Below are 72,089 nucleotides of genomic sequence, written 5' to 3'. Positions count from 1 at the left end.
AAGGTCCATTAATTTCTTGTTCTTTAACTTAGGGTGATTTTCATCAATGAGTTCCCAGGGCGCACAGAGACTTAAGAGAGCTTTTCTTATCAAAGTCATATTACTTGGCTCGGAAACACGGCTGCTGAGTGGAGGTCGTCCTGCCTGCGTGGACCCGCGTGGTTTACCTGGGGAAGCGCATGCAAATGAGCGCCCGGTGCACGCCGGTTAAGAGGACCGCCCAGTTCGCCTAGGTTGGGCGGTGAGTTCTCGGCTCTCTGCTCGCGGGGCATGCCGGGACGGCGCGCGGTGGAGCCTCTCGGGCAACGAGTGATGGAGGCTCGGGGAGGTTCGGGGAGGCTCGGGGGGAGTCGGGTGGGGGACTGGGGGAGGCTCGCCTCGGACCGTACAGTGCTCCAGAACCGGTTGTCGCCGCTTAGTTCCCGTGAAAGTACTTCTGAAACAGACACCAGAAAACGACCCCTAACGACCTGACCCTTAGTAAATATGGAAATGTTAATATAAGTCCTTTCCGTGGCCTGATCCTCAGCTCGCGCTCAAGTTTGCTGGGTATTTTCAAAAATGCCATCTTAGAAATTGTCACAAAGAGCTAAACTAGTCTCCCAATTGTATTTGATGACCACACACAGAATGATCTGTTCTTCAATGATCATTATTCGCTTCTTTTTAGGCTAATGATTCATTGAGGACATGTGATACTTACCTTGTTAGGGGTATGTCTTAGATGTGGCCCATTGTGTTGTTATGCATTTGGTCTTTTATGCTGCTTAATTGGTTCATTTGCCCTGTTTCTTGAAAACGTTATGCATATGTATAGAGGCTGAGAGCCTGATGAGTTGGTTTGTTTTAATTTTGTGTGCCATAGTGATGGGTAGGGGGTGTACTTGATAGTGCGTCTATCTCATCAGGAGCATGTGATGTTGACACGTGAATAATGAAGCGTGACGGGGTCCATTTTAAAGCTTCCCCAAACCTCCTCCTAATGGTTTTAGACGTTAATGATCATTTCTCCAGGTAGATGCCTAGTGGTATGTTTGTATTTAACTCTTGGCTCATGAATTAGTAAGGATGGTCTTTGGCAGCCAACTTGTCTGGTTCCTGTGAGAGAATTAAGCAAAGGAAAAGGCAAAGAAAATGGAAAAAAGGGGCGTTGATTCTGAGTCTCTGGATCATTGGGTTCCTTATCCAGGTATTTTCCAAAGTACAGTTCCTTGCTCTAGCAAATTACCTTCCTCAGACTGAAGCTGTGTCTCCTCACCAAACTGTTCTTCTGGAGCCTTGTAAAACATTGCACACATTCCTAACTCAACATGTTCACTCCGTTCATCTTATGCTTTTGTTACTGTATATGATGCTCGTGTCTCACGTACACATATTCAGCATTCAGACCCTTTAGACTCCTGCTAAACTCAAAATGTATTTAAGATTCCCAAATTAACATTTTAATTCAAAATTAAAACAAGTTCTTTCACCCTTGATTAAGTATATGTGAACCTCCAATCTTTCCAGGGGGAAATATTATTTTGTTTTTAATCACATCTTTTCAGAGGTGTTTGGGAGAGCGGCGCAGTCGGTGTCTTTTACAGTAACTGGACCTTGAGTTCAGATTTGCTTTTGTGAGGATAAGTTTAATAGACATGATTAACAGCTTAGCTTCAGCAGACATTTATTTGAAGGATTTTCTCAGATTAGATAATTTTTTAATAAGGAAAAATTTACTTTTGTATTCTGGAACATTTGGACTCTATTGTTAGTAGATATTATTGTAGATATTATTGTCATAATAATTGTTCACATTAACGGTAATTCTGCTGCTTTATTCAAAAACAGCTGCTCAAAACTACTTAGCTTAGTGGTTACTTTAGTCAAATTGCCGCACATCTTATAATCAATGATATTTTGGATCTAATGAGATGTGTTTCTTCAGTGAGAGGGAACTGAGACTAAGTTGCTGAACAATATTGGCACTGATCCTCTCAGTGTTTGAGGCCAACTCCGTTTCTCTTTCCTCCGCACCGCTGAGTATCACTAAGTCAATACCTTTTCAGCAGGTTATAGAGGGGAACAGAGACTTTAAGCCAATCATTTTACAACCACAGCAGGACAGTGCATGCTAAGCAGCCGAAAGTCAGCTTTGCTGGGTGTCTTTTCATTCACAGAAAAGGAACATTCTGTGAGCTGACACTCTTTAAAAACACAGAAACGACAAAAATCCCACCTCCCCCACAAGAGATTTCCTCTTTAGGAATTTTGCTCTCATTTGAAAGAGAAGCATTCAACCCAAATCCTCACATCCTCTTTGGCAGGAAGAGCTGAGTCTCTGGAACCGGCTGCACCTATGACACGCTTCGTCTCCTGTGAAATTGTTGAGCTCAAGCTGGAGGACTGAGGTGCTCAACCTGGGTTCCGAGTTGTCACCATAAGAACGTTCAAAACACCAGGGTCGGAGCCGGCCTATGGAGGTTCTGACTTAATCTACCCGAGTGGGGCTTGCGTTTCTGTGAGGTCTTTTCATGCAAGTGTAGTTTCCCCTTGAACTCTCAGCCCCTGTATGAGTTGCTTCACATCTGGCCTCTTCTTTCTCTCCTCTCTTTCTTTCCATCAGATGCACTGTGGAGCAGGCAAAGTTTGTCTTGAATTCTCCACCAAGCCCACTCCTCCGTGTTTCCTCCCATCCCTCTTTATGGCCATGTTCCGGGAAGAATCCAGTGGTCATACAGGACTCCTGGGAAGAACTGTGGGCTTTTTAAGTGTCCCGGTTTATTTTGTTTCTGGCATCTAACCCCATAAGCTAAAACATGCTGGAGAACCACTTCCCAAACTTGCCTAGTAACAGATTCCTTGACTCAATTTTTGACAGCTTCTAGCTATTCTTGTCTTTCAAGGAATGATTTGGAATATCTCCCAGGTGATCTGTGGTTTTTAAAACCTACTTTTCGGGTCCACAGGGATGGCTGAGCAGTTAAGAGCACTTGCTGCTCTTTCAGAGGATTCGAGGCCAGCTTTCCATACCCATTTGGTAGCTACAGACATTGTGAACATATAAAAGAATAAAAAAAAAATGTTCTTAAATGCCTTGATTTATGGCTTTCTTCTATTCTGTTAGTGTATAAACTTGATAAAACTATGGCCCTTTTGGAACATGATAATTGGAGGGACCTGAGTCTGTGCTCCTCGCCATGGCCACTCACACCTGGCCCTTGACTTTCTCTTGAATCCCTGGAGCGGAGAGCTGTGTTTTTGCTTTGACACTGGTGTGCACAGAGTTTTCTCACAGTATGCAGTTCCCCTAATTTGCAGCAAATGCTTCACCGATAGTGCAAGACATTGGAGGAAGCTGTCAGAGATGAGCTTCTCTAATTTCTTGGCGTTCCAATAAATTAACTTGTGCATAAGCTCATCTTCCCCTCTTTCTTGTTCCAAAGGAGTGGTGACCCCTGTGTATGGAAAACAGGGGTACCCATACCCTGTGTATGGAAAACGTGTGGGTGGGAAGCTTCGTTGTCTGAATACCTAATACCTAATGCCGACTCTATGGGAGCCATTTTACAACCATGGAAGGTGAAGGTAAATTACAGCAATGCGAAGTCACTTCTGTTTCTGGGCCTCTGGATGCTGGCCCGGCCTCAGCTGACCTCTCTGTAGGAACATGGCTCCCCTGCCAGTTATTTGCACCGTTACCTCAACAGTCCTTTATTCTTCATAATTCAGAAATTCCTCCTTTGAATTGACCGGAACACCAATCATGTATCTTTATTGATTAATATATTACATAAGCATTCTGATTCAATTTTTGAACCACACAAGAGGCATGTTTTTAATTAAATAGTTTTATATAAATTTGGAGTTCTTCCACCGAGTTTCCCAGTGGATTCACCTAACGAAAGAGTGTAAAGTACAGTTTGTGTTCTAATTGAAACTCAGACATGCTTTTCTTCATTTCTAAATGACAATGGAAATTTGTTAGCGTTTTTTCTCGTTTAAATATTCGCTGTCAGTTTTATAGTGTCTTTGTTTTGTGACAATAACTGAGAATTTGGTGTTATGGTTTATTGAGTAAACTCTATGACTAATGGGTTTTAGAGATATCGTCTCTGCTGTGTGAAAGCCTCGAGAAAAACTTACCTTCTGTGACTTACATCTACTTCAGATTGAGTTAGGTAGGAATGTTACATTCACAAGATACCAGAGTTGGTAAGTTTGGGGGCTCCTCTGTTTTTCCTTCCTCTTTGACTGTAATTTTGGAACTTTGGGTCTGCATTTATCATTCAGAAAGGTATTTGTCTCTTAGTGAACGTGTAATACTTTTCTAAAATCAGGTAATGCTACTAATTTCGACTGTGAAATATCCTAAGTTAAAGGAACCCCATTCTCATTGATTTAAGTTAATTTTAATTATTTAGATTCTAAATCTCCTGAACTAAGCTATCTTCTCAATTTATGAGATATATAAAGAGAAGACTCCTAAAATTCTTTCATCTTAGTTAAGGTTACTATTGCTGTGATGAAACACCATGACCACAAGCAACTTGGGAGGAAAGGATTTATTTCACTCACAGTTCCATAAAAACATCTTCGAGAGCAGTGAGGGCAGAACTGAAGCAGGGCAGGAACCTTGAGGCAGGAGCTGATGCAGAGACCATGGAGGGGTGCTGCTTACTTGCTTGTTCCCTATTGCTTACTCAACCTGCTTTGTTATAGAACCCAGACCACCAGCCCAGGGATGGCACCACCCACAATGGACTGGGCTCTCCGCCATCATCACTAATTAAGAAAATGCACTACAGGCCTGCAGCCTGATCTTATAGAGAATTTTTCTCAGTTGAGGACCTCTCCTCTCTGATGACTAGCTTGTATCAAGTTGACATAAAACTAGCCAGCACATCCTTGAAAATAAGGATTAGAAATTTCCAAAAGTTGTTCTAGTTTGGAAAGCATTCTTCCTCCCTTTTATTAAAAATAGATTATTTTCCTCATATATAATATATCCTGATTATGATTTCCCTTCCTCTGCTCTCCCAGCTCCTCCCCACCTCCCCTTCCATACAGATCAACCCCATTTCTGTATCTTATTAGAAAACTGGCTTCTAAGAGACAATGATAAATATATTATAATATAATATGCTAAAACATAAACTAACATATTGAAATTGGATGAAACAAATAGAAGGAAAAGAGCCCAAGAAAATACAAAAGCAGAGATGCTCTTGTTCACATACTCAGGAATCCCATAGAAACAGTAAGCTAGGGGCATGGCAGTGCCTCCGAGTGCCTTTAATCCCAGCACTGGGAGGCAGAGGCAAGCAGATCTCTATGAGTTTGAGACCAGCCTGGTCTACAAAGCTCCAGGACAACCAGGATCACACAGAAAAATCCTGTTTAGGAAAAACAAAAACAAACGACAACAAGAAAAATATGGAATAATCTTATTCTTGAAACTGAGGCAAATCTGAAAAAAATGTAACTTGTCATGTTTTCGGCTGACTTAAAAAAACCAGTAAGCCAGACACCACATTATATATGTGCAGGACCTGTAGGATAAAAAGAGATGATAAAAAATACATAAAATAAAAATAAAAGGCAATAAGATAAAATTAAAAGAAAAGAAAGGGCCCTGATACAACATTAGGAGACCGGGAACCTGCAAAGATGCTGTTAAGTGCATTTCCACTTAATAGTGGAAATTTCCACTTAATAGATTGACCATCTATTGCTGGGAATGAAGCCTGCCTGTAAGAGTAGTTTGTTTGCCCAGTGAGGCTCCCTTGCAGAAAACTATATTTTCATTTGCAAGTGGTTCTCAGGTGGGGATGGCTTCTGGGTTAAGGATGGGGGCTTGTGCCTCTGTCTGTACGAGTTCATATGTGCATCAATCATGTTGAGTGAGAGGGCCTTGTTTAAGTTTGAATATGTTGTGTGTTCATTTTCATTTAACTCTAGAAAATCTTTAATTTCTTTCTTAATTTTTATCTTGACCCATTTTTATCCAGTAGTGGGTTATTCAGTTTCTATGAATTTATAAGATTTCTGTTGTTTCTGGTGTTGCTATCTGATTTTACTCTTTAGTGGTTAGATATAATACAGGGTGTTGTCTCAATTTTCAGAAAATTTCAATTTATCTGTTGAGACTTGCATTTTGTCCAAGTGCAGGGTCAATTTTGGAGAAAATTCTGTGAGATGCTGAGAAAAAGGTGTATTCTTCTGTGTTTGGGTAAAATGTTCTATAAATATCTGTTAGGTGAATTAGGGTTATAACCTCAGCTAGCTCCAGCATTTCTCTGTTTAGCTTTTGTCTGGACGACTTGTCCATTGGCAAGAATCAGGTATTGAAGTCTCCCAGTCTCGGTGTGTGAGGGTCAACATGTGATTTGCCTGCATGTATGTCTCTATGCTACGTAAGTCCCGTACCTGAGAAGGCCAGAAAAAAAGCATTGCGTCTCCTGGAATTGGTATTATAGATGGTTGTAAGCCATCACGCGTGTGCCGGAAATCACATCTGAGTCCTCTGCAAGAGCAGCCACTTCTCTTAACCCACAGGGATCTCTCCAGCCTTCACCTTCTTTCTTACGGGACCTGGGGCTTGAGCATAGGACAAACTGGCTGCCCTAGAGATCCATCTGTCTTCCCCAGCATGGTGCTTTTTACATGGGTGCCGGGGATCCAACTAAGGTCCTCATACTTGCACGGCAGACATTTTACCAATGAGCCAACTACCCAGCCCCCATTATCATCATCATCGACTACAGTATTTGATAATGTTAGCTGCAACTAAATTATTATCAGTTAAGTTTTCTTCTCAGACTTATTCTATTTTGTTTAAAAATAATATTTAGTTACTTATATTATTTTCTAGACAGGGTCTCATTATGCAGTCCTTGCTTGCTTTATGGACCAGGTTGGCCTTGAACTCACAGAGACCTGCTTGCCTCTGCCACCCAAGTGCTGGGATTAAAGGAGCGCTCCAGGAAACCCAGCTTTGTTTTTAAAGAGGAAAAATGATGCATTTTGTGTGTCTTAGGAAGATATTAGGAACTGACGGCCAGAGTTCAGACCCCAGCTGCAGGCTTTGGATGGCTCACATCTGGTAAAGTGGTAACATCTGAGAGAGCATCTGTCAAACATGGGAGCACGTGCATCACTGCGCATGGCAAAGCCCCACAGTGAGCCTGCACGTCACTGCGCATGACAGCCCCACCGTGAGGCTGCGCGTCACTGCCCAGGAAAAGCGCTCCTGAAACATTAGCGTCACTGCTGTTACAGGAGAAAGATTACATTTCTTTTTATTCAGCTCGAGAACAATTAGATGTTTGCATCAGGGACACTAACTATATCCTGGAGAGAATTTTCCACATACTCGCTAATAGGAGTTACTTGATTTACTTAAAATTTCCCTGGAAAGGTATTATAGCTTTTAGGAGAGGCCCGATGAGGCTAATCACTCTCCCCACCCCAAAGCTTACAGCAACAAAACCCCAGGTACCAGCTAAGTTTCTTAATCATGTTTGAAAATGTATATCTAAAATGTCTATTGGTCTTAATGGCTTGATGAAATACACACTACTTGAAAAAATATAACAAAACTGAATTACAAAACAACAAACACAACAAAACAAAATAAAACAATGCAAGAAGCCCTCTAACCTCTAAAGAAATAGAACCAGAAGTTAAAAGTATGTCCCCAAACACTGCAAGCCTGGAAGAAGAAAGTCCTGTGAATCATTCTAAATGAGCTGACTTCAGGCCTATGAAGCCTCTCCTTCCACTGCACGTAGTATGAACGTTTCAAGGAATAAAACGAAACAAAAAACGAATAACAAAATTCTTCAAAGGGACAGAAAATTGAAGATGACTCCTCAGTTTAGTTCCTGGTATCTGTATAAACCTGATACCAAAACCAGGTAAGCATTAATGACTCACACATTTTTGTCCTTTAATGTCAAAATTCTGAACTCATAGAGACCTATCTGCCTCTGCCTCCTGAGTGCTGGGATTAAAGGTGTGTGCCACCACCACCTGGCCTATGTCTGTGTTCTGAAAGAAGCATTTTTATTATTTGTTTATTTTTTTATTGTTCTTTTCTTGAAAAGAATGACTGTTGTACTTAGCTAATGGATAACTGTCTATAAATGAATGATGTTTATATATTATTATATGGAAAAAAGTTGAAAAGCTATTTTATTTTTACAGTTAAGAGTAACTGTTAAATGAAGGCATTAGAAATGAATGAATGAATGAATGAAGTCATCATGTGTGTGCTGGGAACTGAACCTAAGTTCTCTACAAGAACAACAGATGTTCCTAACCACCAACGATCCATCTCTCCAATGATGGGAACACTTTTATTTGTTTTTTTTTTAAGATTTTTTGTTAGTTATGTATAGGTTGTTAGTTATGTATAGGTGTATGTCTGCATGCATGTGGGTATGTACACATGAGTGCCGATACCTTCAGAGACATCGGATTTCTCTGAATTGGAGTTATTGACAGCTGTGAGCTGCCTGGTGCTAGTTTGGAAGAACAGCAAGTGCTTTTAGCCTCTGAGTCATTGCTTCAGTTCCTGGTGGAAATTTGTAAACACACACACACACACACACACACACACACACACACACACACACAGAGAGAGAGAGAGAGAGAGAGAGAGAGAGAGAGAGAGAATTTGGAGTAACTTAAAAATAATTCCTAGCCTGGGGATGACAGTTACTTTTCTAGCATGCAGGAATTCCTGTTCAATCTCTAGCTCTGTACCCAATTACTTGTCGCACGCCTGTTGTCACAGTACTGGGGAAGCAGAGGCAAGAGGATCGGAAGTTCAAGGTCACCCTCTGCTATAGAGGAAGTTTGAAGCTAGGCTGTTATTTGTAAAAGTTAAGCTGAAACTTAGTTTTGACGTGTCTTCAAGTTTAGATGTATTCATAAACTCAGGAAATAGCCAATCCCCATAAAATAAACGTTTCATTCTTGTAGTGCCTTGGTAGACGTGAAGAGGCTTGTGTTGGGAATGACTTAAGCACAGAGGAATGGTGGCCTGAAGTCACTCAGGAATCCAGAGTATTTCCATCTACTGGTTCTGCTGCTCCTGTGTCTAAGTCTAAGCACTGAAAGGGGAGTGGAGAAGGTGCGACAGTTGCTTAACACTTTCAGTGAGAAGTCATTCTAAGTTTCGCTTGCTTTTCATTGATGAGACCTGGTCATCCTGTCCAACCTGGCTGCAGGGTGAGCTTGGGAAATGGCCCTGCTGCCACATCCTAACTGCAGTTCCTCCTTGAATAGAAGAACAGAGCTTTGGAAGACCTGTAGCCACCAAGACAGCCTTCCTGCTGCCTTGTTCTGTCTTTCCCTCCTCCATTCCTCCTGCTTTTCCTTCCCCACTCCTGATTTCTGCTGACGTGGTCATCATCACTTATTTCTTTGTATTCTCTCTGTTGGTTTGGAGCACGCACACGCACACACACACACACACACACACACACACACACTTTCTCATTTTAGTAGCTGCCCTTACAGTTCTAGCACATTTACTTAAGCTTTGAGATTTCTGTAACATCGGTGTTTATTTAGTACATCTCTTCTCTACAGATAAGAAAAGAATCTCAATTTCTCTCCTTCCACGGCTAATATACCACATAACCTTCTTAGGGTAGTGTGTGGCCTTATGCTAACTTTAAAGAAACTCACAAAAATAGTTATGAATATGAAATAAAGACATTATGTATTTTTAAGTTTCTGTGTTCATTTCTCCTGAAATGTTTATTGAGGAAGGCTAGACTTTGGTCAGAGAAACACCCATGTGAAGTATGGGCTCCATACTCTTGCTCAAATGAGAATGTGACAGGAATATCCCATAGTTGTGACATACAAGTAGGTACATGGGTATGGAATTCTCATGCCTAAAATTTTCCTCTCGGCATGGGGATGATATTGCTACACTTTCTCCTGACATTGATCGTGACTAATACTAAATCTGTTGTCTGTCCAAGTGTCTTTTCTCTCTAGTTGCTTTCACAAAGCTCTGTAGTTTAGCTACAATTTGATTTTTTAAAAATTGATTCTTCCTTCTGCTTCTCAGAATGTGCCTTCAAACTTTGTACTCGTGTTTCTCCAGCTCTTAAAATTATTTCTCACACCCCCTTTAAATGTGGCTTATCTTCCATTAGTTCTATTTTTTATGGGATCGATTACATGTGTTTTGAAATGCCTCAATATAGTTTTCATGTCTCTGAATTGCCCTTTATATTTGTTTGTTCTTCCCAGAAGATGTTCTTAGCACAGTTTTTCAATACTTTTTTGAGGGTCTGTAGACTGGAGATAAACTCTTTTTTTAAAAAAAAGAATCAGTTCTTTGAGACTTTTGATCACTCTTCCACAATGCTTCCCCTACTTGCCCCCACTTCTATGTCCACCCCACTTTGTATCATAAAAAATAAAACCCTGAAAGACAAATGTTTGCCATCCAAACACTCTTGGATGTGTGCTCTTCCTTTGGGAAGTGTTTGACTTGCTGGAGGCCGTAGTCCTGAAGAAATCTGTCTTCCTCTTAGCAGCTCATGGTCATCAATAACTCCACAGTCTGGGGTGGGATTGTGTGCCTGGCTCCTCTCTCCCTGCTGGGATTGGTCTGGCTTGGGATCACACAGGTTTGCTTTGTGCTCTCCCATCTGCTGTGAGTTCATCGGGGCAGCTGCCCTCCTGTATCCAGATCATATGTGTTTCCTTGTGGCCGCCCACTCTTTCAGGCTCTTACACTCCTTCTGCTGTTCTTCAACAATGATCCCTGAGTCTTGAGAGGGGGTTGAAGTATATATATATATATATATATATATGTGTGTGTGTGTGTGTGTGTGTGTGTGTGTGTGTGTGTGTGTGTCCCGCACTACCGTCTCGCCAGCAAGAACGACGCGGCACACTTAGGATCCTTTTGCAGAAAAGCTTTAATGCGTCTTGAGAGAGAAAGCATAAGCTTACAAAGCGGAGACCCAGAATGAGGGGAACCCATCCCTTATATAGGAAACAGTCCTCGCTTCGGATGTGTCACTCTTGGATTGGTTCGTTGCCCATCAACCCAGATGACGCCTCGGGAGTAGGCAGGGACGCAGCAGTGGAAAGTTACCAAGCACATGCGCATTATAGTCCCACTGTCTCTGCCTCCCCAATGCTGGAATTAAAGGCGTGTGCTACAACACCTTGAACTCACAGAGATCTGTCTTTGCCTCCCAGGCATTGGGATTAAAGGTGTGTACTGCCATACCCTGAAGTCACAGAGGTCAACTACCTCTGTGCCTTAAAGAGAATGTGGTTGTGGCCCTCCACATATATGTATGTATGTATGTATGTATATATATATATATATATATATATATATATATATTCACTTTAGGACAGAGAATTCCTATGTTTCTTGTTCTCGCCACCTTGGCCAATCATGGGTGTTTGTGTTAATCGTCCCCTGTTTCAATTAGAAACTTCTCAGATGAGGGATGAGAGATGAATCGCTCTCTATTGATATTCTTATGTATTAAGTTTTCCAGTTTCTGATGCATTTTCTTCTGCTTTTTTTTTAAAATAAAATTTCCTTATTGATTCCTTGGGAATTTCATATCATACACCCAATTCCACATATTTCCCGGTCCCGCATACTGACCCTTCACCCTTGCAGCACTGCCCCCACAAAGAAAATTTAAAAAATTAAAACCAAACCAAACCAAACAAACAAAAACAAAAAACAAAGCAAAACAGAAAAACCTCTTTGCATGTCCATCTTTTCTGCCTCTCCAACACCTGCTCATTCTTCTTAGCGGCCTTGGGTGTGGGCGGTAACTGAGCTGGTTGAGGCGCTGGAGCCGCCCACCTCAGGTGAGGGGCGGAGCCAGCTCTCTTCCGCCCACGCCGTCAGGGCCAGTTTTCCCAAGCCAATGGTGGGGTGGGGCCATCTCTCCTGTGACAGTTAGGGCCCCCTCTCTTGCTGCAGTGTCCAGCCAGGGGCAGGGTCAGCTATCCCAGGGCCAGCGAAGGACAGGGCTGGCTCAGTACTGTCCTTGGATTTTGTCGTGCATGGTTCCTTTGGTCCCCTGTGGTGACATGAGCCACAGACATCAACCCAGACCCCAGCTGCAACTGGACCACAGAGCCAGATATGGCCCTCAGCAGCAGCTCAGGCCCGGACGACACCATGGCTCCAAGTGGCAGCACAGGCCACTTACATCTGTATGACCCCCAACTGCAGCATGGCCCTCAGACTCCAAAAGGCCACAGGTTGTGGCCCAGACCCCAGGCCTCTCTTTTGGTGGCAACATGGACAACGGACCTCAACAAAGACCTTGGCTGTGGTAGAACCATGAACAGTCACCTGGACACAGTCCTTAGCAGCAGTCCTGGCCTGGATGTCACCATGCCCCAGGTGATAGCACAGGCCACCGAGATCGGCATGGCTCAGCAGCAGCGTGAGCCCCTAGACATGGTCTCAGGTGACTGACCAGACCCCGGGCAACCACATGGCCCTCCACTGCAACAGCAGTCACAGATGCCAGCTCAGACCCTGGCTGCTATAGAGTCATGGAACCAGACATGACAGCAGCTTGGGCCTGGACAACATCATTGCCCCATGGTACAGCAGAGGGCATTCAGATCAGCACGGCTCTCAGACACCAACAAGGCCACAAGTTGTGGACCAAACTCCAGGCTTCCATGTGACCTTTGGTGGCAACATGGGCCTCGGACTTCCACAGGGACCCTGGCTGCTATAGAATCATGGGCCCAGACATGGCTTCCGGCAGCAGCCTGGCCCAGGAATCATCCAGGCCTCAGGTAGTAGTAGCTCAGGCCACTTAGACCAGTATGTCACATCTGCAGCAAGACTCCTGGACACCAACATGGCCTTGGGTGTTGGGACAGACCCTGGACATCCCCATAGTTTTGATAGTAACAGGAGTCAGGGACATCACCTCAGACTCTGGCTGTGCTAGGGCCATGGACCCAGACATGAACCCAGAATCAGTTCTATCCTGGACCCAGGCGTCAGTATGGCCCCTGTGGCTGCACAACCCTCAGACACTACATGGCCCCCGGGGACAGCCCAGACACTGGGCATCCTTGTGACCTTTAGTGACAACATGGATACAGATGCTAATTGTGGTTGTGGTAGCACCATGGACTCAGATATGACCCTTGGCAGCAGCCCTGGACCCAGACATTACCAAGGCCCTGGGTGGCAAGCAGGCCTCCCACATCTCCCTCTCTTTAATTATTTCTTCTTTTTGACTCAATGGCTCACAATCATCCTTTGCTAGCATTAAAGAAGCTTCTGCAATTGACTTCCTCGTAAGACATCTTTCCTTACCGCTACGGGGAATAGTGTTCTGCTAATGTGCGTATTTTATGGTTTTCACATGTAGCACCTTCTTTCATGGTGCCAGCAATCCCACGAATTGGCCAACGAGGCTAGGATTATTCTGAGATCTTTCAAAAAATCTTGAAGTGATATTTAGTGTTCCTGGTCTTGATCATGTATGATTTCCATCCCACAAGAACAGAGAGCTATCAAACTGTGACCACCATTTTTAGAACAGGTTTTAGGGTCCCTAAAGCAGATCTTCTACTAGTGAAAAAGGAACATCTGGTTCTCTTAAGTCTCTTTTGAACGAGCAAATATGTCTTGGAGTCAGATCTGAATCAATGAAAGTTGGTTGTAAGTCAGGGAATACTGGTACCGTTCTAGGCAAGATTAATGATGCAATGTTCCTTGTCAAGGAGGAACAGAGATTGGAATTCTTGAATCCATTGAGGCTGAAAGTATGTGTTGAATCCATATACTGCCTCAGGAGAATCACGAAGTGTGACTAATTAATTTCTCAGTGGTATTTTTCTCACTTACCCAAAGTGACCCATTATAGTAAGTTTGATATTCAAACTTTTCCAGTTTAAGATGGATTCTTTGATCTGAGGTATTTGTGCTGAGAGCTAATGCCCAAGGGATGTCTATGCAAAGCAAAAATAGGTTTCACTTGCCAGAAGCCAGCTTCAAGGAGTTGTGTCATGCAGCATATCAGATTCGGGGAAAGATGGAAGCAGAGAAAGTGTCAAGATCTCGGATGCTTCTGTTCAAGCGCTAGCTAGTCTGTGTGCTGCTGGGACAGGATACTGACAAAGGTGACTTCAGACAGGAAGGTGTCATTTGGGCTCACAGGTTGAGGATTCAGCCCATTGTGTCAGGAAAGTCATGAAGGCAGAACCTAAGGCAGCGAGTCCGCTGTGTAGGTGCTTAGCTCCCCTCTCCCTCTTCCCTCATTCCGGAGGCTTTTAGATGTGGAATAGCATCACCCATAGTTAGGGTAGGCTATCCTACCTCAGTTGACCTAATCTAGACAATCTCTCTCAGACATGCCAAGGGATCTGTTTCTGTGGTGAGTTTAAATTACATCGGGTTGACAACCAAGATGAACTACCAGAGATGTTAGACCAAAGCTAATAGCTTGGGTTATGGGAGATGGCAAGGAGCCATCTTTCCTGATGGAAGATAATGAAAAAAGAAATTCTTCCTGAACAAATGACCAAGCCATAGATACACAGAGATCTGTGTATAGGAGATGCTATAGTGTATATTGTGTGTGGGGGGAAACATTCCAGTCTCCACAGGCAAGAAACTGAGACTCCGAGAGGTTTTGCTTAAGGCCACAGAGGAATAGTCAGAGTAGGGTCTCAGCCCACGTTTTCAGAGACATACTCTATGCAGTTGGATCGTCTTTTGAAAATTCCTAATTTAGTTCTGCGTTTGATATGGCTAGGCTCTCCCTTTTATTAAGGAAGGGAGCACGGGTCTACTATTAATTTTCTTAATAGCAATGATGCCAGAAGGTCACGCTAAGTTTACAAACCAGATGGATTCCTCCTCCTGTTCTGGGAGAAAAGTTAAAAAACAATTATATATATAAAAAATAAAGTGCAAAAAAAATCCCAGCTTAGTAATGGGCTTTGTTCTTCCTAGCATTCATTTCTTTCTCCCTGTGTCTTTTTATTTGGGCGATGCCTTTGTGCTTCCTGGAGTGAATGATGATTTATCATGAGCAAAATAGAATTTGTTCTTGACTCCTACAGGTGTAAACTCTGAGATAAATAAATGGAAATGGATAAAAGTCTCAGGAATAAATCAGACTGCTTACATAAGTACATAAATTAACCTTTTCTCTTTAGTAGGTAGGAACATTTCGAGCTAATAATTCATCTTCTTACCTCCATGTAGAATTTTCACCCAAGCTCATTTTTACTTATTCATATGTACCAAGATGGGTGATTTCTTCTTTCTTGTTGTTATCATTCTTAGGAGGGGCTCCTGTCAGTTTAACCGTGTTGTGAATGAAGTCACGCTATGTAAAATGTCAAACAGTGGTAGTACCAGGAATGGTGGTCTTGTAAGCGTTGTCCCTCTGAGACTCTGAATAAACTTGACTCGCATTCCTTTTCCTCAGAGACAGAGCAAGGCACTATGGGAAAGATTTGGGTAGAAAAGAACTCGGGAGACATGGGGAAGAGGGCCGGGAAAGGAGAACAGAGGGGAAAGGCTTACCCAAGTGGCCCGAGATTAGGAGTGATTTGATGGGGAAGTACAGGGCCCCACATAAATGTGTCACAATAGATTAGTAGAAACCAATCATCTTAGTGATGGACGCCACCTATGGAAAAGTACAATTCGCCATCTAAATTGACCTGCTTTTGCAAGGGAAAGGGTGCCCTTTACCAATGCTGATACAAAGTCGCGAGACTGTCAGGCAAATCCGGTCAGAGGGTCGCAGATTAAAACCACACTAGCCCCACAACCAGAGAGACTTGGGGACACTCAGTTCTTAATGGGATGTCTCCTCGGGGCTCAGAGAACCCTGCAGAAAGGGAGGTGGGAAGAGTGAGAGCAGCGTGGGTGGGGGACACCATGGCAACAAGGCCATCTGAATCAGCGCGAGCAGAGCTCAGATGAACTCCCGGAGACCGCGGCGCGCACACGCCCGCACTCATCTGCACCAGATGGGGTTCTAGAGCTGGAAGGAGAGTGGACACGTGACCACATCCCTGACCCAGAAACTATATCCAGTTGATAGCCACTTGCGAATGAAAACTGAGCTTTCCCAAGGGAGTCTCAAGGACTACAGGGGAAATGAACTACTCTCAAGGGTGGGCTGCTTGCCCAGCGTCCATGGCCAACAAAAAACAAACTCAGTGGAATCTTTAGAAGTTCTTTGTCTCATAATGTTATGTTGGGAATTTTTAATTTTTAATTATTTTTAAAATTATTTCTCTCTCTTTTTACCCTACAGGTACTTTGTGTATATGTTATGGTTTCCAGTTTAGTGTCTTTGTCTGGCTCCTGAGTGTGTAAATGAAGTGGGTCTCTGTGTCTCTACCTGTGCCTTTTCTTGGGTTCTTTTCCTTCTAATTGTTTTTTTTATCCTATTCTGATGTGTTAGTTTTTATTTTATTTTATTATTATACCTTTGAAACTTATTTGTCTTCTAATGAGAGAAAGGAGGTGAGTCCACGGGAAGGGGAGTTGAGGAGGAACAGGAGTAGAGGGGGAAGAACCCTAATCAGAATATATTATGTGGAAAAAAAATTATTTTCAATAAAAGAAAAAAATGAAATTGCGATGTAATTTTGATTTGCTTTTCCCTGGTGGCTAAGGATGGTGAACATCTTTTCATGCATTCATTAGTCATTCATATGTCACTTGCAGAGTGTCCGTTCCATTGTCCATTCTGTTTACTGGCTGCATTCGCTCTTTTGTTCTTTGTTCTGAGTCCTTTACATATCCTAGATATGGCTCTCATGTGGAGGAATGATTGGCAGACGCTATCTCCCGTTTTATAGGCTGTCTCCGTATTCTCATTGTTTCTTCTGCGGTGCAGGCTCTTCTTACAGTCGCTGTTATAACATTTGTCAGTTCTTTGAGCGGCTCTGACCTTGGCTTTGATGTAATGGCAGCGATTCGTGGCGTCAGAGTCTCAACCTTCGCGGTCCGGTTTACCCATCGTCATGCTCCGTCCAGAGCTTGTGCGCGCGCGTTAGTTTCCATCTCGTTCGCCCACATGATCGTGGCTGCCCGCTCTGAAGCCTGGAACTCAGAGCAGCGTGCTTTGCTTCTGCGCAGGCCGGCCTAAATCAAATAAGTGCCTGATCCCAGAATGAATCTCACTGAGCCCTTTCCCGTCTCCATTTCACCTGTTATGCATCTTTTTGTCTCCCAAACGCCATAAAGTTTCTCAGTCTTTTTTCCCCTTTCTGTGTCTGATGTCTTTCAGAGCTAGGACTGGAGTCAAAAACTGTAATCAGATTGAGGTGTGTCTAGCGAGGACTCCCAACATTCCACACTGTTTTTTTCTTTTAATGCCTTGCTTCTTTCCCAAAGCCTCCTACTGTGTAGTGTGGTCTTCTCAGAGGCTCCACAGCTGTTCACAGACCTCACCCCTGGCATCACAGTCCCTGCTTTCTCCAGACTCTAAAATCCCGGTAGAGCCTGCGGACATGGTTGGAACAGCATTCTTTTGGATCGGCAGGCCTGTGCTCCCTCCTGCCTTGCTGCTGAACTGTGGTACCTAGTGGTAGGAGGGATCACGGTTTCACCACAGTGGGCTTCTCTTGGCCTTTTGTCTGTCAGCTAGTTTATTTTCTTGCTAAGTCATTCGTCGATATCAAAACCAACTGCATTTGAAAATAGAACTCAGTATTTCTGTCTAGGGAATAGCAAAATAACACAATCTTTCCCAAGTTAAATATTTCTGTTTATTAGAGTTTTTAATCCTTAGAAAGCATAATATTTTACTATAGGAGAATGAAAAATACTTTAGAAGTATTGTTAGTGTGTAAAGTTCTAAATTTGGTGCCATTTCAATAATTGCAATGCCAGATACTTCGATTCTGTCCCTTTTGTGTATTTTTTGTAGCCGTACTAAGGGAAGTCAGGGCAGGAACCTGAGGCAGGCACCAGGGCGCAGGAACTGAAGCTGAGGCTGTGGAAGCCTAATGCTTACTTCTTTGTTCCCCTGGCTCTCTCAGTTTGCTTCCTTACACAGCCTAGGACCACTTGTCGGGGGTGGCTCCGCACAATCGTTAATCAAGAAAGCTCCTTACACTTGCCTACAGGCCAGTATGACTGAGGCGTTTTTCTCAGATAAGAAAAATGAAACTTCTCATCTGTGTCAAATTGATCATCATCATCAACAACAGAAACAACCAGAAAAACCAATCAGGACACCCTAAACGCAGAACCCGTCGGCCCTCTAGTGTGGATGCTCGAACTATGGCGCTGCTGCCACACTAAACATCTTGTGTTCCTGTTTGCTGCAGTTGCGATCTAAGATACACACGCAGATTCTCTTTGCAGTGGAGGATAGAAAAGATACCTTAAATGCAGTAATGCTTGGTTAAACTAGGACCCCGGATAAGGAGTCTCTAGAATCCTCAGTTGACTTCCTTACCAGCTCCCTGAGGCTAGTATGTGTCCTATCTTGACCTGAGTCTGAATGAGTCAGGCTTGAAAAAATCCAAAGGGAATAAAACAAAGGGAAGATGGTCACTGGCTTTCCGCGTCCTATTCCTGATAAGGTAGTGTTCAACCCTGCTGTGGCCCGCTGTCCGTCTCTTTGACACTTTCCTGTTGCCTCTCTCTACTGAAAGTCACGGGTGAGCCAGGGACCATTATGCTTCATTACAATTTCTGGACAAACCCTGCTTGCTAGAATTTCTATTCCTATCGAGAATCATACAATTTCTGCTTCGTTGTTGCAGGGGCAGGTGTTGGGAGATGTACAGATTGGGCATTATGAAAAGACAAAGGAATATGAAAAAGATGTATTGCATCCACTTTCTCTTTCCTGAAGGTAGACTTCCTTTTATTTAGAACTGGGTAGTGAGAAGTTTGGCACAGTACCGGCATTTGTATGGTGCAAGTCATGGTTTTGGTAGGCAGAGGTATCACATGGGACCATCTGTGCACTGAGTATGCAGCTCTGCACAGAACTGGCTTCCAGAGAGTAAATATGTGCCCCTGCCCTTAGTCAGCAGGAAGGGGAGGCTTGGTCATTTGCCCCTGTAAGGATATTGTTTTGCAATTCTAATAATACCAAGAGTCTTGTTATCTACCTAACAACCAGAAGGTAAACACCCCCCCTCCCCTAAGACTCACATCCAGGGCTGGGGCTGCCAGTCAGAGCTAAGGGCTCACTCAGTAGGATGCACAGAGCCCTGGCCAGATTCAGTCCCCAGCTGAAAAGAAAAATCCATTAATTAAGTTATATTCCTGTAGCAATGTCGATGTGGGAAGCAGTCCTTTGACTCCAGAGTGACGATCTTGCCTATTGTCTTCTTTACTTTGTTCTCTTGGTGCCTAGGAACAATGTAGAAATGATATCAGGAACCTCTTCAGCTCTACTGCCTACCCCCTTTATCGATCGTCATGATTTTAAAGTCAAAAATTCTTGGCTGTCCAGGCAGCTCAATAGGTAAAGGTGCCCTAGGTCCCACATGGTGTAAGAAGAGAACGGAATCCCGCAAGTTGTCCTCTGGCCTCTGCATGTATGCCATGACAAGTGTGTGACGCCCCCAAAATAAAATAAATAAATGTAATAAAAATAAATTTTAAAACTATTTGTTAGAAAAACCGGATCAGTACAATACCACACAACTCTTAAATGCAAGGTTTCTGGTTCTGGTCATTAGCTCCGTGCTTTAGACAACAGCTGGAAAGTCAACAGAGAAAACCAAGCTTCTAAGCTGGGCACAAGCAGCTGGATTAGCAGAGAAAGAGGAAACAGCGCCGTAAACCACTGTAGAGGCACAAGCTAACCGTGCTAGGGACAGTGGCTTGGTGTGTTGAACAATTCTAGGAACTTGAATTTTTTTGCCTCAGGCAGGGGTCTCACATAATAGAGCAGGCTGGTCTTCAACTTGCAATTTCCTGGCTCAGTTTCTCAAGTGTTGAGATCCAGTGTGTACTATCACGCACAATTCAGGACTTAACTGACTGAACTCAAAGGCAATGGCAACCTTGGGACCTGGCGGGCAGGAGTTAAGTGTCTTTGTAACTCCTACAGTAGTGTTCTCCCCCTAGCGAGCACTCGCTTATCAACTGTCCAGAACTTTCTGCTGATAGGAATGATGTTGGCAGAGAAACCTGGTTTTGGTGTTCAGTTTTTCTCTCCTGGACAATTTCGTGATTCTGGGAGGGACAAGAGGCAGGTTTCAGATTCTGGAAGAGATTTGATGTTGACACATGGGATGGGAAGGAATTCTGCTGACGGATGAGGTTTTAGGGAGCTGAGTGGCAGGTGCCTTTGGGGTTCATCCTAAAGTCGAACGATAGACAGTGAGGCGTGGAACATGCTTAAATAAGCCTCAGAAAGGTCACCAGCTGAAACCGACGTCTTGGGTTAGAAGAATGTAAGTGGGGACAGAGAAACCAGCTGAAAGGGTGCTGGGGCAATTTGGGGAAATTATAATTTTGGTTTGAACTAGGCTAGTGGCAACGAGAGTGGAGACACCTAGGTCCGTCTAAGAGGGAACTGAGAGCCCTTGATATTGGTTGGGTGTGGGGGAGCCTGTGTGAAGAGGAGTGATGCAGGCTCATCTGAACAACCATCGTAAAGTCATGCTATAAAAAAAAGAAAGAGAAAGGATGTGGGGGGTGCTAGAGAGAGAGGCCGAGTTTGTTTCCTGCACACTGCCTTTGAGAAGCTTGTAAGGCATTTCACAGGGGGGAGGGGGAGAGAGGAAGGGAGAGCCAGTGCATGCCAACAGAAACAAGGCATAGATATAGCTGTGTAAAGAAAGGTAATCGTGAGTGGTCGGAGAGGTGATACAGACGCACAGGGAGTGAGCTTGGGAAGGAAGAATTTGGGAAACGAGGAATGGTACCACTTCTTCACCGTGCAATCATCGTGTTTCTACATTCACAAAAAGTTTTGATTTCTCAGGATTAAAAAAGTCCCATACTGGGGGAGGGGTGAGAAAAGCTGTCCAGCCAGTACTGTGCAGATGACTTACCTAAAAGTCATTGGTATATCTTTACATTCTGATCTTGGGTGATTTTTACCTAATGCTAAAGACAATGAGAAGAAATCTTTTTTACTTATTGTACAAGTTCATAAACACTAGCCAGCAAAGAAAGTGACCTCTAAAAACTCTTAAGTACATTAAGGGAAGCATATATATTTTTTAAAGGTCATGTCTTTTGGCTACTGCCTAATGAGGTGACTGGTGAGAATGGATCCCAAGAGTGGCAGGCAATATTAAGAGAAAGGTGGCGTGCGGCTCTGTGGTCTTACCAAGAGCAATGGACTAAATTTGTTCCCAGAGGGAGGTCTGCTGAATGAGGTCCTTGATGTTCTTTAGCCACTGCTTCTTTTACTGTCCAACTAGCAGGTTCTCGTTTGAGTTATTGGATCCCTTATTTCTTATCTACTTAGAGGACGACCTAAGGGTGCAGCGGCAGAAGCATCGCAGCAGCTGTATTTGTCTCTGCTATAGGCAGTGGGTGCTGTAAAAGGGATGCTATAAGGGGCCGCCAGTGGGTGCTGGAACATCAGGCCCTTCTCTCCCTGTAGTGGGAAGAGAGCCAGTAAGGTGTCAAGAAGGGACACTTTCCCCAAACACCCCTCTCCCGGGTGCTGACGAAGAGCTGGTGATTCACACTTAGATGGCCTTCTACTCCTACTCCCTTTCCTAATAACACAAAACCTGAGTCAGCTCAGAAAACAGATTTGCTCTTTTTTAGTCTTAGCCGCATTTGAGTCTAAAGACAGACTCTGTGGGAAGGCGAATCCTTAGTCACCTCCTTCCCAAGCTGGTGCAGGATTTTCAGATCTCTGCCTGTCAAAGCATTTTCACGGAACCTAAAATTTTTTGTGGGGTGGGGTACTGAATGTACAGCCTTGATTCCCTCACATTCAACTTTGGGCTTTTCTCTCTCCAACAAAGGGTTGTGGATTAGGGGTCTCCCAGGGTACCCTGCCTGTGTCCTCACCACCTGGTTCCAACAGAGTCTGTCCTTGGCCTGGTCTTTCCATGGTGCGCTTGACTGGCTCACAGGTGCTGTTCTGTACTTGGGCAAAGCAAGTCATTACGTGGCAGTGTATAGAGAAAAAGCTGGTTTCTTGTAGAATTGCAATAGGGAAGAGTCTGCGAGGTTGAAAAGGTACTTAGCCCTCTGGCAGATGGGAGACAAGGATGCTGCTTGTTTCCAAGGAGCCTAGAAATGAAAATGATTAAGTTCCGCTTGCCTCGATCCGTGCTTGCCCAGTACCCTGGCCTGTTTAGTTTCTGTTCACCCCTGTGAGAAGCTTCCAGGTTTCAGGAAAGGGTATCAGGAGAAGGCAGACATAACACACCCAGTTCTGACACTAGGTTGTTGCGTGAACTTGGATCAATTGTTGAACTTTACGTACTGTGTTGTCTTTACCAGTTAAAGGGTGATGCCTCACAGGAAGACTAAAAGGGCTAACACATGCACAGCAGGCGTGCGGTGTGGGGAGGTCACCGTCTGCATCTCCAGTCTCCCTAGTCCCCTTTGTGTGTCCCCTATCTGTTCCCACCTCTGGTACTAAGGGAAGTCTTCTCTTTCCCAGTGCTTAGGTCCCCCAGGTATTCCCTATGCATCACTTGGCCTTTATTCTGGAGATAACTTTTTTATACTGTCCTAATATTACTGATTACCAAGGGACTACTGATTATCTTTCTACAATAGCTGGCCAAGCCTTAGGTACATAGCAGAAAGGTAAGCAAGATTTGAATGAGTGAATGTAGAACACACTAAGTTGCAGAGAAAGGGGCCTAAAATGTGCCGTAGGTAGTTAAAGCCTCAACGGATGCTTAAACCAGCTCGCCTGGGTTAGAGTCTGAGTGTTGCTAGTGCAGAGTTGTGCACATTTAGGGAACTGCTGGACCTCTCTGCTCCTTGGTCTGCTCATCTGTAAAATGGCTGTGGTAAAAAATAAAACCTCTTTCCCAGGGCTTTTGTGATGTTTGCTCAAGTTCTTGTTTGAAGACTTTTGACTGATGCTAGAGAGAACCCGTTGCTGTTACTTTAAAGAGCACGGCTTACGATCAGACAGAACTGAGTGCCGAGCTATCCTGTCCTGTGGCTTCTCTTCTGTGCTCCTGAACAGAGACCATTCAGCTTCTCTACACTGCGCTTCACATTCACACAGGAGCGAAACACTCTTTCATCAGGTGTGGGGGTGAAGTTGAGATGAGGCTGCAGAGACACCACACGTGTTTGGTGACTGTTGAGCTCTGAAGCCCAGAGCTTATGGGTTACCTCGGGGAATGGCTGCTGTCGCCCAGGCCCTCTTTAGTAAACTGAAGACCTGGATCTTACCCTGCCAGGAGAAGAGTGGAGTCAGGTTGGCTGTGGGTAAACTGCAGGGAGAGATGCCGAAGCTGCTTCGTGTTGGTGGCTACGTTGGATCATCAATTCTTGACCAAATTAGGTCAATAAAAACGTTGCATGTGGAAAGAGCTAGATATTTTGCCCATGTGAGATTCCAACACAGGTCTGTACCCGTCGCATTTCAGCGTGTCTGTCGTTATGTAAGGCATTTCGCGGTGTTTGTCCTTCTGTAGTCAGCCGAGCTAGTGTCCCGGTGATGCGTTAGCTGTGACGGAGTAGAGACAGACCTGCCACTCCCTGCAGCCGGGTGGCTCTGTGACTCTCAGTCTCAGAGAAGGCAGACTTAATGTATCTGAGGGAGGCAGTTGGCCTACTCTCTCAAAATGGAGGAGTTTAAAAACACTGAAGTTCATAGGGACCTAGTTTCTGGGGTTCAGGCTGCTGAGTCTTACTCTGAAATCTGTTTTGGCCCCAAGTCATGCTTTAGGTCTCTGGAGTGACCCCTCTCTTGTCTCTCAGCCGTGAGGGGCCTGTCCGGAAGGTAGAGATGTTTGAGGAATGGTCTGAGTCCTACAGGGTGGGAACAAAGCAGAAGAGAAAGCAGAGAGAGCCGGGCAGGCCCTGACACCAGTGGTGTCTTCCAAGGTGACGCTGTTTTGTTCCCTTTCTGAAGCTGGAGGCCTGACCCTATCTTCCTCCGTCCTCTGGATCTTCATTTAGATTTCATGGTCCAAGCCTTCCATACCCATTTTATTTTTGTATCTTAAGTACTTAATTACTTTTGTATCTTAATTAATTAATCTTAATTAAAATATTAATTTTAATATTTTGTTGGACAATGCAATCAGTTTTGGGGGGTAAGGAGATGTACATTTATGCCTCACAATTACTGATTTGTTGCATATTTGCTTAGATGATCTCCCTGCCTCATCAACATCTCGCGGCCTCGCTGTCAGCACTGTTAACAACTGGCTTCAAACATGAAGACGGCAGTTACAACTTCCTTTCTTCATTACCTCAAGTTCTTTATGATTCTAGTTTTATCTTCACTCTACCCCTGTAGGAGAAAGATTAATGTCATTTTTTTTTTCAGAACAAAATTCAGGTAAAAAAAGCTTTTAGGAGCTGGGTATGGTGGTAAACTGTCAAAGGTTTCGACAAAACTCGTCCCATTACAGGGTTGGAGAGTGAGGATTGGAATTATTAGGCAAAAGGAACAGAGGCAGAAGGGAAATAAGAGACAAAAACATAGGACGGCATTGGGACGGACACTGGATTCGTCTTGTTTATTTTCCATTTTATTTTATTTAAAATAAAATATTTTTATTTATATTTATTCCATTTATTTTATTTTATATACTTCACTCAAAGGGATGGGGGAAGCAACAGACTTTAGTGCGACACAAGGAATAGATTTGACATCTCTGACCTTTGGTCCAGGTGAAGCAGATCTACTTCAACACTCGAAATACTAATTAACCACACCCTAGGCCAGAATCTCTCGTTTGTAGCCACACCTGTTGTAACAATGTGGAGAGAGCAAAAATCAGCTCAGGCTCTCTGACCCTCAGACAAAGAGGAACAGGCTCACCGACAGTGAGCTGTTGTAATCCCAGCACTAGGGAGGTAGAGCCAGAAGGTTTGGGAGTTTCAGGTCATTCTCAGTTACATTGAGGGCTGAGGACATAGCTCAGAGGTAGAGTGCTTGCCTATCCTGTGTGAGGCTCTAGGTTCAATCCCTAGTCTCTCTCTCTCTCTCTCTCTCTCTCTCTCTCTCTCTCACACACACACACACACACACACACACACACACACACACCACTGCTTCGAGGCTGAAGATGTAGCTCTGTTGGTAGAGTGCTCACCTAGCAAGAGAAGTCCGGGGTTTAATCCCCAGCATCCGATAAACTAGGGGTGGTGGTGCACCTTAGCAATCCCTGGCGTCCGATAGCTAGGGTGCACATCTGTGATTTTAGCACTCCAGGGGGGAAGTGAGTGCAGGGTAATCTGAAGTTCAAGGTCAATTTTGAGCACTTGACAAGTTCAAAGCCAGCCTGAGATTTCTGCCTCCTTGTCTCAGAATAAATAAATAAGAAAATACACAAATAAATGAAGATTTTTGTCCTGGTTGACCTAGATGCACTCATTCTGGTTATACACTGGAGGAATTGAAAACAACAACAACAAAAAACCCCAACTATCCAGATCCCACTCCAAACCCGTTAAAAGCAACAACCCCTCAGGTGAAGGTAGTGAGTGCTATGTATGGGATTTTAGTCTTTCAAGACGGGGTTGAGGGCAAACACGGTGTCACCGCTGAGTTAAAAGCAAGCCCTTTTATTTTTTACGGTTTTGATTAGAAAATTACATGAAGCAGTAGAAAAGAATTTTAAAATATAGCTATAATATTACATTGTAATTTGCTTTCCATGTTACTTTTCAGTCAGCATTTTGCATATGCAGACTTCTGCAGGTGATAACTCTCAGGAGGCCTTGTCTTTGGATTTTTATTTCAAGGGGTGGAGCTTTAGGGTTCTAGGGTGGAAATGTTCCCTGGCCTTTTACCAGGATGTTAGGACATGGACCCATTGTTATTCCTTTGCTGTCACTTTAAGAGCTAGCCACGCCCACTTCCAGCCACTTCTGACCTCGTCGCCATCTTGGCTTTCCTCTTTCCTGTCCGTCTCTTGCCGTGTGCACATGTGCTTTCTCTCTCTCTCTCTAAGTTTGTCTATGTCTCCCTTTCTTTAAGTAATAAATGTTCAGCTTTATGTATAGCCTTATGTCCATTTACTCTTCCGTCCACCGCATCCAGCCACCTGACTCTGCCGCTCGCCCGGGGACCCTGCACTGCTCTGGCGACAGCCTCTGCCTGGCTGCGAGCCGCCTGCGGGCACCCCAACATCATATTATTTTTAAAGAACAATACCCATGGCTATTACCATCCAGGCCTTCTCTTTGGAGTGTGACTGTCAACTAGAACGACTTTCCCAGAGGCTGAGCAGAATATGGTGAGAGGGCTATTCAGAGCTGATTTCTTTTTCTGAGTACAGGTGTCTTAGTTAGGGTTACTATTGCTCTGATAGTAACATAACCAAGTAACCAAAGAACACCATAACCAAAGAAACCTGGGGAGGGAAGGGTTTATTCAGCGTAAGCTCCCACATCACTGTTCATCTTCAAAGGAAGACAGGAACTCAGGCAGGGCAGGAAGCCTGAGACAGGAGCTGATGTAGCTAGAGGCTATGCAGTAGTACTGCTCACTGGCTTGTTCCTCATGGCTTGTCTAGCCTGCTTTCTTATGGAACCCAGGATCACCAGGCCAGGGGTAGCACCACCTACAATGTGTTTGGCCTTTTCCGCTCACTCACTTGTTAAGGAAATGCCCTCAGACTTGGCTACAGCCGGAAATTGTGGAGGCGTTTATTAACTGAGGCTCCCTCCTCTCTGATGACGCTAGCTTGGGTTAAGTTGACTTATAGTTAGCCAGCACAATAGCTTTCTCAATGCACATCCCCCAGCACAGCTCCCACCCTCCTCTGTCCTGGGTCTCAGCTATATGATCTCAGCCCTGGCAGTTGATGGAGTACATATCTGGAAGAAGTGAAAGCAGAAATTCTATTGAGAGTCATTTGCCTAAAGTTCTCTGCATGCTTTATTAAGTGGGGCGTATTCATCCCTGTCTTTACTAAGGCTCTTGCGGATACACCAAATCAGTTCATGCAAAAGTCCTTGTATTTTATCTACAAGCGTTATGTAGCTACAGATAGAATTTTCTCCTTGGGGTGGAGGTCAGAGCCAAAGGAAACCATTCTGTGGAAGACTGGAATGGTGTGTGTGTCAGAGCTCCTCTTGAGTCCCTTTGGGATTCTTCAAATCTGGGACTTGGCTGGAGAGCTGTCGTCAGCAGTTGTGAAGAATATCTGGACCACACCAACAAAGGGCGAGAAACACAAGACGGAAGAGGGGCAGCCATCGTGGAGGGTACAGCGTTTCTTCCTAGAGGAATACCAGAGCTATTTCTCTTGGTACTGAGCCAGTCTCTAGGTGGGAATGTTTCTTGTTCATACTAGGAGGTAAGCTTGTCATTCATTTTTCATTAGCGAATTCTTAAAATTTGTGGACTAAAACAGAGCAAACCAAACCAACAAAAACCCAATCGCCTTGAGCTGACAAGGTGGCCCAGTTGGTTAGGGTGCTTCCTGTCAAACCTGCCGCCTGCGCTCGATACCTGAAACCCACAGGGGGAAGGAATTGGTTCCTGCAAATTTTCCTCACATCTCCCCCCAACACACGTTCACACACTAACACGCAATCATTTTTAAAGATAATTTATTTTTATTTTGTGTACATGGTGTATTGCCAGCATGTATGTCTGTGTGAGGGTGTTGATCCCCCCCTTGAACCGGAATTACAGACAGTTGTGAGCTGCCATGTGGGTGCTGGGAATTGAACCTGGGTCCTCTGGAAGAGCAGCCAGTGTTCTTAACCACTGAGTCATCTCTCCAGCCCCACAATCATTTTTTTTTAACCTGAAAAAATTCACAAGCTGAACAAAATGCTTCCTTTGTCATAATAACTTGCTTAGGGATTTGGAAAAGGCCTTTGCTATAGGGCGTAGCTTTCCCTGCTGTGTGCCCCCACCACTGAAGCACAGTTGGTCGAAGCCAGGGACTGGCAGTCTGTAAGCGTTTAGCTGTAGCTAAGCTGGGGGCTGCCAGAGGCTGATGACAGTCATTTGTATATAAAGAATTCATCCCCAGAGCCTTAGATATCACATACCAAAGAAAGACGATTGTGAAACACAGGGCCAAACTCAAGTGCTTCCCAGCTGTTGTGGGTACATTTGGTATGTGTAATTCTGCCTGACAGTGTTTACCATTTGGTCGTCTAAACAGAACTTCGTGGTGGCAAAGGAAGGATTAATGGTCATCTCCAGCAGTTATCAAGATGATGGGTGTGTATGCCGGTGAGGCTTACACTGAACCTTCAGCTCGCCTCGGCAGTTGCGCTGAGAGCCCTGACCAGGGATTCTGCAGAGGGCTTGGGAAGGGAGCTAGAATGTTTGCCAGGACTCTGAGGCTTCTCCTCTCTGTTTTTAAACTCCTTGGGCCTGGATATTGCAACAGCAGCCTCTAGTGTGTTAGAGGGTGAAAGCAGGATTCTAGCTAACGAGGTGAGAAGGCGCAGGGTGCGGGGAAACAGGCATCTTGGTGTTTATAAAGCAATATAGCCAGGTCTAGCTATTAACAGCCTCGTGTTTTCTAGGTCTTGACAGCAGGAAGGGAGGCTTTATATTACTTTAGGAAAATACAGAGGCTAAGAAGATCATAGAGGAGGAGGAGGACCTTAGGAGGTTGTTGGAGAAGGGGGCTGTTCTTGTGAACAATTTGCCATTCTTCCAAAGTCTGCAGAACTTGGCTGTGTAGAGAGAGAGCTGTTAGGGCTCGGTCACAAACGGCCCTAAGATTGGGGGTCTATGATGGGGGCCAAGACCTGAAATTCTAGATATGCCAAGCAATAACCTAATCAAAGTGTGAATGGCTGATAGATAATTACTTATAATTGAGTTTTGATTAAAATGTTAGGCCTAGGTAAGATAGGGACCTGGACAGGAGCTGGTGAAGACGGATACACAGAGAAGAAACAGGGATACGGGTGTGAGTATAAGAGACCCTGCTTTCATGAATCCGACATTTTGTTCGGTTGCCACAGCTCAGACCTTGGAGTCTGAATGTTTCAAGCATGAGTCATACACAGGCAGAATATGATTGGAGGGTATGGGAAGCACCCAGAGCTCAAGACTTTGTCTCCTGCTTGCCCTGTCCGTCTCTTCTGAAAGATTTAACCCCAAATTCCTTGTCCATGATCAGGCTGGGTTTTCTGAGGCCTCTGTGTGAGTGAACACGTAGTATTTCTCTTTCCACGTGACCTCTCTCCTTTCTCCCCACAAGACAGGGTTTCTCTGTGTAACATAACAGCCCTGACTGTCTTAGAGCTCTGCAGACCAGGCTGACCCCGAGCTCACAGAGATCCCCCTGCCTCTGCCTCTCAAGTGCTGGGGTTAAAGATGTGCACCACCATGAACCCTGCATGCCTTGTCCATTCAGGGGTTGTTTTCTAAAGAAGTAATAGTAGAGCCAGTTACGTTGCCTGGGGAAAATGAAAAAATGAAAAACCTGAGGTGACAGGATGGCAACAGTGAGGTGTGTGTGTGTGAGTGTGTGTGTGTATGTGAGTGTGTGAGTGTGTGTATGTGTGTGTGAGTGTGTGTATGTGTGTGTGAGTGTGTATGTGAATGTGTGCGTGAGTGTGTGTATGTGTGTGTGAGTGTGTGAGTGTGTGTATGTGTGTGAGTGTGTGTGAGTGTGTGAGTGTGTGTGAGTGTGAGTGTGTATGTGAATGTGTGTGTGAGTGTGTGTATGTGTGTGAGTGTGAGTGTGTGAGTGTGTGTATGTGTGTGTGAGTGTGTGTGAGTGAGTGTGTGTGTGGGTGTGAGTGTGTGTGGGTGTGAGTGTGTGTGGGTGTGAGTGTGTGTGGGTGTGAATCCTGAACCCTGGCATGGTGAGCTGTGGCTCTGAGGACTTTGTTTCTCAGGGACAGCTATTATTCACCCATAGACAAAGCTGTGCTGATTCCTGCCTGGCCCTTCTAGCTCTAAGAAGCATTCTGTCATATGAGGTTAGGCATCGTCTGAGAAGGCACAGAGTGTAGGACATCTTGGGGACCCTATTGTTTGGGGAGGAGGGTAAAACCAGACAGAAACTGAAAAGCAAAGAGGGGAACATGACGAGGGAATATGGATCTGATCATCAAATTCAGGCTGCTTAACCATGTTTCTAGGACATTTATTCCCAGATTCAGTTTCTGCTAGAAATTGCTTGGGCATGAAGGCGGTAAGGTGGCTGCGATTGCTGAGGTTTGGAGAGGCACAATTCGTTTTACTTCTGCAGTTCAAACTGTTTTTCAGAATTACTCACAAAGCTCCCTGTTGGAGTCCCGATTCCCGAGTTGCAATGGCTGCCTAAAAAATTATGTGCTGTGGGGCTTCTTGTGTGGGGTGTTCGTTTTTCTCTTTTTTCTCTCTTTCCCATGAGCTTTCTTGTTCAGGGCATGGTACTGTAGACAGAGGCTGTGACGCTGGGAAAGCAAGCCGCCCGCTCTGCGTTGTATCTGAAATATCCAGTTAGAATACATTTTAGGAAATGGCTTTTCAGCTTGACATATGAGTTCTAGTACAGAGACACCTGCTGGTCACAGCTGCTCTCCTGACATGCCTGTAACTTTTGACAACTGTTAACTTTTCTCCTTCAAAAGAGGCAATGCCAAACCCATGGATTGCTTTTTTTTTTAAATACTATAATTGTAACTTTACAGACACAGGCACTAAAAGACTAGTCAAGGCTTTCTTTAGGGCTGAAGCTGTTTGTCAGTGCAGAAGTTACCTGCTGGGTTCCTTAACAGGTAGATGTGCTGAGACCTGGTCTTCCGGTTTATCGGCAGGGTTTCCTTATGCTGTGGTCCTTCTTTCTGCAGAGTGTACTTTCCTCTGTGAAAAGCAAAGCCCCATGCAAATACGATTGGAGGATGGAATGTAAGTGAGGTTTTTAAAATTTGCAGCATCCCTTCCAACACATGAACCATTAAAAACAATATTTCAGTGTTGGGGATGAATTCAAGGTCTTGCGTTTACTAAGCACACATTTGCCCTGCTGATTTTTCAAGAGCTAACACCATGGACCACCTGAGAGACAACAAATAAATAAATACATAGGGAATGCTGGGTGGCTTTGGAATCTTCTATGTGTGTGTTCTGCCACCTGCTGGAAAGGGACCTGCCAGGAAAGCTGAGTAGCAGGGAAGAGCTGCTGTGTAGACCTGGTCCCTCTGTCCGGCTCCCACAACTGGGCAGAGGAAACCCAAATCTCAGAGTCTTAAGTGCGTGGTTTTCTATTGAGCCTCACAAGCTGGGAGCTGGCCACTGCACAGGGATTTCCCCTCTGACCTGTTGAGCCCCCTCTCCCTGCTCAGGCCCAGGCTGCCTTGGGAACTCGCCTTGTGTTGTCTTCAAGCCTCCTAACTCTGGAGGTCCAGTGTGCTGACTGATACTGCCCTAAACCACTTCCCATTGGTTTGAAATGAGAACACAGCAAAATATGCAATCCAGGTTCAATGCCTCCGTCAGTAGGTGAGGGCCAATTGACCTGTTCGGCAAAGAAATACCCCCGTTCCTTCTGCTAAGAGTATAGGCTCTCTGCTCCTTAGTGTCAAAGTGACTTTTTGTTAAATGATGCAGATAAGAAGTGTAAAGCACTAGCCTCTGAGTCGAACCATCACCATCTTCAGAACTCGGGATAAGTTCACGTCCTTGCTAGAGTGAACCCTTACAGAGTCCTGGACGGTTGACGTGGCCTCCTGGAAAAAGGGTGCGGGAGTGCCCCTGAACCTTCTGTGTTTGGTCACGTTCCCCAGCCATGTGCACACAGTTCTGCCCTAATTGCACATGGTCTCGGAGTCTTTGGGAGGCCTGTAGTATATATGCTGGGGATGATTGGGCAGGGAGATACCCATCTGCGTGGCTATGGGGAAGCCATCGTCCACGTGGGCTGACGACTTCCCAGCGTGGCTGCTTTGGGGTCCTGCCAGTGTCCGTTTACTCAGGCTGTAAATGTAAGTCCAATAAACTTTTTGGTTCCCTGGGGTAAAATTTGGTGGAATCAAAAACCTCGGTCTGTCATTGAGACTTGTGTGTGTATAGGGTGAATAGTTATATTTCCCTCAGGGGAGGACTTTTGGTGACAAGTTAAAAATGTCCATTTTCTTGGCAAAAGAAAATGTTTTAATAACCATAAATCAGTCCCTGAACTCTTCACAAATGTTTTTTTCCGCCTATGAAATCCCAAAATTTAGGCAATCACAGGTTTTAAACCCCATGACCTCACCTTTTCTTTCATGCGACAACTTGTATAAAACGTCGGGTCAACAGTTCTCCGTTGTGACTTCCATATCTTCCCTGGCAAATTCTCCGGAGAGCTTTCCGTGATGTGACCCACATAGAAACATAAAAATAATGGTGTGGTGGAGTGAGAATAGTGTTTCTTCACTAACTGGGTCGCTGTACGATAGATGAAGTTTAGTCTGTAGTAAATGCTTGGCCTGATTTCACAGCCCTTTGGACCGTTCTCTTTCTCCGGAGTTCCGGCTGGAGTGTGACCTTCCTGGCTGGGTGTGTGTATGGGACTCCCATGGGGAAATTGTAGATTTTTGGCAGCCAAGCCTTCCAGGCAACTGGGCCAGGATGTGGATGGAGGCCCAGGTTTCCCGCCTGTAGAAATTTCTCAAACACTCAATACTTTTGAAATATTTTCACACAGGAACACAGCATTTTAATATCTATGACTAGCTGAAAAAAATGCTAGCAACTAAATGAAGAAAACTGACTTCATCCTTAAGGGACATCACTCTGAATTTCTCCCTAGGAGTTTTGCAGCCTTGTGACAATGAAGGGGAAGAGGTAGTGCTGTCCTGGCTGAGGCAGCTTTGGAAGCTGCCTTCATGTAACCAGAAGTGAACATAGCTAGTCGAGAAAACCTTAATTAAAATTTACTTTGAGAAGAATTTTATCTAAAAAGGGCGGATGGTTGTGACCTGAGTAGGTGGAGGCTGGGCAAACAGATCTGTACTGAAGCCAGAACACGTGGTGGCTTCGCTGTGAACAGATGGTCCCAAGGAACAAAGTTATCCTTTTGTATATTTATTTATTGATAGCAGCATCCTCTGAACAATTGAGAATCATCACAATCTCAGGCTAGGGGTTTCTTATGAGCACACACAGAAGTTGTGTCCTCAAGGCCACATTAAGAAGATAGAAAAGGCCCCCTGTTTTATTTCAAATCTATATCACCTGGTAAATATTTTGGACTTTTTAATGTCAAAGAAAGACATTAAACTGAAGGAAAAAAATTTAATAGAACCAAAACTTTGCAGTCAGGACTTTGATAAAGACTTGGGTATTTTCGTGCCCGCACACCCCAGGAGTATAGCTGACAGAATGAATTCAATTTAAATTCTTTTTTATTAAAGGTGATCAGGTAGGGGCTGGGGACGAGGCGCAGGGAAAGGTGCATGCCTCCAAGCCTGCCTACCTAAGTTTCATCTTCGAGATCAAAGGGTGGATGTGAGAACCAAATTCCACAAGTTGTCCTGTGGCATGTGTGATTCTCCGCAAGAAATGGAAAAATAATAATCATTTTTTTTTATTTAAAGAGACGACGGGATAGATTGGGCCTGTTAACAAAGTCTTTCCAGGTAGTATTACCTGGAGCTCTTTCCTTTTCTTCGGTCTTCCTTGCTTTAAAGAGTTTATGGACTCTCAACATCACTCCTGTCTCAAAATCCCAGAGTGTTTCACGGTGATTGGGAATGTGGATTTCCTAGGAAAATTAGGAAGACAAATCTCAAGGTTGTGCCTTTGTGCCCTCAGGTCACAGCCTGTTGTTAGTGACTCCTGCGATTCTTTCCCTCTGGGTTTGGTTCTGTCTCTCATTTGTCCTCCAAGATGTCTGCCAGTGTCAATGGGTAGAGTCGTCCTGACTCCATTTCAGCCCTGGAAACAGTGTTGCAGGTGAGGAGCTGGTTTTCTTCTTCTTTCCTCCCTCTGTCATTGCTCTTCTGGTCAGAGGGGCACCGTAAAGGTCAGCACCTTTCTGTATGCTAAATGCATCAAATGTGTCATTGTTGTATCACGTGCGTCCTTTATTCTTTGCGTTGCTCTGTTCTTTTCTTTCCAGGTAAGGAAAGAGTGGCTTACAGAGCGCCCTTAGAGTCTGCCTCTGGAATGTCTCCCACAGGCTCCCATTTCCAGTGCTTGGCCCCAGCTTGCGGTGTTATTTCCAAGGGTGTGGATCTTTTTAGGAGTTGGGACCTGGTTGGTGCTCATTGGTTCCCAGTGGTGGGCCTCTGAAGGTCATATCCACCCTGGTTCTAGTCTGGTTCTCTGCTCCTGGTCTACTGCCACGTGAACTAATGACTGCTACGTGCTTCTGTCACCTGACCTCTGCCACGCATCCTTACAGTGGTGGAATGGAACTTCTGGAGTGGTAAGTCAAAAGAAACTTTATCGCCTAAGTAGTTCCTGTCACGTGTTCTGTAGTAGCGAATAAGACACAGAGAGTTTAAAAACTTGGGGTTTACTTAGCAAGCAAGTGGAGCTGGGAGCTGATACTTTTCTGTCTTCGTGGCTTAGGTTTGAAACCCTCTAGCCTGGTGGCAGGATGCTGCAGAGAAAGGAGCTTTCCCAGGGTTTTGGACGCAGCTGCCCGCCAGCAGGTGCATTAATTACCCTCCTCCATGTCCAACCCCGAGAGAGCCAAGCTCATTTTGCGATCCCAGGAAAGAGCCCTAGAAAGGCCAGAGGGTCTTGCTCTATAACTCAGGATCATCTGCCATCTGTAAGACCCTTCTCTAAGATGCCTTGGGATCTCATGACACAGTAGACGAATATGCTTTCTATATAAATATGCGGTAAATAGGAGCTCAATAATTGTCCACTGCCTAGGTAGACAAGCAGGAAGCCTCAAAGCGAACATGCCTGCCCAGCGTGTAGGCAGACATCACGCCCGAGGCTGTGTTCTTACCACGACCTCTTCCCTTTTCTGCTGACTTGGGCAAAGTCTCAACTTTTCTTTACAAAAGATCAAAACTAAAAGTTTTTGGCTGCACTAATCAGGTTGTCACTAGGGGTTGGCTGTGTCTCAGAAAAGACAAGTGAGGCTGGCCTGGCTTGTCCTCTCTTGGCGTTCCAGGACACGCAAACTCCACAGAAGACATTTCTACCAACAGCCATCCTTCTCAGGCCTCACCGGAGAGGCGGAGGCAGGCTGGACTGAGTTCAAGGACAGCTGCAGACAGAGACTGTCTTAAAACAAATAAATAAGGAAACAAATCAGCCAACCAAATAAATGCTAACAGTACCTTCTGGCGAGCAAAGGAAGTCTTTGGGACTGCCTTCCGGACTTCCTAGTTAGTGGTTAGAAAACTATCCCTTCTCTTTTATGCCAGAGGCTTATAACACGAAATTATATATTCTAAAAAATGGGCACATTTTGGATTGGTTCTGTTTGAAGCATAGTAGCGATCCAATTTTGCTGATTATGGATTATCTGGAAGGGATGGTCTTACAGAACATGTATATTCTCGACCCTGTTTGTGAAAAAATCTCTTTAAAGGGAGATATTTGAATGTCTCTCTTTCAGAAGGAGAACAGCATTCATGCTTTCTTCTTTCTTCTCAGATGCTTAAGCTTCTGGCACATTCTCTCAATGTATAGATATCATCTCACAGGCTTTATCTAGACCACGACTTCTTTGAAAACTTCAGAAATTCAAATGTCTTGTCTACTCATCATGACAAACTATCACAGGTGCTTACGGAATTTTAGAAGGGTGGGGGATATTGTGAAAGTACATCCTGTGTCAGAAGTTATGACTTTAAGTCTCGCCAACATAACCACTCAAACAGGACATAAACAAGAAGGACACCACCAAACACACCAAACTGGAGAGGGAAAAGCCCACGGGGTCTCAACCCTATGCAGAGAACTACAGGCAACTAAGTAAAGCTGGGAGCCAGAGAGACTTTTCTCTAAACCCTATTATTTTATTTTTTATATATAATATCATCACCTTTATTGAAAATAGATTCTTTGATCATAAAATACATGCTGGTCACAGTTTCCCCTCTCTCTATTCCTCCAGTTTTCCTTCCCCTTCCCTCCCATTCAGATCCACCCCATTTCTGTCTCATTCGGAAAAATAAAGGTTTCTAAGAGGTATCAGCCAAACAGATAGATGACTCGGTGCAGACCAGTGTGGGCCCTGTGCTTGCTGCTTCCGTCTCTGAGGGGTCTTAGGAGCTGTGCTCAGTTGATCTAGAGGACTCGATTCTGTTCTCCTCTTTTCCATCCCCACTCCTCCCGTTTCCTCTTCTCCCTGAGCTTTGCAGGAGGAAGGGGTTCTCTGTCTCTCTGTCTTTCTGTCTGTCTGTCTCTCTCCCTCTCCTTCTCCCTCTCCTCTCTTTTTCTCTTCCTCCCCCTCCCCATAATGCCTGGCTGTGGGTCTCTATATTGCACCATCCCTCAGCTCTCCTAGTAACACAGGCAGTGCGATTTGGAGCACACCAACCACATGGGGCACGTTCTCAATGCCATCATCAGAGAAGCTTCCTCTTGTGGCAGATGGGAATAAAGCCAGTTATTTTAAACATCTGGCCTCAGATGTTCTTTATAAAGCTGCTTCGCCTCTTTCCTGAGAGCGGGTACCATCGCTCACGGCTAACAGGTAGAAGAGTTAAGTAGATGAGCTGTGTGTGACTCATCACCCGCTCAGCCCAGGCCCCTGGCAACACGTGGTACTTTTGATCTCTCCCTAAACTAGTAACAGCCACTGAGGAAGAATTTAAGTCTGTTGACAGATTTACAGGCAACAAATATGTAAACCAGAGGATAATCTTTTCAAGTATCAAACATCCTATCATACTGATGAGTCAGATACAGAAGAGCCCTAAACCCGAGACTTTTACTGTGTACACATTGTCTGACCAGGGGCCATGGAAGTAGTTGGTGATCTCTTGTCTATGTCTTAAACCCCAAGTTGAAGCAGGGGAATGAGGGCAACTGCACTTAACACATACATATGATACTGGGTCCCAGATGAACAGATCAGGGCTGGGGAAATGGCTTAGAGGTATGCCAAACTCCCAGCACCCACATCCACAGCACTGTGAAAACAAAAGGCACACAGGACAGGAGTGACCCAAATGTGGTTGAAATTGAGCAGGATCATGATGGGTACTCTCTGCTGGGGAATATACAGATGTTTCTGTGGGATTGGATTGACACTGGGGGCTGTACTGTAGTCATAGGCTCAACTATAGAGAAGTTTAGGTTAAGGATTATGACTGTTTTTTCTTATTACCTTTGCTAGGTCTTGAAGGAGGAAGGGTTATGATTTCAATGACTCCTCAGACTATGCAAACTGTTGACAAGGTGGACTGTGTGACAGTGGTGAATACTGGTCCCTCTTATAGCTGGACATGATATAAACACACACACACACACACACACACACACACACACACACACCTACTTTTAGAACTTCTTATGGCTATATATCAACAAGTATCATTACACTAACTTGATGCTCCATGAGAACTTCACAATGCAAATGGAGGGCAGGAAAAGGGGAACTCATGATCTGTATTAACGTGGTGGCAGCCTTGTTTGTCTTCTAGGAAGCTTTTCTCCAGCAGTCTTGAGGTTGCTGAGGTCACATTGTTTCTAGAACCCATGGGGTCGGTCTCAGATGAGCAATCTCTACTGTTTATTCATATAAGATAGAAAATTCCTCATATGCAAGGGTGTTGAAGAAGACACAGCGGAAACTAATTGTCTGTTGTTCATCTGTTTTGATCATCAGCCACTTGTGTTTGCTTTACAAACTGCCTGCTCTCTCCCTCTCATTCTTAACTTCAGTTCACAACACAGTCCAATTGTACCGAGAGGACGGAAGCATTCAGTAGGGATGTCCCGCAGTGACATGCTCCACTGTGACAGTTAGACTTTTGTCACCTATGGACCCTAAAACTTTCTAAATGAGGTACTGGGAATGCTCATGCAGAAACCCAGGTGCCTACAGCACAAATAAGCAAAATGTTTATCAAGAGATCTTCGCTAGGACATGCGATGGTTCATTTACTAGAGGTCCGGGATGAGGCGCAGCGGCTGGGCAGGGTGTGTAAGGTGCAGCAGTTATGGCCCGCAGGGATGTAACCTGAGCCTGGGCACCTGGAAGTCCCCTCTTGGCCGGTGACTGAAGGTTGCTGTTGGCACTGGGTACTGCCACACTGACTATGCCCAGGCGTACCAGAGTGAGAAGGGCGCGGGAGCAGCCCTTCAGGAGAAACTCTGAGAGCAGGTGGTGAAGTTCTAGGAACTCTTTGCCCTCAGCAAGCCAGGGTGCAAGCTGGACAACAGAAGAGTGCGGTGGAAGGAGCCTGCCAGAAGACACCCAGCAACCGACAGCTGGGCTACCTGTACCTCTGCCTTATTCACCGGCAACAATAGCTTCCAGCCTGGTCCTGGTTATTTCCCACTGGATGCATAAGAAAACATGACTCCCAGTGGCCCCAGTTTTGTGGACACTCAGATGTCCATGGAACAACTATTGGATGAAGGTTTGGTAAACCAATTGGTGTCTCCAACTCAAACCCTCTTCAGATAAAGAAGATCTTAAATTAAACAAACCTTGCTTGAAGCGTAAACCTGCAGTTACTCATACTGAGTGCCACACGTCCCTAACTCAGGAGAAGCTGAGCCAGTACTGCTCTTCCAAAGGCATCATGGTGACTGCATACAGTGCCCTTGGCTCTCCTGACAGGTCCCGGGCCAAGCCTAAAGACCCTTCCCTCCTGGAGGAGTCCAGGATCAAGGCAATTGCATCCAAGTTCAGTAAAGCTACAGGTGTTGATCCAGTTCCTCATACAAAGGAACTTGGCGACGATCCCCAAGTCTGTGACACCAGCACGCATTGCTGAGAACTTGAAGGTCTTTGACTTCGAGCTGAGCAATGAGGATGTGACCTCTCAGCTACAATAGGAACTGGAGGGGGTGTGCCTTGACGAGCTGTGCTCAATGCAAGGAGGCCCCCTTTCGCACAGAAGTCTGAAGCCGAGGATGCCTGCTTTTCCCCATTGACTTGCGCCTGTTCGTCCCCCTTTGTCTGTCCTTGCAAATGTCATATGGCCTGGATCCCTCTATGATGGCGGAGCCTTGCAGATCAGACAGTGAGGATCTGGTAGTTTGACACAGGCTCTGGAAGACAGTTTCAGTAGCTGAGCTGTTTCTTCCAGCCTTTCTAGGTCTATCTTCTTACTCACTGGGCAAACGTTTAATGAAAGCACCTTTTCCAACCAAGGAGAAGCAAGATGTAGAGTCCAGGTAGTGCCACTAACAGTTAAGTTTTGAGTGCTTGGAACTCTAGTCCTCTGGGTTAGACTTCTCTTTGCCTCAAATAAAAACTGCTTTTGTGGGGAAAAAAAAGCCCAAGATGAGGGATTTTTAAGCAGGAAGATAAAATAGTTCTGGGTTTGGTAAATAAAAGTCTTGTCCTGCTAGTCCTAGGTTATTCTCAGGCAGTTAAGGACAGAGACCAATTTCTGTCTACTGGCCATAACATTCGGTCCATTTGATTGCGTAGTGCCTATTGGATGGGGAAGCCATGAACGGAACACGGAAAACCTTTTGCCTTTATACTCTCAACTATCTATGCATTTATATGAATCTTTTTTATCTCTTGTCTTCTTTTTAGGTCTTTGACTAGATATGTTTAACCTTGACAATCACTGAAATAATTCTGGCCACTGGCTTCTGTACTGCTGTCTGGCCTCTCTTGGTATAGGGCTTTATCAAAGCGTTATTAAGCTTCATGGCTGCCTCCCTACTATAGGTTCTGAAGGACTGAGCTTTAGGTGACTGACCTTCACCAGAAAATTCCTTGTGGTCTCAGAGAATTAAGCACCTTCTTGGCTCTCCTATGAATTGCAACCCCCTACCAAGCGTTCAGCAGCACATAATGTGTCTATTCTGGCATGTCCGCTCCTTTCAGCCTCTTTGTCTCTTTCTCCTTTCCTCGGCAGTACTGAAGCATGTCTTCTGGCCATAACATTTTGTCCACTTTTCTGAGCATCAGTTGTGAACTTTTCAGGCGTCAACAAGCAAGCAGGTTGGTTAAACCTTAGCAAGCTTACTAGATCCTTGTGGTCCTTGCTTGGATGTTAAATTCTGCATCTCCGAGTTATTTTACTCTTCACATGGGTCTTGTGTTCCATCCTCCTTGATCAGGCACCCTCTAAACCCAGCTGCCGAGGTCCTCCCATGGGTCCTGCTGGGACATGTGCGTGGATTTCCACAGCTCTTTGGGGTGCAATTTCATTCTTCTCCCGTCAGTGCTAACATGTTTCCACAGATTGTGCTGGAATTTATCCCTAGTTATCAGCTTGGCAGGGATCAGCGTGGGGCAACACCTAAAGGTGGCATGTCTGCCTTGTAGCATAGAAGATTCTGACTAATCTTCCTGGGTGGGGAAGAGGCTACCTCCAGGTAGACAGTGGTGGGCTACTTCTGTATGCTCACACGAGTCTGCAGATATCACAGTGACCAGGGACATTAATCCAGATGCCCCACCTGGACTCCAAGGTTTGCTAGACTAGGTCTTTTATAAAATACTTAAAAGGCTAAGTATTTAAATGCTTACTGGATGTACTGGGATGACTTAGTTAACAAAGTGCTTGCCAGGCAAATATGAGGACCCGAGTTCAGATACCTATGTAAAAGAAATAAGTGTGGATGGGGCACACCTGTGACCTTTGGGTGGTGCACACCTGTGACCCTTGGATGGTGCACACCTGTGACCCTTGGATGGTGCACATCGGTAACCCCAGCAGCAGGGAGGCAGAGATAGGGGCACCTTTGGGCTTACTGCCAGTCAGTCTAAACAATCAGATCCAGGATCAGGGGAAATCCATGTGTCAAATAAAGGCTGGCAGTAATAAAGGAAGACAAATGCTGTGACCTGTGACTTGTACACATGCATGTGCACGCGCACACACACACACACACACGAACAAAAATATGTGTATTGCATACACTACACTTAACACCAGTAATAAATATTTATAGGGCAAGTCCAGTGTCTCTTTTTCCACTATGGGCAATAAGAGCCTCTTTGTAAATTACCAAAAGGGCCTTTTGATTATGGTACTTTTTATTAGCATGTATTCTCAGGTGTCACAGTGATGGCCAGCCACCCCCGATGCCCTTTGGGCTTGCTATCCCTTTAAAATGTTTGGGTCTAAATTGCAAAAGAATGCTCTCTAATAGGACAGGTTCCCACATCAGTGCCGGTAAGAACTTGGGCTGCTGGTCCCTACCTTGTGCCAGGGACTATTCATGACCTAAAACCACTTGGAACGGAATCTTCTTTTGCTAGATGAGTAGGTAGATGATGCAGCCTAAAAACCCCTTAGTGTCTGCTTTCTCAGAGTGTTCCGGCTGCAAGTGTGTCTGTTCAAGTTCTACGGATGGAGATAGGAGAAAGGGGAGGAAGGGCAGGCATGGAATCAATCCATCAGATGTCTGCTGATTCCTGTGGACAGGGTGTGGAAAAACACAGACTGATTGCAGCTCGGAGGAAATCTTACCTGGCAAATAGGAGAGAGTGTAGAGAGAGAGCCATTTGAAGTGCCCTTGTTCTCCTGCGGTAGTCAGGCCTCGGCTGAGAGCAGTTCAGGGAGACCACTGTCTTGGTCTGAATGTGGTGTTAGAATCTGAACGTGCTATCTATTGGATACCACCAGGTAACAACACACCCCAAAGCAGGGAGGCCTGAATGGCAACCCACAGTTCATTGTCCCTTATTAGTGGCTACATTTCCTATTACATGGCACAAAAAAAAATATCATAGGATCACAATTCATTTTTAAAGATCCCTCACTTTCAAATGGGTCAAGACAACTTGTGGCCAAACTTTAAAGTCCTCTCTAGCATTGGCTCTCATCACCTTCACTGTTAGAGACACAGGGAGAAGATGGCCAACTCCAAGCCAAGGGATGCTTTGAAAGTACCAGGAGTGAGGAGATAGGACCGAAACAGAAGGGAAGGGGGCATGGCCCTGCCAATACCTTGATTTTTAAACTTTTAACATCCAGAACGATGAGATTACAAAGTTCTGTTGCTCTAATCCTCAGCCTGTGGTGCTTTGTTACAAGAGCTCCAAGGACCATTAGAGATGCCATCTTGCTATTACCACAAGATCTTCCGTGTAAGTCCTGGATTCTTTTAATAGAGTTGTAGAAGTGATTTTCCTTAATCTCAGTCAGACTGCATTCCTTTTCACTTGTAAAGTCAGACTATTTCTGTTTTAAAAGGCAGTCTTCATAAAGGCTTCCTCCCGCCTCTGCCCAACCTGTTTCGGGTGCTAGCCTTTAGGGTCCAGGCCAGCCAGGTTCTTTCCCACATAAGAGCCTTCCCGTGAGCAGTTTGTCTCCCTGCCCTTCCCCCAGGGCCCATTGGCTGATTCTCTCACACTCTCTTGGCCTCTGTTTAGCTCTTACCCTGTAAGGAAGTCCATCTTGACTTCTCTGTTTCAAATCAAAGTCACCCACCACTGTACAACTGATTCCCCCCCCACCCCCCGTGGTAGATATTGGTTTCCCATTATTGGGAAAAAAATAACATTCCTATTATTCCCAGTTGTATTACTTTTTCCATAGCACTTAACACCTAACATTGGCTATGAATTATTATACTTATTTCCGATCACTTGTCTCCCTTTATTAGAACGCAGAGGGTAGGAAGGAATTTTTGTTTTCGCCTCTCTCCAAGGAGTCAAACAGTGCTTTGTTCTAGAAGGTGGTTAAAATTTGCCAGGTAAAGAAATGGACTTGCCGGGCTAGAAATCCGAATAGAATGTTAAACTCATCGTCTGGTAGTATATAGTAAGTATCTTACAAGTTAATATCTTTGTTTAAAAACTTTTTTAATAACATAATTCTTTATTGATTCTTTGGGAATTTCATATTATACACCCCAATTCTGCTCACCTCCCAGCCCCTCTGTATCCTCCCCCATCCCTACAGCATCCCCCCAACTCCCCAAAATCAGTTAAAAACAAACAAACAAACAAAAGACCACCTTACTCTTCCATCTTTCCAACACCTCTTCGTTCATCCTAGTGACATCGGGAGCTGAGCTATGTGCACCCTTTTGTTCAGGCCCCACCCACAAATCTCCATTGCTGGGAGTCATTGGTCTGGGTCAAGGCCTCTGGCTTCGGGCACACATTGAAATTCCTCTTGGATATTCTGCTGTTGACCCGGGTCACGGGTGTCCTGTGGTTCTTGTTCCGCAGGACCAGACTCTTTACACACTCCAGCAGGTCATAGATGAGGTAGATGTTAGGGTGGACTAATGTAACGTCCTGGATGTGGGTCTAGGTGGTAGCTGAGCCATTCGATCTGAGCCTCTGGAACTGCCTCCCTCAGGCAAGGGGCAGAGCCAGTTCTCCTAGACACGTGCTGTCAGTGCCAGCTCTCCGGTGCCCATGGTGAGGGATAGGACTGTCTCTTCTGAGTGTGGGGAGCTTTCCCATGGGGAGGTGGGGCCAGCTCTCCTGCCGTGGTGTCCAGTGAGGGGCAGAGCCATCTCGCAGCAACAAGCATGATCCTATGACCCCCTGTGGCAACATGGGCCATAAACATCATCACAGACCCCAGCTGCAGGAAGAACATGGACCCAGACATGGCCACGGGCAGCAGCTCCAAGCCGGATATTACCGTGGCCTTTGGTGGCAACACAGGCCACTCTGATCAGTATGGCCCCGGTGACAGCAAGACCCTGGGCTAATTTAATATCTTGTTTGAATCTTATACCCAGAAAAGACAAATCTTTATTTCCCCAGGATAAATAAGAAAACATCTCATATCAGGTACAGGGTCAAAAGGGAATCACATTTGCTCTGTTTGTTTAAGGACACAAGGTCTCTGGGATGGAGGTAAGCAAAAGCGCCATTGAGGATTTCCTTTGAACCCTTCCCCACCTTTATGTCCCCTCCCCGGTTAGGTGGAGGTGGGGAAGAGAGGCACATGAGCAGTGACAGGGCCATGGACATTTATCTTATGCTGACAGACTTTCTTTGACGTGAAGTTGGTGTATCGTATTGAGAACTGAAGCTGTACCTTCCCTGCCTTGTCTCTCACCAAAGAGTGCAGACTTCGGATGAGAAGAGGCCTCATCTGGAAAATGATGATAAGCTTTCTCCAACGCAGACATTTCTATTAATGAAAGAGCGCAGTCATGCAAGCTTCTAGTTCTAATTGTCTACGGGAAAATTTCACGGAAACTTGTAGATAAAAGAATGCTGCTGGCAAAAGAAGCCCCGACGGGTTGCAGCCAAGGTTAGTGAACACTGCGACAACACGGACAAACGAAAAATGGGTCTTTGTTCTGTTAAGTACTAGCTAGGGTTTTAATTCAAAAATTTTGTTCTGTTAAGTATTAGCTAGGGTTTTAATTCAAAAATTTTGTTCTGTTAAGTATTAGCTAAGGTTTTAATTTGAAAATTTCTATTTATGATCTATCAAAAGAAGATATTTTAAAAAGTGGATCCAGGGCCTAGAGTGGTTAAGAGAATGTACTGCTCATCCAGAGGCCCTGAGTTTGGTTCTCAGTGCCTGCATTGGGTGGTTCACAGCTGCCTGTAACCCCAGCTTCAGGGGTTCTGACGCCCTCTTCTGGCCTCCCTTGGCATTGCATACGCATGCACAAACCCAGGCTCAGACGCACAATTAAACATAAAAATAAATCTTTACAGCGGATCCGTGTTGTATTTTGTGTTGAATTAGTTTTCTTTGCTTGAATTAAAAAACTCTTCTCAGCATTCTTTGATGAAGCTTAGAAATTGTTGTGTGGTGTCTCAGGGAAGGTGTGCATTTCTGTTTTCCTACTCCTTCCCTTTTTTGTTCTTTATGTGGATAATAAGGATGACTGTTCTCTAAGTATCATGTTTTGTTTATAAACTTTCCTGAAAGTAGCCTAGAAGTAAAATGGATTTGTCAGAAGCTGGTGCAATGACTATATTTTTTTATTAATAAAAATTGCTCTGCATTTTTTCTTTTTTCTTTTTTTTAAAAAAAACTTTTATTGATTCTTTGTGGATTTCACATGATGCATTCCGATCCTATTTATCTTCCTGTCTCCTCACATCTGTGCTCTGCTCTTGCAACTCCTCCCCTCTCTAAATCAAAACTAAATTTAAAAGAAAAATAAAAAGTGCAACAAAACAAAATAAATAGAAAAGAAGAAGAATCCCTCTGTGGCATTCGGGGGCCCACTGCATCCCAGTTTACCCTTTAGTTCATCCATCTTTGCTCGTCTGTGCGCATTGCTCTGAGTCATCAGCCTGTCTCAAGGCCTCTGGTGTCTGCTCCAGCACCAATACTGGGCTCACTGGGGCTCCTCTCCCATATCCTGTGTTTCCTGTGTCATGGAGATCCTGCTGTCTTGGATCTGTAGATTCATCCCTTTCACATACTCCAACAGTTTATAGATTCAGTGGATGCTAGGGTGGACCAACTCACAGGCCTGGCTCTGGGCCTGGATGGTAGCTGGGTTGGTCAGCTGGCTAGTTTTCTCTTATGGTCACTACCCAGATGAGCTCTCCAGCACAGCCTGGCTAGCGCACACAATGTAGCCTATAGCAAGGGCTGGGGTCAGCTCTCCTACTCTCAGGTCCTCAGATCCGGTCTCACACAACCACAGCCGGGCCAGCTCTACTGTTTTGCCCAGGCAAGGTGTAGGAGGAATACAAGGGGGGAGGGGTCAGCTCTTCTCTCTTGTCCTCAGAGCTGGCTAACGTAGAGAATTGGAAGCCACAGTTCCTCTCTTGAACCGAGTGGATGTAGAAGGACTCACTCACCTTGGATTAGTTATAGAAACTTTAAATTTTTAATTTTAATTTTTTAAAGAGCGTTTGTATGTCTGTGTGGTTGTTGTGGAGGCCAGAAGATAAGCCAGTCATAATAGACCAGTCCGAACTCTTTTATTATTTTATTTTTGGTTTTCCGAGACAGGATTTCTCTGTAGCTTTGGGGCCTGTCCTGGCTCTTGTAGACCAGGCTGACCTCAAACTTACAGAGATCCGCCTGCCTCTGCCTCCTGAGTGCTGAGATTAAAGGCGTGTGCCACTACTACAGCCCCTCCCTGCACTGACCAGCAGTGTCCCCTCCCTGCACTGACCAGCGCTGTCCCCCTGCACTGGCCAGCAGTGTCCCCTCCCTGCACTGACCAGCACTGTCCCCTCCCTGCACTGACCAGCAGTGTCCCCATCCATGCACTGACCAGCACTTTCCTTCTTGCCTGGACTGACCAGCTACCTCCTTTTTTGTTGTGAGGTTTTGGAGTTAAAGCTTATTCTGACACCATTTTCCTGAAAAAGCAGTTCTTGGATAGAAAAGTTTTCACTCAGTACTCTTCTTTGATGTCAAATTACTAACCAAACACACATAAAAACACATTTTCTTTCTTTACAGGGCTTATTCTTGTTGAAAACTGGCTTGTTCTTTTTTTTCCTTTTTGAAGCATAATACACTTTGTTCTCATTTCAAAGGATCTCTTCTTTCTTTGAGCAACAAATGTTCAAAAATATTTTTTAAAAAAATATTAAACAGTTATCTTTACAGCTAGGCATGGTGGCAAATAATCCTTGTACCCAGGAAGATGAGACAAGAGGATTGCTAGTTTACCACTAAGCTGGTCTACGTAACAAAAGACCTTGTGTGAAGAGAAGGAGGAAGAAGGACATGCAAATATAACCATCTAGACATTCCACTCCGCAGCTTACTAGGGAGATAGGCATCAGAGAGGCAGTAATGGGACAGGTGAGGATGGAGGGCCGCTGGGGTCTCTCCTCTCTGGTGGGATGTAAAGTGTGTAGCTCCTCAAGCCTCTTAGCACAGAATTACTGGATGATACTGTTCCATGCAGGCGTGTGCTCCGGAGAGTGCGGAAACACACACATACAAAACCTTACAGGCCGTAGTATTGTCAATATCAAATCAAGACATCCAAAGGCGCTCTACACACTACATGTTTCAAACAATAAAAAGAATATTTTAACTTCAAGCTTCAAGAATTCTCAGCCAACAGAAAAATTGTTCCGTCTAGGTCCTGCCATTGCTTCTCTCCTCTGTTCCTCATAATTATTTTGGAGAAACTCTTGCATACTTATTTTATTTGTAGAGATTATCATAGTAAAAAGTAAGCTTTCCTTTAAATAAGCATAACCACAAACTACGATTATGCTTAATAGGCAACTAAATACCGAAGCTATTTTGTAACTTTTATCAGAATACCCGTTTTACCTAAGATGTATAATTATTAACAGTAATTAAAACATAAAAGCCAGGCCTAACAGTGGTGCAGGTCTGTAAATCCAGACACTTGGGAGAGAGAAACATGAGGCTGTTCAGCTTATGGCTTGCTACAGAGTGTACTCTAGGCTAGCCTTGGCGACTCCAATCCCATTTCAGAAGACGATGTTAGAAATGGTTAAGGATGTAGCTCAGAGGTAGGGTGCTTACTTAGCATGCACGAGACCTAGGTTCAAGTCAAACCAAAGCAAACCCGATAACAGTCATATTCAGCGTCATCTAATATCCCACGGTCACGTGCTGTCCTAAGTGTTTGGTGTAGTCAGGGTCTAACTAAGGTTTCCTATTGAGACTGACTTTCTTAAGTTCCTCTGGTCTATGGCTCCGCCCCATCTCCCTTCCCTTTGCAGGTGGGTAGTTGTCGGCTCCTTGTGGAATGTCTCATACCTGGATTTTTGCTTACTGCATTTCCGTGGTATTAGCTATTTTGTGTGTGTGTGTGTGTAAGTTGTTAGGTAAATTTAGTGGCAGATCGGACTGGGAACTTCCCACGGTGCAGTCTCTTCAGGAGGTATGCGATGTCTTCTCCCTTTTAAGGACGTTGACGGCTGCTACTGATAATTTTCTAGGCCTGTTAATTTCTAAGGCATTCTAGGGGAGGGTGTCCTGTTTTCACTTCTTTCTGTATTAGCCGCAGTATTTTCCAGCTGAAGGAATGCTTCTCCTTAGTTATTGCCCTCTCTCTGAGGTACAGATCCTAAAGGGAAGGTAGGCGGACGCTTGATTCCTCCCTTTGTTCAACGTAAAACTAGTCAGTAGTACCTACAAGGTGCTTGTGATGATCAACACTTCTTTATTTGCTTGCCTGTTTGTATTTTTTTTTCCTTTCAAGACAGGGTTTCTCTGTGTAGTTCTGGCTGTCCTGAAACTCACTCTGTAGACCAGGCTGGCCTCGAACTCACAGAGTTCCGCTTGCCTCTGCCTCCTTGAGTTCTGGAATTGGAGGCATGTGCCAGCATCACCTGGGCTTGTCTGTATTTTTTTTAGTATTTTTGTACCTCAGGCTAGACTAGAATTCACTCTGTAGCTCAGGCTGACCTTGAACTCACTGCTTCCCAGGTCTGGGGTGATTACCACATCCAGCCAACCAATGCTTTCTTGTGAGATTGTTGTGAATTCACATGTCTAAACAAATCTAATATATTCTAATCCACTGCAACCATTGCAGATACAAGCATTACCAGGCTCTCTGTTTTCCTTATTTGGTCTGTTGGAATGCTCAGGCTGGCTTCTGGGTTCTATGTGTACAGCCCTATAGGTTTTGACAACTTTTTTTCTTCGTAGCAGGCTCACCACATCTCCAGAAAGCCTGGAATAATTTAGAAGCCCTGGTACCTGGGCACTATTGGTGCTTATTGCTTTCATTCGACCATGATTTCATTTGACCATATTTGACATATACAGGAAGAATTTTAATGTAAAAATGCAATACGAGTTCATGGTGATGCTTTTGGCTTAAAAAGATGAGTGTTATTTAATGTGATGGATCTTTAAAAATTAAAAAATAATTTCATTCTATGTGCATGAATTTTTTGCCTGCATGCATTTCTGTGTACCATGTGTGTGTCTGCTGTCTCAGCAGGGCTGGAAGAAGACATAAGATCCCCTGGGACTGGAGTTATAGTCAGTGTGAGCTGCCATGTGGGTATCAGGAACTGAACCCGGACTCTCTGGAAGTGTTCAAATTGCTTAGCTGTCTATCCAGCTCCTAAATGAACTTACACTCTCCTCTCCTTTCTTCAGCCTTGAAATCTGTTCTTAACCTCAAAATGATCGCTCCTTTCCCCCACTGCACAGAGGAATCACAGTGATTGGTTACTGACACGACTAATGTGGCCAGCTTTAAAAGTGTTCAATTGTTTGTAGTTCCTTTCTGAACAGGTTTATTTATTTTATTTGGTGTATATGAGTGCTTGGCTGCCTGTGTGCCATGTGGGTGCCTGGCACCCACAGAGGCTGGAAGTCATTGGGACTCTTGGAATTCCCTTTTCAGATGGCTGTGAGCTATCATGTGGGCAATAGGAAGGGCAGCTGGATCCTCTCAACAGCAGCACATAGAGTTTGAGTTGGAATTGTGGGCTAGATAAGATGCGACCACCATGTTCCCTCTCTTTCTTCTGGCTCTTACTCTCAGGTGTCACAAGGCCATGACTGAAATGCATTTGCAGCATGGACTCGGATATGCTGGTTGGCTGTGCTGCAATCTTCCAGGGCTGGTTAGGATTTCCTGAGGCAAAGCAGGCCTTGTACAAGCTTATGCAACAACAGCAAAACTATTGTCGAGTGTCTGCTTGTGCCAGGCAGATGGCAGTGTGAGGAGACGAGGTTGGAACAAGTCTGGCATTCTCTGTAACCTCATGATTCACATTTCTGAGAAGGGAAGAGAAAAGGATGGAGAAATGTTTGTCACGTGGAAGAGATGACGAGAGAAGTTGGCATGGTGGCCCGAGCTCACAAGAGTAGTTGAACAGATGGCTCTTTACCTTGCTTTACCTTGGAGCCCTTTTGACTACCAGGACAAACTAACTGATGTTTCTTTTCTTTTTCTTTTTTTTTTTTTTTTGGTAAAAGTCTTTCTTTTTGTCTGTCCTTATCTTCAGAAATAGCTGCTTAAATAAACAAGGGAAGGGATGTACATTAAGATGTTTGCTCTCATTCTGTTCTTGCTCAATGCAGTGAACATATTTCTAAAAGATGGAAGGGTCTCCAGGATTATTTATAAGACTATGGGGAAGGCAGCTGGGGACCAGACTGTGTATAGACCAAAGCTAGTGTACTCAATGACAGAGTACACTAAGCAAAATGATTCCAGGTGATGGGGCGGTGAAGCCTCGTATCTCCTGGTTGAAATGGTATGTGGATAAAAGTAGCTCTTAGAATTCTTCCTCTCTCAACGAGGCACGTTTGACACAGGAAATGGAGCCACTGAAGGCAAATCTTACAAGAAGCAGAGTAAGTTGTCATTGCAATCTGTCCTGAGCAACAAAATCTGTCCACATCATTCCTGTACACTAAATCTCCTGTGAGCAAGAGTCCGTGTCCAGCCTTCACTGAAATCCACAGGAAAGCAGTTTCGTTCAGCCACGCTGGCCTATCACAGAGCCACTCTAACCCCAGGCCTCTGCGGAATGTGGAGTGAGGTGTGTCATGTCCTGTTGCTTCTTTCTCTACTGTCCCTTGGCATAGCTGCTCCATTCTCTCTGCTGTTTGTCCCCTGCATGGCAAGTGGAGGCTGTGTAGCCCACAGGTCCTAGACTGTACTTGTGGAGATTGAATGAGACCTTTTAAGACACCAAGCTAATCTGTCTCCGCTGGCCCCTTCTCTACTATTTCTTTGTGTGTGAGTCAGGGGGAGGAAGGGTACCCAGGTGTGTGCAGGTAAACATGGAGGTCACAGGGCAGCTTTTGGTGTCATTCCTTAGGCATTAAACACACATATACATCAATGTGCATATGCACCTATACATATATGTATATGTATATCTATGCACACGTGTACATGCACATATATGCAAAGACTCATACACATAAAAATAAGCCCAATTTTAAAAATATGCTTTCTCTCTCTCTCTCTCTCTCTCTCTCTCTCTCTCTCTCTCTTCTCTCTCTCTGTCTCTCTCTGTCTCTGTCTCTCTCTCTCTCTCTCTGCTGTGGCATATATATGGAGATCAGAGGACAGCTTACTGGGGTTGATTCCCTTTTCCACCATGTGGGTTCTGGGGATTAAACTCAGGTTGTCGGGCTTGACGACAAGCATCTTTACCCTCTGAGTCATCTCACCACGTCCTCCCTTTAAGAAACTTGTGGTTATATCGGGCTTTCCTGAATAAACCAAGGCGATCTTTCTGTTTGAGTGTCACATAGTTAACGACAGCCATTCTATTTCCAACCTGGATTCCCATTTTCCTTGTGACCTAACGTATACTTTGGATAGCTAGATATGGATATACAGGATGTGTATATGTACCGACTGTCCTGTGCATATGAGTCGGCTTGTTTGTTCCCACCTGCTCAGCCCCGAAATAACCACTGTTTAGTCTATTAGCTTTAGCTTCTTATTGGCTAGCTCTTGCATCTTACTTTAACCCATTTCTGTTAATCTGTGTATCGCCATGTGGCTGTGTCTTACCGGCAAGGTTCTGTCTTGTGTCTGTTTCTGTTGGGGATACATGGCTTCTCCTGATTCCACCTTCTTTCTCCCAGCATTCAGTTTAGTTTTCCCTGCCTCCCTCCATTCTGCCCTGCTATAGACCCAAAGCAGTTTCTCTGTTAACCAATGGCAATCACAGCATACAGAGGGGAATCCCACATTAGTCCTACACTGTCACTTTCTGCCTTGTTCCTTGGAGACAGGATATCTTACTGACTCTGGAGCTATGTTGGCAACCACCAAGTCTCAGTGATTCTCTTGCCTCCACCTCCCTCAATACTGGTAGTTATAAGCCTGGCTTCTTACTTGGGTGCTAGAGATTTGAACCCAGGTCCCCATGCTTGCACAGATAGGTCTCTTACCCACTGACTCATCTCTTAATCCTCCTACCTAATATATTATAGTTGCAGATCCTGACGATTAGGATGAGGATGTCTTTAGGGGAATTATACTGCCTGACATAAGGACTCCAGGTATCATCTCTTCCATCAACAATATATAAAGTCTAGCAATTGGGGCTGTTTTTCTTTGGGTACTTGTTAAAGAAGAGGGGAATTTTTCCTTATGCCTCTTTAGTACTGTTTTTCTTTCCAGAATCACAGCACATGCCTCTTCCTCTACAAGTCACTGTCAGACAGTCAATGAATTAGTAACTGTGATTGCCCTGGGGCGGATCATGATGTGCTTCTTGAGGGGAACACAAGATAATCCATCATCCACTCTGGAAGACAATGTAGTCTTCCCAGCAGTGTCTCTACTGGGTGTCTGGTCGAAAGAATGAAAGTAAATAATTGGAAGAGACACTTGCTGTTTATTGCAGCACCAAGCAGCAGCTCAGCTGTGCAGTCAGCCTAGTTGTCGATTAACATGTGAATATCTAAAAAAATATGACACACATTATGTGATCATGTATGTGCATGCAGTGAAACATGGGTAATCCTTAAAGAAAAGAGTTATGTCAGTTTTCGAACAGGGATGGAACTGGAATGTAACAGGCCAGGTGCAGAAAAATAATACTGCATGTGTTCATTTAAAAACTGGTCTCAAGGGGCTGGAGAGATGGCTCAGTGGTTAAGAGCACTGCCTGCTCTTCCAAAGGCCCTGAGTTCAGTTCCCAGAAACCACATGGTGGCTCACAACCATCTGTAATGAGATTTGGTGCCCTCTTCTGGCCTGTAGGCAGACATAATACGGTATACATAATAAATAAATCTTAAAAAAATCGGTCTCAAAGAAGCAGAGATTAGAATATTGGTTATCAGAGACTGAGGGGAAGGGTGTGGGGAGGGATGGACACAGAGACAGGATGGAATAACTCCTAATATTCTTTTGCACAGAAGGATAACTATGACTGAAAAGAACAAAGTATTTCAAAGTAGTTACTAGAGAGAATTGTGGGCGTTCTCAGCAATAATAAATGTTTGAGGTCATCGATATGCCAACTTCCCTGATCTCATCTTTATATATTGTATCCAGGTATTGAAATGTCACATGGTACCTTGTAAATATGTAAAATTACAATTATAAGATCAAGAAAGGAGATTTTTCTTCCAGGGCTGGGCAGGTGCAACCTCTCACGGGGACAGTGGACCTCTGACAGTTGCATCATATTGTAGGAAAAATCTTTTGGATGTATTTTATCTTCCGCTGTTGCCCCAATGTAGGGGACTGGTCATGACCTAATTAACTAAGGGAGGGGGGATGTTTATTTTTTATGTGTTGGCTTATGTGGTGTGTGTTCATGCTTGTGCACATGTGTGTGGATGCCAGAGGTTGATTTTGTGAATCTTCTCTGGTGATCTGTGACTTATACTTGAGACAGGGTCTCTCACTGAACAGGAAGCTCCCTAGTTGACCAGGCTGGCTGGCCAGGGTTCCAGACAGCCTCCCGTTTCTGTCTCCCGGCACTAGGATTGTGTGTGTATCCCTCCATGCCTGAATTTTCTGTGGGTGCTGGAGATCTCAACTCAGGTTCTCATGTTTTACAGTAGACACTTTACCAACTGAGCCACCCCCATAGCCCCTTGTTTAACTTTTGTCCTGTAGGCTGAGGCTGCTTGTTTGTTTCCCGACCCCAGACCCGAAATAATCATATAGAAACTGTACTAATTAAAATACTGCTTGGCCTATTAGCTTATGCGTATTCCTAGTTAGCTCTTACATCTTAAATTAACCCACTCCTATTATTTTATATTTTACCACAAAGCTCGTGGTTTGCCGGTAAGGTTACTGAGTGTCTGTCTTCTTCTATGGCTACATGGCATCTCTCCGACTCTGCTTACCCCCCCACCCCGTCTCTTCCAGTCTGGCTATATTCTGCCCTGTCCTAGGCTCAAAGCAGCTTCTTTATTAACCAATGGTAGTAAAACATATTCACAGCATACAGAGGGGAATCCCACATCATTATCTCTTATGCTTCTCCATGTTAATGAAGGCAGTGGCATTTGAAATGATAAAGGGAAGAAAATAATCAGTATACTTTAAGTCTATGTTTGTTATATCAGTCAGGGCTTTACCTGAAAAATATGTACATATCTCCCTACCACAGCAACTTAAAGACCAGTCCTTGTAACAAATACCTTCATATACATATGTGCATACATATGCACACATATGCCTGTATATGTATAGGTGGGGTCTAATGGGAGAAAACCGATCACTGGAAGACATACCTTTAAAGATTATGTTAGGTCCTGGCCACTTCCTTTTTCTCTTTGCTTCCTGGCTGCTGTGATCTAAATACCCTTTCCCTGCTGTGTGTTTTCACCATGATGTGTTTACTGCCTCCGTGCAGGCCTGAGAGCCACTGGACCAAGTAACCAGGGACTGGAAACTGCAAAACTCTGAACTAAAAGAACTCTTCCATCCTTCCTTCCTTCCTTCCTTCCTTCCTTCCTTCCTTCCTTCCTTCCCTCCCTCCCTCCCTTCCACCCTCCCTCCCTCCTTCCCTTCTTTCCTTCCTTTCTGTTTTTAGCTTTATTTGCCTCAGGTGTTTTGTTACAGTGTTGTAAACTCTGTAAATTCATGGCTCTCATGAATCCACCAAGGACAGGCTGAACTTGTTCAGAGTTTGCTGTCTCTGGTCTTTCTTTATGGTCAGTTGAATCTTTCTTAGATTCCAGTAACTGATGAACTTGGAGTCTAAGCTACTTTTAAAATTTCCTCCTTACATTTGAGTCTAAAATTAATTACATTAGTTCAATTATTTGTTTATGTGTGTGCACATGCTTGTGTGGCTCGTGCGTGGAGCCACATGGGTTTCGGGGTTTGAACTCAGGTTGTCAGGCATGGTTCTGTTGAGCCATGTGAACTTTTCAGCACACAAGATTATAAATCTAACATTAAAGTAGGCAATGAACATGCATTAAGTACTTCAAGACTTCATTTCTGGCATCAGAATAGAGAAGAAGAAAGGGCTGGTTGACAATCATTATTTCCAGTTTTTGTCAGGTGGTTTCTTTTGCTTCCTTTTCCTTTGCTTTGCTGAGATGTGGGTGATTTATATGCATAACTTCCCAGACTTGTTTCTTTGTCTTCAGTGACAGGAACCACATACATAATGTTTAACAGTCCTACAGCGTTCCCCATTGCTGAGGAAGGTTAGGGAGGCAAACAGCTGATTTTCTGTGAGCTGCAGAATTGTGGTTTCAAGAAGCAGCAACTTGGGTCAGCTCTCCTCATTTCTTTTCTCCATCTGTAATAATGTGAAGACAGAACCATCCCTGACATCCTTCTTCAGTGGCCAGGCCACGGACATCTATCCACCCCCACACAAAGGAAGTGTGTCGGGCTGTGTACTGTCCTCGTTCCTTATCATGCCATGAGATGGTGGCGGTGGAGGTTGCCTTCTTTTCTTATAGATTTAGTTCTATCTCTTAGTTTTACCTTTTTGTTTGTTAATGTATGTGTGTAGTGTATATATGAGCTTGTGTGGGCATGTGTGTGGTGTATGCACATATGCATGTGTCTTTGGTGTATATATGAGATAGCACGTGCATGTGCTCATGTGCATGTATGTGTATGGCACATGTATAAACTAGCGTGTGCATGTACACACGTGTGTGTGTGTGTGGTGCATATATGAGCTTGTGTGGGCATGTGCTCAAGTGCATGTATGAGCTAGCATGTGCACATGTGTGACTAGAGTGTCGGCTTCTGTCACTCTCTACCTTTTATTTCTTTTGAAACAGGGTCTCTCGCTGAACCTGAAAGTCATTGACCTGGCTGGCTGTCCAGAGAGCTTCAGATAGCCATCTGTTCCATCAGCCAAGTGCTGGTCTCAGGCATGTGCTGCCAGCCTGGCTCCACCCTGCTAACATGTGCGTCTTGCGTACTGGCCCTCATACATGCATAGCAGGTACTTTACCAACTGAGTCACTTCCCCAGCCCCCTATCTCTCTCGCTCCTATTTCTGGTTTATAAGCTACCTAGTACTTATTTTTAAAATAAAAACATAAGAAACAAGTTTTTTTTTTTACTTTCAAAGAACTAGATATTGTACAATTTAAAAATAATTTTCTGAATATGAAATTAAATATAAAACAGTGTACAAATTTGCTCATATAGACATTTATGCTTTGTTTATTTTGGATGGATTCTCTTGGTTAACCAGCTGTTTCCTTAGCCACATGTCCGGATGTGAAACTCATACAGGGAAGAATTCTTCTGATGGCTTTATTTTATTTAATGGGCATATCATTCAAGTAACTTGCCCTAGACTTGTTTTGGAAGCATACTTATAATTAACAAATATAAAGTCATAATTTAAAAATGCCCATTAAATTCGAACATAAATACATACTAATATATAATCTCTTGATCTAGTAATCCTTCTGTCAAGAATTTTATTTTACTAACATAGTTTGAGTAGTATGTAATAATGCTAAACAAACACATGCATAGGACAAAATGTTATTTTTAGCTATTTGAGTAAATAAAGTATATTTATCAAGTAGCAATAATAATTAAAACACAAGTTGTAAGAAAGTATATAATACAGCCATTTTGTCTTAAATATCTACATATATGTATAAATAGCTCATGTGAGTGGTCTTGAGTATCGAAAATGAGCCAAATAAAACAATTGTTATATAGGGTACATTTTCTTTATATTTTATACCTTAAATGTTTTGATTTTTTAATAATTATAGAATATTCCTTTTATAATAAAAATACATAAAATATTTTTTTTCTTTGGCTCTATCAAAAGATGTCAGGCAGCATGAGCAAGGGGGAGTACTGAGTCCAAACACATTGGCCATATTCTCCCCAAAGAGTATTATCCTTACCAAACCATCAAGCCTAATTAAAAAATGGAAAATTCATGGATGGCGAGCCCTTCCCGCATGTCCCCGGGGACTCATTCTTTCCCGACTCCCTCTGGGTCCTTCCAGTTCATTAGCTAAGAAGGCTTTAGGAAGGTTGGCTCCAGCCACAGCTGCTGCCTTCTCGTGTGTCATTCTGGTCAGGTCAGTAAAACACCCTTGTTGGAAGACAGCAGGCTCAGGGCCTGCCAGCCTCTCTGCTGGCTGCTTCCAGGCTGACCTGCTGGCTGGCCTCCCCTCTCCCTTACCTCCCCTCCCTGTCTTTCCTAGCCATTGTGCTTTGGGTAATCATTAGGAAACACAAGGAACAGAGAGGCTTTAATCTTTAGGGTGGGGTGTGCTGGGAGGGAGGCGCTCCTACCCTGGGCCCTTATTAGGGACAATCCCAGACCTGCCATCTTAGTGATCATCAGGGCCAATGACTTTATTTGGGGGAGAAACACCTTCTTCCTGGCAACCATTCTCTGCTCCTAGGTGTTTGGATTATGAAAAAGAACTGCTTTTTGCTGCTCTTCTGGTAACCCTGAAGCCCCCCATAGTAGGAAAGACTCGTGAGATTCCCAAAGAAGGAGACAAGATAGAGAACAAAGACCTTATTAATGCAAAGGTGGCATAGCAGAGCGAGTCAGGGCAGCTAATCACACAGGAATGCGGGCATCGGGTTCTTGTTTGGTGGCTGCACTGTGGCAGCAGAGTCACAGAAGACAGGAAATTCTGCTGGAAAGGTCCCTTATGCCTCCAAGCTCCAGAGCTTGTCAGAGGTGGAACAGAGTTGAGCTGTGTAGTTCTACGGCCCAATTCACTGAACTCTACTCAGGGTGATTCTACTGACATTAAAAGAGATGGGGGCGGGGCAGGAAAGGCCAAAGTGGGTATCTGAAGATACTTTTCTCTGAATGAGGCCTAAGCATTCAACTTTCTTTACCTTGTAGTACATTTTTTTTGACTTTGATTATTTAATAAGCACATTTTGCACATCTTGATTGCTTAATTTCAGTGATTTTTCTATATCATTATAAAGCCATTTTTTTTAAAAAAACGTGTCTCTCTGTGTGTGTGTGTGCGCACGCGCGTGTGTCTTATTCAAGAAGGAGCGATTCTGTATTTCAATGTGCTAAGTTATGCCATAGAACCTGAACTTAGATAAATACCCTGGACTTGGTGTTTTCAAGTCAAGAAGTTTGTGTGCATGGCGGAGCTACTGACACACTCGCGTCTGTGTGCTGGCCTTCACGGGCACACGGTTGGACCTCAGTCCACGCCGCCCTGGTCGTCATTATAGCGCACCTCTTCCTAAGACTGCCTGGTGCTAGTTAAATGTGAGAGGGAGATGCCCCTTGCCCCGGGCCCGACCAGTAGAAACGTCCCACAGAGAAGCCCCGTGGGCCGGACCTGTAGAAACGTACTACGGAGAAGCCCCACTCTGCTCCATTTCTGAACGAAGACCCAAAGACCCAAAGCAGGTCACAGTTACAGATGGAGCGATCTGGGGACTGAATAGTCGCGGGTAGTCTTTTGGATAATGTTCATTGACCTTTGATTTGGGTAAGAAATACGTTAATGTGCTAAGCTATGGAGATTTGGGAATTCCTAAAACAGTTTCTTCTAATACCGTATTAAAATGATCCACTTTAAGATAAAGTTCAGAGGTACTTTCTGTATTCTTTAGCTCATTTCAGTAACAGAAAATACTGGAAATAGTAATATTCCATGTGGTGAGGTCTCCACACCGGGAGAAAACTAGTTCATGGCATCATAACTCTTTCAGGTAAGTTCCACCGCCCCCTGAGTTGCCACGCTGTGAAATATTTATAGCGCAGCCCTCCGAGGCTGTTCGTGCTAGCGTGCTATTAATCTCAAGGACAACATCATCGACTTTTCGCTTAGCAAGACTAAAGGCAAATTAAAGCAACTTTCTTCAGTCTCAACACAATGGTTGGGGGTCGGGTATGCTCTTATTAAATCGCTCCTAAGGTGCCGTGCAGACCCAACGTTCCGATCTCTAGGAGAAGCTGACGAATGGAACCAGAAAATAGGATCCCACACGGACAGAAGCCGTGAGCGTCAGGGATTCCAGCTGGAAGAGTTCGTGCAGAATGTCATAGAAAGTGATAGCAGCCGTTAGAATGCTCGGCCCCACTCACTCTTATCTACCCCTCTGGCAACCCAACCCATCAGTAATGCTATCACACTGACTCTTGGGATAACATGTACATTCAAGCCATAGCATTGTCTGAAAGACTAAAAATACTTTATTTAGGGCTCATAATAGGAATGGAAGCCCTGGGCATAAATCCCAGAGATAAGACTACACATGTGTGACCTTAAGAATAATAGCAATTTTTGATACAATGCTTAAAGTAGTCCCATTAGCAGATTTTTTTTTCTGGGAAATATCTTAAAACGGGAGCAATTTTTAAAGTACTTCATTTTACTGAGAAGGACTTTCTGGGCTTATTAGCATCTGAGGTCAAAGGGCAGTGGGTAAATCCTATTGAGTCTGCTCACTGCTCGTTGAGTCCCTTGGCCCTCAGTCCACTTCAATCATCCCTAATCCAGGTTATGCACCATGTGAAACGCAGTTACATTCCTTTTTAAAGTCTGTTTATTCAGAAACAGATTTGGCGTCAGAGAGCTGCAACGGCAGTACAGGTTCCCCAAACCCGTCGCCCAGCGTCTTCTAAGGTGAAAGTGCAGCATATCCTTAATCACATCCGTTTCTTAGAGACTGGGCTTGAGCACAGTCATTTATATTTTAGGGAGGCAGAGCAATGCATTTAAAAGAGAGATGTTGAACAATAACTGTGAACCTCGGTCTGGGGTCATACTTAGTAGTGATGATGTAATACCAGGCAGGTTACCTTGAATGGAGGATGCCTCTGTTACGGGGCTGTTATGGGGATTATACATACCCTACTGTCATCTTGTAAGGTTTGGTTCACAGCAGATGCTTAATTAATGAGCATATCTCCCACCTTGTAGCCCTCTTCTCTGGCTTCCTTCTGTCTCCTTTCCCTCTCTTTCTTGGTTTATTTATTGAATAATCTCATTCTCACCCAGATTTCTACTCTTATGTTTGCCAGGCTGCTGGTGTCTCTAGCTCCAATCCCTTCTGGGACAGAGGGGAGAAAGAACATTTTTGGCTGTAGTATTATTGGTGAGCCTGTTCTGAGATGGTTGAAAACAGTGGCTTTCGTCACCCTGAGTTAGAAGGATGGGATGTTTCAACATAACTACAAGGACAGGGACAGAGCAAATGGGAAAGAAATTAGGCCAACTGGAGATTGCAGAACGTGAATGAATGCATGGAGAGAGGATGTGAGTGTCTGTGTGTGTGTAAGGGGGCAAGGATATGAACTCTAAAAGACAGCTCAGCCTTCCCTCGGGTGCTTTAACACTGAGGGGGAGCTCTAGTGTCTGAGGTTTGAGATTCTGGCTCCAAACAACCCATTTTAGCCAAGAATGATTCAGGTCTTCGCTGGCTTCATCTGCCCTCATCATTTACTATAAAAGTCCCCCTGGGGGGGGGACACTACAATACTGGCACCGTCTCACCCCTCAACAAAAACCTGCTTAAAAGCAGATGCCTGGTAGCCATATGACAGACGCTCCACCCTGAGGAGGGGCTGCCCTCGGGGAGCCTGGAGATGCCGGGCATTATGCTGCCCGCCTGCTCCCAAGCCTAATAGGCAGGCAGCAAGGGAGAGATGGAGGCCTGAACACCTCGGAGCTGACACCCTCTGGGCAGCAAGTGCTCCATGTCAGATTGAAGCAGAGTTTAGCAGCTGTCCTGTATGGCAACAGTCCTTCTGCCATATGGGGGAGCAAGATTTGGCATGAAATTCGGATCTTCGAGCTCCATCTTTTATGTAAAAGTGTAGGTTAGAGGCTTGATTAGAGAGGGAAAATAATAGTTCCATCAATCCTCAATGGCTTCTTGTTTAAACGATTTAACTCGAGGACTACTGCTTTGGTCCACGAGCCGCAGGAGACGGGCGTGAGTGAGCACTCTTTTCATTGTCAGGGCTGTAGTAATCAGTGTTGGGTGGGCAAGGATTCTTACCAGGAGGATTTTCACCTGTGGTGGGTTTGTTCAGAACCTGACCAAGAATTAGCGGCAAAATAAAATGAAAACATCGTTTAGCCTCAGCGAACTCTATACTCCATCATAGAGATGTTTTTATCTGCTTGTTTGTCATTGCCCTATTCACGAGAGCAAGGAAATGGAGCCAGCCTAGCCGTCCATCAGCAGAGGAGTGGATAATGAAAATCTGGTACAGATATAGCATGGAATACTAGTCAACTATATATAAAAAAAGATGAAATAAAAAGCTTGCAAGGAAATGGATGGATTTAGAATGTATGATATTAAGCAAGGTCACACAATCTCAGAAGAAAAAATGGTCATGTTCTCCTTCATATGGCGCATAACATATAGTCTATGTGTATATGTACACATGCAAACAAATGTACATGTGGGCATAATATAACATATAGAAAGGAGAAAAGTAAAGGGTAAATATCAGGTGATGAGAAAGGAATAAATGCAGGTCATGGGCATTAGTCGTGAAAGGATAAAAGGCTCGTCACTTTTCTAGTTGTAACTCTAACATGGATTTTTCTTTTCTGTGGCATGCAAGTGCATAACATTATATTTACAAGTGAAAGGTCAGAATCCATTATAAATCCCCACCGCTTCAGAAAGGTTGCTCTGACTGTGGAAGTTCACTGGGATGTATAGAATTGGGTCTGGTTAATTTCACTTTGTGAAGCTGGGTGGTGGCGGCGCACGCCTTTAATCCCAGCAGTCGGGAGGCAGAGGCAGGTGGATCTCTGAGAGTTTGAGGTTAACCTGGTCTTTAAGAACTAGGTCCAGGACAGACACCAAAACTACACAGAGAACCCCTGTCTCAAAAAACAAAATAAAACAAAACAAATTTTACTAGGTGTTTTCTTATTTGCAAGTTCTTTATAATAAGGTGTTTTTTTTTAAAAAAAATAAATAACTATTAAAAAAGAAAATGGCTGTGGCATATTTATTTACGGGTCAGGATATTACCTTAACTGTGTAAAGGTGTGTCACTTTTGTTTATGCTGCAGTTGCTTAACCATGTAAGGATGTGTGTTTAATTATATAAAGATGGCTCACCTAGACTTCCTACAGCACTTGAGTGGTCTAATAAAAAGCCACATGGGCAGTAGCGAGGCAGGAGAGGGACAGGTGGGGTTGTCAGGCAGAGAGAATAAATAGGAGAAGAAATCTAGGCTTGACTAGAGAAAAGGGAGCAAGAGAAGAGAGAATAAAGGACATGCCCCAGGCAAGAAGGGAGTCTGCTGCCAGCCAGCAGAAGTGAAAAGCAGTGAAATAAGAGACACAGAAGGAAAGAAAAGTAAGAAGCTCCAGGCATAAGGTAGACAAAGGATACAGGTTAAGTTAAAAGAGCTAGCCAGAAGTGAGCCTAAACTAGGCGGAGCATTCAAAACTAATAATAAATCTCCGTGTCATAATTTGGGAGGGGGTTGATGGCCAAAAAGAGAAAAACCTGGTACAGAAAATACCATTTGATAAGAAAAATAACAAATAAAATATAAAAATAATAAATGATAAAAGTGATGCAAATGATATTTCTATGACAGCAGTATGCGCAGACTCATAGCCAGGCAGGGAGCAAAGGCTCTGTCCTGGAGCATCCTTTTTTAAAAAGTCGATTACATTTTACGCGTCTGTCTGTGTGTAAGTGTGTGTGTCACGGTGTGCGTGTGTGTAAGTGTGTGTGTCACGGTGTGCGTGTGAAGCTCAGCGATAACTTGATAGAATCGGCTCTCTCCTTCCATCTTCTTGGTACTGGGGGTCAAATGTAGGTCGTCACTCTTGATGGCTAGTGCCTTTACCTGCTGAGCTATCTCACTGGCCCCTGGGGTGTTGCTGACTGTGGAGGCTGCCCTGGGCCAGAAGGAGCTGAAATCACCTTTTGATATTGAGTGAGGCTGAAGGGATGCGAAGAGGGGCAGTGTGAAGGAACAGAGCTCCGTTTTGGCAGCTAGGTACTCAGGTACCAGTGTGAAGGGCTCGGTATTGAGACTACCCAAGCTCACAGAACTGTGCAGAACTTTGTCTTAGCAGAGAAACCCTAGTAGTCCCGGTGTTTCTGTAGCTGCTGTGACTCTAAGCCTTGTGCTAATGTTAGTGTGTAAGCTCCACCATGCTTGCTGTAGAATGAGCAGGAAGCACACTTGATTACACATAGTCCATAGAACTTGATGACAAATGACCCTGTTGCTGGGTTATATATTTATTACACTATGGTTTTGCAGTTGTATTAGCATGTGCTCCAACTTACCAAAAGCCATTTTCTATGAAGCTTCTTCAGGAGCTGTGTTACCCAGAAGCATCCACGCACACCTGTTGACTATCTCATTATTGTCACATTATTTTCACCTGTGCTTAATTTGTCTCATGTTACTCTCTGTACCAGGACCCTATAAGCAAGAGGTCATGCTATATCTACATACTACATAGTTTAAATAGGTAGGAGGCCGTAGCATTTGGTCTTGCGTCCATATATTCTGTGACCTCTGAGCAATGAAATCACTCACCAATGTATTTCTCAGAATGTACCTCCATCATCAAGTGGCGTATGACTATATATGACTCCGTAGAAAACTGACTGAGAAACACGAAACCTGATGGGTTGCTCCGGTTCTTTCACTAGGTTGCCTTGGTTTCATCCACCATCAGCGAGGATAACAGCAGCTCATACATCATTCGGAGAAGCTGTGTGCCAGGTGCTTTCCGGGTGTGAGCTCACTAAGTCATCAAGACGAGCCGTTCTTGTCATCCAGTTCATTTCACAGTGTGGAAGAGCCGAGACCCAGATTTAGTGTCTAACGTGCTCCACGCGACAAATGACAGAGATGTCCTTTGACTCCAGACTGCCTAACTTCAAAACCTGAGTTTCCAACACTCAGGTTGGCGCCCACTCTATGTCAAAAGTGAGGATGAAATTCGGGACTAGCAGGGAACTGGCTGGTTTGAAAAGACTGGTCGGACGGAAAGAACCTGGCAAAGATGGACTCGAACCTCTACCGTCACCTTATAACGAGCTTACCCTTTGAAGAAATCATTTTTCCAAAATACGTGATGCTGAATTTTGATGTCAGTTTGATTGCTAAGAAGCAGACAGGCGGTTAACGAGGTGCATATGTGGGCGGGTCTGTAAGGGGGTTTGCAGAGAGGTTTAATGGAGAAGGCTGACCGCTGCCTTGAACGTGGACAGCACCACCTCATGAGCTGGAGTCCAGGACTGAAGGAAAAAGGGGGGAACATCTGCATTCTCTGCTCTCCGATCCATACAGATGTGAGAAAGATGTTCTTGGTATGCCTTTCCTGCCACAGTGGCCTGTACCCTAAACCATAAGCCAACAAAACAAAACAAAACAAAAACAAAAACAAAAACCCTGTCATTTTAGTGTTTTTTCTCTGACATTTAGAGACAGCAGAGAGGAAAGAACTGAAGTGAGCAGCGGAGGCTGCTTTGCTAATGCCAGGGGATCAGAGATGAAGTGTATGAAGCATTCAGTTCATAGGAAATCAAAATGTATATCCATCATTGTTCCTGTTTTTAATGTAATAGTCTTGAAGACCAAGTGCATGTGTATTTTGTTATACTATTTTAGCTGAGCACAGATTTGCCACTAGGCTTCTACTAGCAATGGTTCACACTTTCAGAGGGCTTGTGATAGGCGATGGGCCTAGACCTCAAAGATTTTTCATACACAACAATTAACTTAGGCACCAGATGGTGAAGAGGTATCAGGTAATATGATCACAGTCACCCCGGCCAACAGTTCCTCATCCCTCTCAAGTAGTGCTGCTCCCCCTGACTAAACATTCAAATATGTGAGCCTCTGGGGGCCATTTTGGCTCCTGGTGAGGAACCCTCTTTCTGACTTCTCGCTGTGTTCTCATGGTCCCAGAGTGCTGTGGGAGTTCCTTCAGCTCCTTCAGCCAATCGCCGCTGAGTTACCAGCCCATTGGGGCGTGGTCTCTCCCTTTAAAAAAAGCAGCGGCTGTCCTCCACTCTCTCTTTGTCTTCCGGCTCCATTTCCGGCCCCTGGACTCCTTTCCTGTTCGCGCGGAGGGGCTATTGTCTGGGACGGTAATCTGTAAGTTTTTTCCCCTTTGAATAAATAACCATTATATTAATCATAATTCCAAACTGGTGTGGGATTGTCTGTGACTTACGCCTTCATCTGGCGCCCCACGTTTGGTTGTAGAACCCCCCCTTCCCCCCCACTCAACTGCTTGCTACCAGCTCGGCTAGTCACGAGACCTCCCTCAGCTGCGGCCTGTGCCCTGTGTGTGGAGCCAGCAGTTCAGTTAAACCCCACGCCTCCCAAGCTCCACAGGCTCGGGACAGTCTCTGCCTGCCTGGTTTGCTCTTTTCTGAGTTGTTTTCAAATTTCCCTTGTAAGTGCGGCGCTTTAGTGGCGTGAATCAGAACGACTCGGTCACGTGGAGGCATACGCGGCTTCCGGGTTGCTCTTTTCTACCCCTGGATTCTGGGTTTCTGGTTCCGTGTATGGAATTGATTTAATTAAACTTTCTTTCTTGAGCAACTTATATTTCCTAGTTTTTAACAAATACTAAGGCAGACACTGAAACAGGACCTGTTTAAGTCACCTTTGCAGTGGTTCTAGTCGCAACTTGGCAACAGCGCCACCAACTAGACAAGAGGTAATATGGCAGTTTTTGTTTCCAACGCCAATTTTACTGTTTTCTTTATTAATACAATGGATTATGTCATGCAAGGTTTATATGACTATGGGAATATATTAATTTACTTGTTACTAGGTTTCAGTTTTCTTTTCAATATTTTATCATTAAGAAAGATACGATTTTTACGGACTAATATTGAACAACTAGTTGAAAGGATTAAAATTATTGAAAATCAGGGGTTATCTGAACAAGTGGATACTATGATAGACAAAATTGACTCCATGTCCAAGGGTACTAGGAAGTTACCTGAAAGGGTACAGGCTGTTGAATTTGACGTTCAGATGTTACCACAAAGTTTTGATAAGGTAACAGATAGAATGAACCTCCAGAATGGGAACCAAAAAACTGATACCTTAGTGAAATTACTAGAAACACGGGTAGGTCAGGAGATTCAGGATTTAAGGGATACAATGATAAAAAGATTAGAAATGATTGAAGAAACTATTGGAGCTGGTGAACAGAGTAAGAAGGCACAAGGACAGGATACAATGCCACCACCAGCTGTTAGAACTGGCTTACCCAGGGTCCTAACAACATACCCTGTAATTTATTCTGACAAAGGGTTAACTTCCAAAGCCTCAAAGGGAGTTAAGGAAGCTAGATGGACACCAATAGCAATGAATGATTTAAAAGAAATTAAGCAAGCTGTCGTTAACTTTGGCTTGCACTCTGCATTTGTTAAGGAAATGATAAGGACTTGGGCTTCTAATGTCAGAGCTACCCCCCATGATTTCTCTCAGCTAGTGTCTGCAGTTTTAGATGATGGGCCTTCCTTGATGTTTGGAATTTATTTCAGAGAAGAATCCAAACATATGGAACAGCAAGGAAGAGCAAAAGGTGTGGAGGTTTCCCAAGATCAAATTCTTGGTGTAGGAGCATATGCTGATCCACAGGTCCAAGCTCTTTATGATGAAGAAGTGCTGTCCTTATGTCACAAAGCAGCCTTGAATGCTTTGAATAGAATACAAGATCCAGCAAAAAGGGTCGAATCATATACCAGGGTTAGGCAGGGACAGAGAGAACCCTTTACTGACTTTGTGCAAAGATTAATTAAGGCTCTGGACATAGGGGTAACAGACCCAGAAGCTAGACGAATACTTCTTGAATCTCTAGCTTTTGAAAATGCAAATACTGAATGTAAAAAGATAATTGGGCCTTTAAGATCTAGATCAGCACCAATGGAAGAATGGATACAGCATACAATGAATGTTGAGATGTTTAGCTATAACGATGAATCCTGGGTAGGAGAAGCGATTTCCAAAGCTATGAGGAGACATCAAACTACCAGGTGTTTTAATTGTGGTAAATTAGGACATCTGAAAAGGGATTGCAGGCAAAGAAATCCTAGGAATAATATCTCCTCTGGGAATGACAAAAGTAGGAGATCTCAGCCTTCAGGTATATGCAGAAGATGTGGTAAAGGCCGACATTGGTCCAACGAATGCAGGTCAACAACAGACAGACAAGGCAACCCGATACCATCGGGAAACTCCTTGAGGGGCCTCTCGCAGGCCCCCAAGCCAAAAGTGGCCCAGTCATTCCCAGTTACAGTCGAAAATGTGTCTCACCAAGAAAATTAAAAACTCCAATGTCTGCCGTAAAAAGTAATACTGGTCTAAATGATGAATTACATGTGGAGAATGAGTCAAAAAATTCAGGAGGACAGAGTAAACGTATATTTTGGCAAACGTATATTAACGATCAAAGAAGACCAAAGCTAAGAGTCTGTATAAATGGCATTTTTATTGAAGGCTTATTAGACACAGGTGCGGATGTAAGTATAATTACTCCAGAATCCTGGCATCCGAATTGGCCTCTTCATGAGGTAGATGTTCAGTTCCTGGGAATTGGAACCCTATCTCGTGTAAAACAAAGCACAAGATGGGTGGAATGCATAGGGCCTGAAGGGCAAATAGGAAGATTAAGGCCATATATAGCAAATATTGCAATAAATTTATGGGGCCGTGACCTGCTACAGCAATGGAATACCCAGATTAACATTCCTGTAGTTCCAGGGACTCACAATTCTGGGAAGGATATAATGAGGTATTATGGAAAAAGGTCACCAGCCATTCAGGCTGTACAAGAACACACAGCCAATAGCAAACCTTTAGAGGTACCAACAGCCCTACCTTTAAAATGGCTAACTGAGAAGCCAATATGGATCAAGCAGTGGCCTCTAGCTGAAGATAAGTTACAGGCTTTGGAACAGCTGGTACAAGAGCAACTAGATGCTAACCATATTGAAGAATCAACCAGCCCTTGGAATTCTCCTGTGTTTGTTGTAAAAAAGAAATCTGGTAAATGGAGAATGGTGACAGATCTAAGAGCTGTCAACAAGGTAATTCAGCCTATGGGTCCGCTACAATCTGGAATTCCTTTGCCTTCTCTATTACCAAGAGGATGGCCTCTTATAGTTATTGATTTGAAAGATTGTTTTTTCACTATACCTTTGCAAAAAAAGGATAGAGAAAAATTTGCCTTCACAGTGCCTACTTATAATAATTCTCAGCCTACTAGGAGATATCAATGGACTGTCCTCCCACAGGGGATGCTCAATAGTCCCACATTGTGTCAATATTTTGTTAATAAGCCACTGGAAATAATTCGTAAGCAATTTCCCAAGTCCATAATTTATCATTACATGGATGACATTTTATTATCTGATTCAAATAAAGATACTTTGGAAAGTATGTTTGAAGAAGTAAAGAAAGTTTTGCCTAGGTGGGGATTACAAATTGCCCCTGAAAAGATTCAAAGAGGAGATTCTATTAATTACCTAGGCTACAGAATAGGGTTAGAGAAAATTCGAACACAAAAGGCACAAATTAGGAGAGACCGGTTACGGACTCTTAATGACTTCCAAAGATTGTTAGGAGATATTTCCAGTCTACGACCAGCTGTTGGGATAACACCTGATCTAATAGTTCATTTAAACAAAACCTTAGATGGTGATAAGGATTTGAATAGTCCCAGAAAATTGACAGTTGAAGCAGAAAAGGAACTGACAATGATTGAGGAAAAATTACAGGAGGCACATGTGGATAGGGTCAACCCGAATCTTAGTTCCATCCTAGTCATACTGCCTTCCAGAATTTCTCCTACAGGGATTTTAATGCAGAGGGAAGATATTATTTTAGAGTGGATATTTATACCTCATAAACCAAGTAAAAAATTAAAAACTTATGTAGAAAAGGTTTCAGAATTAATTATAAAAGGTAAACTGAGACTTCGTCAACTAGCAGGTATAGACCCAGCAGAAATTATAGTGCCTTTTACTACTGAGGAAATAAGAAAGTTATGGGAAGATAATGAACCATGGCAAAGAGCTTGTGCTAATTTTTTGGGAGAAATTAGCAGCAACTATCCCAAAAGTGATAGACTTAACCTCATAAAGAGAACTTCTTGGATTCTTCCTAGAATTGTACGTGATGCTCCAATAACTGGAGCTCGGACATTTTATACCGATGCAAATAAATCAGGGAAAGCAGGTTATAAATCGGAAGAATTGAGTAAGGTGGAACAAAGCCCTTATAATTCTGTCCAGAAGGCAGAATTATATGCCATTCTTATGGTGCTAAGGGATTTTAAAGAACCTCTTAATATAGTTACAGATTCACAATATGCAGAAAGAGTTATCTTGCATATTGAAACCGCTGAATTCATACCAGATGACACAGAGTTGACTTCATTGTTTATCGAGGTACAGGACATAATTAGGAATAGGCTTTGTCCAATGTACATAACACACATCCGGTCCCATACCGGTCTGCCTGGGCCTCTAGCACAAGGTAACGCTGAAATTGACCAATTATTGATTGGAAGCGTTCTGCAGGCCTCAGAATTTCATAAAAAACATCATGTCAATAGTAAAGGCTTAAAGAAAGAGTTTTCCATTACATGGCAACAAGCTAAGGACATTATAAAGAGATGTCCTACTTGTTCTTTCTATAATCAAACACCGTTGCCTGCAGGGAGTAACCCAAAGGGTACTCAAAGGAATGAAATCTGGCAGATGGATGTGTTCCACTTTATGGAATTTGGTAAATTAAAATATGTACACCACACCATAGACACGTATTCAGGTTTTCAATGGGCAACTGCCCTGAGCTCAGAAAAAGCTGATTCGGTAATCACACATTTATTGGAAGTTATGGCCATCATGGGTATACCTGCACAAATAAAGACAGACAATGGTCCAGCATATGTATCTAAGAAAATGAAACGCTTCTTTGCTTATTATAATATAAAACACGTTACAGGTATACCAAATAATCCTACAGGTCAGGCAGTTATAGAAAGATCAAATCGTACTATAAAGGATATGCTAAACAAACAGAAAGGGACGAAAGATACCCCCAGAAATAGATTGCATAATGCTTTATTAACCTTGAATTTTCTTAATGCTAATGAGAAAGGAACAACAGCAGCAGAGAGGCATTGGATAATGGAAAAAACTTCTGAACTAAACCAACCTGTTTATTTCAAAGACGTGCTGACCTCTCAATGGAAGCCAGGAGATGTGCTACGTTGGGGAAGGGGTTTTGCTCTTGTTTCCACAGGAGAAGAAAAATTGTGGATACCATCAAAATTAATAAAGGTTCGATTTGAAGAGGAGAAACCTCTTGGAAAGGAGAAATGACAGCATCTACAATGATGATAACCATACAGGTGGTAAGAAAAGCATATAGAATGGGGGCAGGGTTCTGTTCTTATCTCCACAGGAAAACACTGATCTTTGAAAAGTTCAAGGGACCCTGGATATTTGAATACTGACAGATGGAAAATAACGGCCCAATAGGGACTATCAAGAAAACTGAATAGGTTCTGTAAGTACCATATACTAAATCATATTTCTAAATTTATAGAGCTGGTTTTAGAGTTGGACTCTGGCTCAGTCCCTCTCTAATTCCAAGCCTGTTGTTTAAAGAAAAACCCAGAGTTTCTGGAGTTTCTGTCTCATGTCAAGAGCCATGATATGGGACAGAAAGAAATATGAGTTTAGAAAACATCTTTACTTTTCTTCATATCTATCATACCTTCATTAAATATATCTATCATGTCTCTCATTGAATATAGGTATTCATGTATATGTCTATATAATTAATGTTTAAGTTTTCCACAATGAACAATGAGTTTTTCCTACAGTGACATTTGAAGTTTCCAGGAAGAAGATGGGGCCCCATAACAACAACTCCACCTGGTTGATATGACGTCATGATACTGATAGCGCTACTACAAGACCTGTTTTGGGTACCAGCTGCACAAGACGGTTCCAACGTGCTGAAATGGTGCACATCTTGTACAACATTCTGGCCAGACCTCCACAAAATACTCAGAGACTATTTGCAATTTTAAAAGACATTGATCTTGAAATTTAACCATCATTTTACTTTCATAGGATCCCCCAGAAAGAACGTCGCCCCCATGACAGCTGGAAGTAATTCTAGAGAACGACGTCCCCTCTCCCAGTAAAGTTTGTCCTTGGGTTTAGGGACATCATTTAGGGGTTGGTTATAATTAGTATATGGTGGAGGGTTGGGGGAGGAATTTTATAAGCACAGGAATCCTAAAAAAAAAAAAAAAAGGGAGGGATAATTGGATTATGGGATAAACAGATTTGTACTTGTGAGTTATTGCTTTTAGACAAACATATTGGTATCGATTCTTATATATTGATACAAAGTTAAATTATGTTGACTATTTTATGCATGCATGCTTCATGCTTCTACCTCTGTTTAAAACATTTTTATGTATTTGTATATATATATTGTATTGATATATGTATATTTACCATATTGCATTGTACACTTCTACCTCTGATTAAGATACTTATATATTGTTTATGTATTGATATATATTTACCATATTGCAATGTATACTTGCACATTGTTTATATTTGGAGGTCTCATTGTCCTCAATTATTGCACACTTGTTTATTATCTCAGTCTTTAAGTTAGATAGATATTGAGAATTATATAGATCAACAGTCATCTAAGTTTGTCATTTATAATTAGACTAATCAGGTTCTTTAGATATATAGAGATTATATTCAGTATAGATAGATAATCTTCAACCTCTTCAAAGAGCTGTAGAAAATGGCCTTTAATCTAATTCAGAGTTCTATGGTAGGGAGACACAATCACTCCTGGCAACACTGATCTATGCCCGAGAGAATGTTGAGCACCAAAGACACTCCACCTGGAGCCTTTCTTCTTGGCAGAACTGGCCTTTGGGTAAAGAAATGCTCATACCTCAACTACTGACAGAGTTACAGAATATCCGTAAATGGATAAAACAAGACTGTCATATCCTGCCAAGACAGGGTAAGATAGTTTTGAAGTTTCTTGCCTTTGAAAATGGTATGTCAGTTACATCAGGCCTTAGCCAAAGTTGGTTGCTTCAACGCTGCAAATGTGACTTTGGGTG

General features: G+C 43.9%; 1 long non-coding RNA gene and 1 pseudogene across 1 annotated transcript; both read left to right on the top strand.

Annotated features, from left to right (window-relative positions):
• Window positions 1–33,854: 33,854 nt before the first annotated feature.
• LOC148120537 (uncharacterized) lies at window positions 33,855–65,020 on the top strand. The gene is made up of 5 exons (XR_015739334.1): window positions 33,855–33,989; window positions 34,216–34,464; window positions 44,182–44,374; window positions 55,748–55,914; window positions 63,595–65,020. It is a non-coding gene; the product is annotated as an uncharacterized LOC148120537 (long non-coding RNA).
• Window positions 38,575–39,154, top strand: LOC125387974 (aldo-keto reductase family 1 member B1 pseudogene; annotated as a pseudogene).
• Window positions 65,021–72,089: the final 7,069 nt, after the last annotated feature.

The sequence above is a fragment of the Myodes glareolus genome, chromosome 11 (genome assembly GCF_982192425.1).
Source record: "Myodes glareolus chromosome 11, mMyoGla1.1, whole genome shotgun sequence".
NCBI classification, from domain to species: domain Eukaryota; kingdom Metazoa; phylum Chordata; class Mammalia; order Rodentia; family Cricetidae; genus Myodes; species Myodes glareolus.
Note: the sequence above shows the minus strand (reverse complement) of the source record. Positions and strands in the feature narration are given on the sequence as shown.